A 72,089-nucleotide genomic window follows, 5' to 3' on the forward strand; every position below is an offset into this window, starting at 1 on the left:
TGTTTTTCATTGAACCACCTACAGAAGCATCTAGAAGCAATCTAGTTTGGGTCTTAAGACCGTTAGTAAAAATAAGAGTTACCTCCATTTTAGAAAATTTGTGTGATGGAGACCTCTTAAGCAATAACTTGTATCTCTCCTATGCATCATAATGGTTCTCCCTATCTTCTTGTTGGACACCTCTTAAGAAGCAACTTATATCTCTCTCATGCATCATAGAGGTTCTCCCTGACTTCATGTTGAAAACTGGAGATTTCTCACCTTTTCTCCTTATATTTGTTAGTAGGAAAAAAGGGCTGAGAATGGCCCTCTTGTGCTGGTCCCATGTGGCTATACTTCCACTCGGAAGTGCGTTCAACCAATCTTTCGCACGTCCTTTCAAAGAGTATCAAAACAACCTAAGTCGCTTGTCGGACTCTGAGACTTCATCCAGATTGATAGTGCTGCAAGCTTCTAAAAAGTCGGTTAGATGAATGTTACAGTCTTCATCATCCATACCTAAGAATTGGTTCATTTAAGAGCAGTGAGAACTAGGTTTTTGATATCAAAGAAAACAGGGTTTGCTCGTTGAAACCATTGACACACACACACACACACACACACACACACACACACACACACACACACACACACACACACATATATATATATAGAGAGAGAGAGAGAGAGAGAGAAGATATTTTTGTTATTTTTGGAATATGATAAGGGAATAAAATATAGCTAAACTAAAAATATGTAAGGAAAAGAAATCTAACCTAGAAATTAGGAAAATAAAAATGACTCTAATCTAAAATAGAAAAAGTAACCAATTTTACCTAACATTGAGGAAAAAAAAATTAATCCTAATCTAATAAAAACAAATTCTAACCTAAGAAATAGGAAAAAAATAAAAATAGAATGAATTTAAAAAGATTTACTTCCTAAAAAGATTTAACCCCTGTTTCTTCTCTAGAAAATTGCTCCTAATAAACAAGAACAAGAAAGATAAAATCTAAAAATTTTAAAAAACGATGAAAGAAAAACTTACCAAGACTTACATAGACCTTCACTGTGTATTACATTTTTCTAAAGAAACGAGTATTAACGGAAAGGACTCAAGCCTTAATTTTCTAACCTCTATAAGAAGTAGTAATTAAAAAAGCCAGTAAACTGATAAAAGTTTGGGTCAGTGCCTACTTTAATCTTACGGATCAATCTCCAAGATTACAATCATAGTTAACCAATTGAAGAATCATTAATGAACGGGCATAATCAAATTTAAATTTCAACACAATAAAAGCATAAACTGAATGAAAACATTATTAATAAATTTTATCAAATAAGAACGGGTTCATCGTGGAACCTTAGTCAAGAGTATTAGTTGCTCATGGCAACATACATCATAAGAAAAATAAATAGAAAAACATAACCTAGAGAGAGAACAAAAGAAGGAGAAATCATGTCTTGGAACTCTGATGTTTGACCCTTTGCCTTCACCGTCAAATGTTTCTAGATGAATAAAGTAGTGTGCAAGGGTCTTATCCGCCTATCCAACTTGAAAAACAAGCAAAAAGTGGTTTTTACCCGCTTCTAGACGCATGAGCGCCTGATGTAACACCATTAAACCCCGAATGTAATAAAACATGCAAATAAATAAATTATTCAAAAGAGTTTAAGATGTCACGTCATCATTTCCGCAAAACATGCATAATTTCGGTTTTCATAAAAACTCGCAGCGGAAAATCATCATTTATACTATCTCAGCAACTTGTAATCATCCTCAAGTACATGAATAATAAAATCTCAATACCATGTCTCAGGTGTCACATACATAACAATAGTCTCAGCAGATAAATCCAATAACAGATAAATGACATAAAAAGCAAAAGTCTCGACAATAGTCTCATGTGCATGCAATGTCCTAGACACCTCTACATGCATGTAGTACCAATTTTTGGATATGAAGATAATCTTACTGAGTGATCCATTAACATAATCCCCACCAATTACGTTCTTCACCAACTAACGTAAACCCTTATGGATTTCGTTCTTCACCATCTAACACTAATCTTTGCGGAACACGTTCTTCACGAAAGACTCAACATGAATATGAATGCATGGACTTTCAAGTAAAGATCCGACAATGCACAAATCACAACTCTATATTATGTAGTTTACACCATCATATAATATCTTCACCAAAACTCACAATTGCATTATCAAGCATTTACATCCATACAATTAACAAGTCATAATCAACAAAAAGAGTCATCATCAGAATCATCATCAACAGTTAACACCACAAGGAAACAACATTGTTTCACAAGGCACAATTCACATAATAGATGAACAATCAACCACATCATGATGGTCAAGATACTATACACCCATCATTCATGAATACAAAGTTATTTGCAAGTCATCAAATCATAAATACAAAGTTATTTGCAAGTCATCAAATCATAAAAACCTCATTTTGACAAATTTTGTCTATTTTCGCAAAATCGTCTATTTTCAATTTTTTGAACAAAAGTAGGATACTAAGCTCTTACATAACAACAAAACATTCCTACATATCATCTAACATCTTAGTAAATCAATCGTAGTATATTCGTTTCACAAAGTCCATTTATTTCTCAAAATTTCCAATGTTTGTCTCATTTCTGTCATGTTTCAAAAAATTCTTTTTCAAAACAAAACCATGTTAATCTAATCATATAAGCTCAACTAAACTTTAATCAACTAGGTTTAGGTATTTGGGACTCCTAGGGATGCATTTGGAACTTTGAAATTACAAAAAAAAAAAAATCGTTTCGGACAATACAACACACGCACGATCGCGGACATTTTGCTTCAGCAAGCGCACGGTCCAAAAAGTCTTGCAGGGTCCGTGCACTCCCTGTAGGCAGACCATGCGTTTTGCTCTGTCAGCAAAACAACATGTTATCATGTTTTCGCGCGCGAGGGAAAGTCTGATTTTCGATCCGTTTTCGATCTTGCTTTCACTGAATTTGTTCCAAACACTTAAGCAGTTCATACTCACCCAAAAACATAGTTTTCTAACCCAAAACAGCTTATTTCAATTCATCCAAAATGACTTATTTCTCAAAAGTGCTTAATACGGCTTTTAGCTCAAAAACCTGATTTTTCACCCAAACGATTTGTCACTCGAACATAACAATTGAAAACAGAAATTCTAATTAATCCAACTAAACATAACAACTCCATGAATCCAACCAAAATCTTCAAAATCAAACTTCTCCTCTTTTGACTCATTTTCATAAAAATCACCAAAACACAACAACTTAACCAAATATCAGAATTATCAAATTCAAATTCATGGATTTTCAACACAAACATATACCCAACAACATTTATAGCACATAGATCATGAATTCAACATTAATCAACCACAACATCATCATTTTCACCAATTTAAGCTAAATTCTCAAAGTAAACAACTTAGCATATATCAACAATGAAATTTATGCATCAACAACTTTCACATACCCAAGTTCACCACTCAATTTCAAGCATGAAAATTACACATATAATCATCAATTTTCACGATTCAATCAAAACAATTATGACCCATAAGCTAAAAACATGATTATAGATTATTTGGATGAACAAACCTATCCCCCTTACCTTGATTCCACTTAAGCTTAAACTAATTCACCAAAATCTTCACTCCCCTTTTGAATCCTAGCTTTCCTCTTCTTTTTTCTTCACTTGGGTTCTCTTCCTTTTTCTTCTATCTTCACTTATCTCTCAATTCTCTCTATTTTTCTCTAGCCACTTTTGTGTGAATGTGTGAATGAGTCTAACCCTAATTCTCCTCATAAGTTATCCTTATATACTCCAATGAATGAGCTAGTTTACTTCAATTCATAATGGGTCTAGTGTGTGTTACCACTTAATTAAAAAGTTACTACTCACTTAACTCGTTAAAACGTCTCATAATTACCGTCTCAAAAATAATTACCTCAAGTTACTTCTAACTTAATAAAAATAACTATTCACACTAAAATACTAAAATATTCTACATTCTAAAATTACTAATTTACCCTCTCTCTTAAAATGACCAAAATACCCTTAGTTCTAAAAATCTACTAATCCCAAGTCAAACACACAATCAAGCAATTAAACACATATAATAAATAAATAAATAATCCTAACGCAAAATGGGTTCACCTGAGGAAGCAAGGAATGATGTCCCAGACGCAGGGACGCATGGTACAAGCGCATGAGCGCCTGAGGCAGCCCCTCGGGTGCTATTTCTTGTGTTTTTGTCCCGTTTTTGATTGTTCTTCCGTCTAAAAACTCCTCGGAACTTGAAATGAATTTTTTTTTCACATTGTATTGTCTTCAACAACCTTCTAAGAACCTTTGATCTTCAATTATTCATCCTTTGATTTGTTGATTTACATGATTCCTCACAACAAAACACTCAAAACACCTATGGAGTTGCATGATCTAGGATAAAACTGAATTACAACGACTCGGGTGAAAACAATACAATATGTTCTCAAACCATTGAGAACTCCTCTAACTCTCATCTTATTTGTCTTTAAATGCAAATAAAAAGTACTAAAAACATAGCCAAAATGTCATATGATGCTCTGTCATCATCACGCATGGAAAAGATGGTTTCATCATCTTGCATGTGGAATAACTCATATTGTTGAGTGTAAGTATTGATTTTTTATTTCTTGATGTCTTCGATAACCTCACGGAGACGGAGGTGAGATATTCTGTGTGGGGGGGGGGGGGGGGGGGGGTGAAAACCACAAGATCAATTAACCAAAGGATTTTTAATAGTCATATCATATTCCAAAGGATTTTTAAAAACCACTCTTTTGCAAACTTTTAATTGAAAAAGCAATTAACCCCCGACCCCCTCCTCTAGCCTTCTCTTGTTACTGCCAAGAAATAACAATATTAATACTCTCACTCAACAATGTGAGTGAATCTCATTTTCCTAAGTTTTATTTCTTGATTTTTTATTGCATGTGAACTCTTGAATGTTTGAGATAAACAACCCCCATAATTATCTTTAGCGGTGAATAATACATCCTTTTGCTTTAGATGCTTGATACCCCACAAGATCCTTGAAAGAAACCCAAACTTACAAGTCCTACAACACTATGACAATCTTGATCTCAAATCCTACAAGAGTTCTTAGAAAACATGTTTAATCTAAAGAAAGTTGTAGAAAAGGAGAGGCTGGAGACTTTAGAGTATGTTTGCAAATTGATTCAATGAGTGAGAGAATGAGTGGGTATGAGTATATATAGGCAAGGCTTAAAATAAAACAGAAAAACCATGTTTGAATCAATTCAGACAATGCTTGAATCGAGTGAATAGTGCAAATTTGAAATCTGGACTGACATGAAGATTGAATAGATTCAGAAAAACCTTGAATCGATTCAAATGAATCCGAATGAAGATTGAATAGATTCATAGAAACCTTGAATCGGTTCAAATTATTCAAGATGAAGATTGAATAGATTCAGAGAAACCTTGAATCGATTAAAAATCAATTTTCACGAGTCAAACAACCGAGAGGTCGAATGAATTGATTAAAAATATGCATTGCATATTGCTAATCTAATCAAAGCAATAAAAATAAGATTTTGAACAATAAAATTGCCTCCAAACATCGCAATATTTCTAACAACACACTCTAGTGGAGTAACGTATATGATCTTAACTGAACGAATGCTTTACAAAACCAATGACATCACTCAACACATAGCTACTTAATCAAAAAGATACAACAACTTTCACCACCCCCACCCCCCCCCCCCCCCCCCCCCCCCCCCCAAAGAATATCTCACCTCCGGCGATAAAGAACGTCAATTATGTTATAATTAGGTAATATTTTCCTCGTTTATATTTTCCCCGATTTAATCATTTATGTTATAAAATGTCAATATTGTATCGTTTTTATGATATATTTTTTCAATGAAATGTATATTTATAAAAGATTAAATAAAATAAAAAACAAAATTGTTTCTTGAAATTAAGTTAAGGACGAATTGTATAATTTTATCTTTTTTTAAACGATAAATAAATACTAAGATTTGTTAAAAAATAAATAAAACTAAGATGTTGAGGTAAAAAAACTACCTACACATCAAGAAATAAAAAATATATATATTCCTTTCCGGTAAAAATAAAATATATTCCTTTTTCCTTTTAATTTTCAGCCTATATATATATGCCTAGTGTGGTTACTCCAACAAACACATCAAGAATTAAAGAATAACCTCCACCTAAAATTCCTCCTCCTTCTTCATATGTTACCACTTTATTATTTGAAAGAGCACCACCACCGCTTCAACTACTCTATCCAATTGGTCACATTCATCAACAAGGGTAAGGATTCTTCTTCGTTTAATCATTTCATGTTTAAAAACACTAAATCCCTAATTTGATTTGAAACCCTAACTAACCCATTACCGTCGAAATCCGAGAAACAATCCGAATCAATTGGATGGACACAAATGTTTTACGGTTTTAGAATTTGCACACCACACAGTTTTAGTTTCAACATAAAAATAGAGATAGTTTTTATCTGAAGACCAAAATTATTATAAACGATCTCAACCATATATGGTCTGTTATAGTTTCCTGCTGATATAACAGTAATCTGTTATTATTTTCTGATATAACAGTAAGAAATCCAAATCTCACAGATAGATTGGGTTTTGTTGTTGTAGAAATACTTTTGTTACAGTTATTAATCACAAATCATACGATTTAGATTAATGTGGTTTGAAAATTGTTATAAACGATCTCAGCCATATATATGACGAACATATGTCTGTAACATCAGAAAATCCAAATCGTCTAGATGGATTGGGATTTGTTGTTGCAGCAAAATATTAGTTTATGTTTTTCATTTTGGCTATTAGTTACAGATCAGATGGTTCAAATTAACGCAGTTTCAAAATTAGTATAAACGATCTTGACCATATATTTAAGATCAGACGATCCTGATCTGTTACAGTGTCATATTCTATAGGTACTTACTTCCTACCCTAGCCACTGCACTACTTTTTTTTATTTTTTTCTATGATTATTAAGTGTGTGTACATATATAAGACAAATTATATGTCAGTTTAGCTTAAATATGCAAGTTCTGAGGTCGAACCCCGACCACCAAAAAAAAAAAAGACAAATTATATTAAGTACTACCGCGAATTATGGGACCATATATAGAAAACGGATTTTTTTTTTTTGAAGAAGAAAACGAATTTGTATTAAAATCAAGAATTGGTAAAGGCAATAATTTCGGCAATAAAAAATTGCTAAACTTATACGGGCAATAATTTCGGCATTGCTCGTCATTTACTTCACATTATGAAAATGGGAATAGGTGATTAGAAAATCATCAAATTTTAAATATATGACAAGATGACAAGATCAATTTTATTTTATTTTTTTCAAAAATATGACAAGATATCAATTGACTCAGATGTCAAATATATATATATATATATATATGGGATTTGCTAGAACACACCCACTATTTTTTATGTGGGAGTGTTTAGCAAGCTACACCTTAAGGTGTATTTAACTATTTTTAAGTTATAACTTGCTAAAACACACCTTCTAAAAAATAAGTGGGTGTATCCTAGCAAATGCCTATAGGAGTTGCTAACATACACCCACTTATTTTTTAAAATGTGTGTTTTAGCAACATTCACCTTAAGGTGTATTTAACAACTTTTTAGTTATATCTTTGCTAAAACACACCTTAATTAAAATTAGTGGGTGTATCCTAGCAAACCCCTATATATATATATATATATATATATATATATATATATATATATATATATATATATATATATATATATATATATATATTTGAAGAAGCTAAAATGAATTATATTAGCACCTCAAACGAGTCCTTCCTGGCACAAGACATACTAAGGAAAGAACAATAGCGTCCAAAACAATATTTACAAAAGTCTCCTGTACAGAGCAAAAGAAAATAATATATTATTAAATGATACTTGTGATCATTTTTAACTTTAATATATAATTGTATTATAAATTTCACCGTTCCATTGCAAATTATTATTATTCTGCATTATTGTATGACAAATCTGTTGAAATCTATTTTTAAATAGTTGTTAAATAGATTATAATTTAAAGTATCTCAAGACTTATTATATTATATTGATTTCTGATTAACGTGGAGTTTATACAACATGCACACCAGTTTTTTAGACAACGTTTAATAAACATTTTTCTTTTGGACAAAATACTGCCCTACAACTTAGTGTTTGAATTGATTCGTCAAACAATACCTCCCTACAACTTAGGGTTTGAATTGTTTCATCCCTACAATGCTTAAAAAACATTTTTCTTTTGGACAAAATATCTCCCTACAACTTAGTTTTTTTTTTTGAGGGCTACAACTTAGGGTTTGAATTGTTTCGTGGAACAAAACTTAAGAATTTAATGTTATGTTGGCGAATGGCGAGTAGATTTGAATGGTCAATCACTCATATTTTAAAACTTTACTTTTTTTTAATATATATAAAACATGATATGCGTTATACTAATTGCTTGAATTCATTGCAATTATTATATTTTATTATACGTTTTAACGGAAAATACAATGTTTCCCTTTTAAGCAAGAGAAAACAGGTTGGAAGGTTACTCATTAAATGTATACTAATTGCTTGAATTCATTGCAATTATTATATTTTATTATACGTTTTAACGGAAAATACAATGTTTCCCTTTTAAGCAAGAGAAAACAGGTTGGAAGGTTACTCATTAAATGGTTAGTATAATATTTATATTTTCATGGAATACTTTAGGAACAGTGAAAATTGAAATTAGCATAAATATTCCTCCACCGAGTTTATTTAGCAATAAATTGTGATTGCATTTGATTATAATGTGAAAAAAAATCATGCATTTATATTGCATTACATGATAAAAAAAATAAAAGTAAAACTGACTTATTATCTTCATTAATAATGTAGTATTTATTCCAAAAAAAAAAAAGCATAGTATTTGTTTTTTTTGGCTGCAGGTGTTGACGTATTTAGGATTTTATTTTTGTTAGGAGTTTGACGTATTTAGGATGTCAAGTTTAAAATGTAGTATATGTGATGTTTTACCTTCTAATTATTTATTTTAAAAAACTATTTATAAAATATAGTTAAAGTATCCGTGAAAAAAAAGATGATTAATCTATAAAGTATTAACGAAATTTAAATATACGAGTTTTTTTTAAAGGAAATGATCACGTGTTTGTTCGTAAAAAAAAAAGACTCCTTTTTACATAAAAAGAAAAAAAGACTCGCATGTGCATTATAGTTTTTTTTCGACTGATGTGTATTATAGTTTACTAGCGGTTGACAGGCCCACTCTTTTTAACTTCAATTCAAAATTATATTACATGAATTTAATTTAGGCTTTAAATTTAATTGAAGTTGATTTACCAAAAAAATTTAAAATAATTGAAGTTGTGTTGAGTTATTGGATTCAAAACTTACTGTGTTTTATTGATTGATTTGGTCTCTTTCTTACTTTATGCATGTTATAGTAACATGTGTATAACAATAATTAGATAAACCAAAAAGTACTGCCTTAGATTTTCTCTTCCCCTCCCTTTCCAACAAGCCGACCCTAGCTTTCTCTTCCCGTTTCTTCATTGAGGGGTAGTTTTGGGTCAATTTTTGACTTGAAATCACCCCTCTTCATCTTTTAATCTCTCTATTTCAATCTAAATAAGTGATTTTCACATAGATCTAAGTTTTTCTTTGTGATTTCATCATCTAAGTGTGGTGGTTTGTTGTTCGTCGTCTTGTGCGGCGTTGTTTGATTTCCCGTCTTCTTGCGGTGTTCATTTGATTCATCTTGAAAGATCGATTATTCAATCAAAGATTTGGGCGTCAACGTTGCAGATCCGGAGGCCATGGATATTCCGGTCACTATAATTTTATCATACATTTTTGTAGGCATTATGCCGTTATATGCTATTAACTTGGATGTTGTTAGTTTGTTCGCAGATTCATCCTTTACGTTTTTAGCGTTGTTAAATGATGTAATCTCTCGATTTGAATGAATCAATATCATTTTATTTTTGTTAAAAAATAAAATAATAATTAGATAAACTAGTAACTATAATATATTCTTTTGTTTATAGAGTCATAACTTAGTTATGTGATTCCTTTCTTTAGGTGTTCAGTATGGAGCTACTTTGGATATATCTTCATAAGATGTGAGATTTTTTGGACTTAATTGATTTTGTCAAGATGTTAATGTATCATGTTAGGGTCGACATGCCTATGGTTGCAAAAGCTTCTCTACTTTTTGGCGCAGTTTGGTTTGATATTGTTTAATGTGTCATCCATCATCAATCACCATCTTTACGGTGAAATTGTCAATCCCTTTGTCTACACTTACAATTCTGTATTTGCTTATGTTCACGGTTCAACTTCTTCGATTGCTTTCATCACCTACGTGTTAAAATGAAGGTATTATTTATGTTGGAGAACATGTTACCTCTATTTATCATAGGTTGTTTATTCACATCTTTTACAATTCCAATGGTGTCCTCAAGTAAATCATATGACTAATATCCTTTACTGTGGAAGAAGTTAACCTTGGGCCGTTACATTATTCCCAGTTTCCATTACACCGTTGATGATGATGAACTAGTCACCATGGCCAGAAAAAGTTCAAAAAAGTTAGGCAAAATTACACAAATCGTCCCTTAACTTCATTTTAGGTAACATTTTTGTCCTTTATCTTATTTTTTTCCTGATATAATCATTTATGTTATAATTAGGTAGCACTTTATTCTTTTATTTTTTTTTCACTTCTCAATTTAATCATTTATGTTATATAATGTCAACATTATTATCCTTTTTATGGGGTTTTTTCAATGAAATTTGGGTTTTTATGTTTGTATGTAGAAGATTTGGGTTTGTTTATGAGTTTGATGAATTTTTTATAAGTTTTTTTTTTTTATGAATTTTTTATTTTAGGGTTAATAGGTCTTTACCCCCCTGTAATATAGGTCATTTTCGGTTTTAGACCCTGTAAATTTTTTTTTTGATTTACCCCCTGTAAAAAATTTTGTTTTGATTTACCCCCCCAATAGGCCAAACAAAAACGAAAAAAAAAATAAAAATGGTTTTTGTTTGGCCTATTAGGGGGGTAAATCAAAACAAAATTTTTTTACAGGGGGGTAAATAAAAAAAAAATTTACAGGGTCTAAAACCGAAAATGACCTATATTACAGGGGGGTAAAGACCTATTAACCCTTTATTTTAACATGATAGAAAGGATAAAAATGTTGACATTTTATAACATAAAAGACTATATCGGAAAAAAGAAAAAGACAAAGGACGAAAGTGTTACCTAATTAAAACATAAATGATTACATCGGGAAAAAAATAAGATAAAGGACGAAAGTGTTACTTGAAACTGAATTAATGGACGAATATAATTTTTTTATCATATCAACTTTATTATATCGGGATATAAAAATTGGTTTCCGCAGATATAAACAAATAAAATCCGAAACGGATACAGTGTAAAAATTTAACGGATTTTCTACATATAAAATAAATAATATATAAAATACTACATGAATGTTGTATTTTTTAAATACTTATGAATTTTCAAAATTTTATCATATTGGGGCACAAAACTTGTTTCCGCATATATAAGCATATTAAATGAACGAACCCATTAGTTATGACAAGGTCACTGTTGATGCAAATTTATGTTGATTTTCAATCTTCTTATTTTCTGTTTAGAGTAACAAATTAGTTATGTCATTGATTTTAATTCAGATGTTTGGTATTGAACTACTTAGGATATTCAAGATAGCGTACAATTCAAGGTAACTCTATATCCATGTTATATTTAGGATCATATGCTTGTTATTATATTTTTTAAATTCTTCTATTTAAGTTTTTTTAATTCACAACAAAATTAGTACAAAATTTAGAAGTTTTTCAACCAAATGTTTTTCTTTTCTCCATATTTTTTTAACCAAATTATATTTCTATAGTTTTCTATATTTAGTAAAGTTATTCATAACTTTACCAAAAAAATTAAGGATGACTAAACCTATTTAGCATAAATAAGAAAGATGTGAATTACATAACTAATATATGAATCAATAATATTTTGAAACAATGTGTAGATAATTGTAGAAAACCAAATTCTCTAATGGAGAGACTTTGCTATTTCCAAATACAAATAGTTCTATAATATATTTTTTTGAACCAAAATATTTTAATCATATCAAACTAAATTAATGAAAAGTAAAGTATATTTTGACTAACAAGTGCTTGATTAGAATATATAAGGGATGTTGCAGCAGGAATCAAATGATCCATCAAAAACTTATTTGTAGCCTGTGTGGAATGAAAACTATCTCAGAATACATATTTAGATGCATCAACACATGTTTCTATGCTCGTTAAATTGTATAATTCAGCAACCTCTAGCAAGCCTGACCCACAAGAAACCTTCCTTGCTTCAAAAAATCATGTGTGTATTAATTCCACACATAGAAATAAACAAATTAACAAACTATGTTGTTCTTAAGCAATAAATAAGTAACTTAATAGGTTTAGCATAATTGGATTTTGTTCCATAATTAGAAGGTCTAATAATAAGTCCATATAGAGGTTGGTAGATGTCAAGAATGACCAATTTGACGCCAGACATTATTTTTATCAAGTTCTCTGTAGTGAAGTTAAGTTTTTTATTGAAATCTAAACCTACATGGTTTTTCTTTCTACACATTTGTTTGAATGATATCCAAACTTAGTGATGATTATAGCCAAACAACCCATTGAAAGTTACATGGATACACCAATTTAAATTCTACACATTGGAAATCAACCTATTGGAGTAATGTTGTTATACCAATTTGAATTTCTTTGCATATGACAGAATTTAAATTGGTGTATCAATGTAACTTTCAATGGGTTGTTTGGCTATGATCATCACTAAGTTTGGATATCATACAAACAGATGTGCAGAAAGAAAAACCATGTAGCTTTAGATTTCAATAAAAAACTTAACTTCACTACAGAGAACTTGATAAAAATGATGTATGGCTTCATATCAGTCATACTTGACATCTACCAACCTCTATATGGAATTATTATCAGACCTTCTAATTATGGAACAAAATCCTATTATGCCAAACCTATTAAGTAACTTATTTATTGCTTATGAACAACATAGTTTGTTAATTTGTTTATTTCTATGTGTAGAATTAATACACACATGATTTTTTGAAGCAAGGAAGGCTTGTTGTGGGCCAAGCTTGCTAGAGGTTGCCGAATTATGCAATTTAACAAGCATAGAAACATGTTTTGACGCATCTAAATATGTATTTCGTGATAGTTTACATCCCACACAGGCTATGAATAAGTTTTTGATGCATCATTTGATTCCTCCCGCAACCTTCCTTATATATTCTAATCAGACACTTTGCTAGTCGAAATATACTTTACTTTGCATTAATTTAGTCTGATATGATTGAAATATTTTGGTTCAAAAAAATATATTATAAAACTATTTGTATTTAGCAATAGCAAAGTCTTTCAATTAGAGAATTTGGTATTCTACAATTATCTACGCACTATTTCAAAATAGTTTTGATTCATATGTTAGTTATGCAATTTACAACTTTCTTATTTCTGCTAAATAAGTTGAGCCATCCTTATTTTTAAGGTAAAGTTATGAATAACTTTATTAAATATAGAAAACTATAGAAATGGAATTTGGTTAAAAAAATCTTGAGAAAAGATAAACGTTTGGTTGAAAAACTTATGAATTTTGTACTAATTTTGTTGTGAATTAAAAAAACTTAAACTGAAATTTTTTAAAAATATAATAACAAGGATATGATCCTAAATATAACAAGGATGTAAAGATACCATGAATTGTATGTTATCTTGAATATCCCAAGTAGTTCAGATCCTTGACGAAGCATGAAGTATCCCTTAAAGAGTTTCATGCCACCTCCATTGAAAGAAGTAGATTGGCCTCCATGATTTATCGCTTGAGAAAGAACCAACTAGAAGGAATTGGTTGTCCAGAGATAACATGCAAGAAGCAAACTCCAGAAGAATCAATGAAGATGTCAGGTTCTAATTACACGAAGTAAGAATTCTGCAATCACTTTGTGGCAGGAGTAACAGAAGCACAAAGTCTAAGTAACTCAAAGTCTGAAGTCTCTTAGTCATATAATTTGACCAAGTCAGAGTCTGAGACAGAAAAGTCCAAGGCTCTGATGGAGTCAAAGTCACAGACTCAGAAGCCTCAAGTTCTGATCAACTCAAGACCAGTTGCAAAGAATAATTCAAGGGCAAACTCCTCTAAATTAATCCAAAGCCTTGTATAGTTTTCAGTAGTCAAGCTCTAAACCTAAGGCACGAAAGAAAGTAAAATCTTCCAATGCTAACAAGAAAGAACCCATGAGGTTATGGGTACCCAACGATGAAATTGTGTACATTTCAGGGAAGCTCCACAGTAAGTCACTAGATTCAATTTCAGAACCTGGACAATGGCTGGTCACTTTTTACAATGGAAGAAATGCATATGTTCCCAGTCCAGAATATGTGATAGGAAAATATTGTGGATTTTGGAGAAATCCAGGAGAGACTGAGTACTGATCTGGTAACTTTTCTATCTCTTCTGCATTTGTTTATTTTTTATTTTGATAGATCTGAACATGGTATACTTAACATAAATCCATTATGTGATAGTTACTATAATGTGTAATGAGATAAGAGCATATGCATGTTATCAACTGCATGACATAATCCACAATGTTCACAAGGTCAGAAGAAGGAATATACTTTTAAAAATGAATTTTTAAACTTTGTTGATCAGAAAGCAGTTTGACTTCTGACAGTCAGTGATGAAAATATTTCTGATTGAAAAAGAACGTTTGATAAAACTATTTTCAACTTTTAACAACATTAGTTTACTCATTCAGGCCATCTTCATTTGTATGAAGAAGTGTGGATTATTCATGGTTGATAACCACATCATATACAAACCAGTTAATTTCTCATGAACAATGTGTGAATCTGTTAAGAGAAATAAACTAGATGTATCTCATTCTCACAATCTCAAATGTACTAGCTATGTCTGAATTTAGCAGAATCTATCTAAAGCAAAATTTGTGCCCAAGCTTGATAGTGTATTCTTTGGTGAATGCTCTAAAAGTTCAAGGCATACATTGTGCATTATTCTAAAGCTCATAAGGTTGAGGAATTAATGCATATCATACATGTTAACGAAGTGCTTGACAGTACATGTCAAAGCTAGATGAAAATCTTGCAGGTCACACAGATCAAAAGATGTCTCAGAACAAATTAGAAGAATGTCTAAAGGAGAATGAAGAATGATGAGAAGTGATAAATCAAAGAGAACATTGGTGGAAACAAATTGTATGATCAATAGACGATTTCAATCAGAAGAGCAGATCAGAGGATATGCAAAGGTATGACAGATTATTCTCATTATCTATCATTTTTTAGATATGGTGAAGGTTAGAGTCTGATAGTACTCAAGTTTTTCCAGTCAGAATCTCTTATGAGCAAGACTGATAAGAATAAGCATCTGATAACATCAGAACCTCTGAAATTTCAGACTCAGATAAGAATCTACTCTGACGTGTCACATAAGTGGAAAGGTGTTTGAACTATTTTATTGACATTTGGTCCACTTACTTGACAATAGACTGAGACGTTTGATCTAACATGTATCTTAACTGTTGGGTAATAACCATAAAACAATGATTTTTCTTTCTAATCTTCTCAAGTTCAAGGGGTCTAACCAGCAGACATAGCAAATTAGAGAGCCAAGAAAGATTTAGGGTTGTGGTTGCACATGAATTGAAAATTATTGTAATTGAAGGAGTTCTTGTAGTCAGAACATTGTAATGAACCATTCAATTTTAGTGGAAATCTTTGATAAAGATGTTTTCTATCAAGAAGAGTACATGTACCCTGAATCGAGGACAAGAGGGGGAACTACTATAAATCTTGGTGTCATTTCTCTTTCCTTTCCTTTCCTCTTTTACTTTGTTTAATTTAAGTATATGATTGTTTGATAATTGTAGCTCATTGATTTGAATGTGATCTAAATTTTAAGTTTTAACCTAAAATTTTCTCTTTAACTCAATATTGATCACATTTGAATTCAATCAAGTTTCAATTCATCAAATTCATATACCTTGTATTCATTAGTTATAGCTTGATTTATTGCTCTTAGGGTTTGTTTGAGTATTGTCTTGTTTTGTATATTGTGCTGAGAAATATTGATGATGGATTATATTAAGATTTAGCATTTAAATCTCTCAATTCAATAGTAAATCTTATTGTGTTTTACATTCTCTTAATTTCTTTGTCATAGTTATCGTTTGGAGCACAAATCCAATAACTCAATTTGTTTTCAAACACTCTTTTGCTAAAAACTCGATATATTTTGTAAAACTCTATTCAACCCCCTCTAGCCCGCATTTTATCTTGCCCTATAGACAAACATCCAGGACATAATATATATGAGATGAATATTATGCATACATTCACCATAGGTTTAAAGCCTCAAACCCGCATGCTCTTAGATGCATCAGCTGGAGGGAGCGTGAATATCAAGACAGCAGGAGAGGTACATGATCTAATTGAAAACATGTCCTTGAATGACTATCGGTGCCAACGTGATAAGAAAGTTATCCAAAAGAAGGGAGGTATAATGGAATTAAATACACATGATGCCCTGATAGCCAGTTCCAAACTTTTGAGCGGTAAGATTGGAACCATATCAATGATGTTGGAAGCAATGGAGCTAGCTAAACTCTCATCAAATGTCTTCATGGGCGACTTCTGCAAGAAAACTCGTATAAGTGGTACATGCTTGCCAACAAGGTATGTTAAACTTGAAAACAATTAAGAATTATCTTAGAATAAAAAAGTTGAAAGTGTGGTTGCTAAAAGAATAAGTATAAGTTTTTTCAAAAAAATAAAAAAATAAAAAAAAAGTGTAATCTATGTCTACTGTGTATGTGTGTGTATATAGTAGGCAAAAGAAAAAACAAACAATTATTTTTAAAGGTGGTAATAAACAATTTGTTTTGGAGGAAAAAATTGTGGATTGAAAATCAACTTATATGAATATTATTACTAGACTCCAACCCGTACGATGTACGGGTTTTGTAGAGTTTCATATATAAGCATCAAAGTTATATTAATAATTTTAGAGTTACATTCAAAGTAATAGAAACAATGAAATTAAGTCATGTTTGAGAGTGATCGACATGCAAAATCTCAAAAAAGAAAATTATAACATTAGTTTGCATCAACAAAAATGAACATGGAATCAAAGTCATAAATTAAATTATGTGAAATTAATCAAACATGAAAATAAACACAATAAAAATGAGTGTTAGTGGCTTAAAAAAAAGACCTTTAGGATTACATATCCATTTTAGAAGCAACTATATTTCAATAAAAATGTTAGTGGTCTAGTGGTAAAAGCTCTAAGGTGTTGTTATGGGTAGCTTGTTCAATTCCTTGCAAAACAATTTTTCAAAAAAATATATTTAGACTCGCCAAAAAGGACGGGATTAGAGTTAATTAAAGTTGATTGGAGACTATCTAACATTTATATATATATTAAGATATTCGTTCCTTTATTTCAAAAAAATATATTTAGACTCGCCAAAAAGGACGGGATTAGAGTTAATTAAAGTTGATTGGAGACTATCTAACATTTATATATATTAAGATATTCGTTCCTTTATAAATATAAATTATAAATATAAATTAAAGTTGATTGGAGACTATCTAACATTTATATATATTAAGATATTCGTTCCTTTATAAAAATGAAAAAGATTCATTAGGATTTTCATAGAATTTTTCAAGCATGTGATAGTTTTTTTTGTTTTTTTAAGGAATGTGATAGTTTTTTGTTTCTTTTGTTTTTAGGGAGGTATGTGATAGTTTTATTTTCACGGGATATACTACGTAATAACTTGATTTACATTACTAGACTTTTGACCCGTGCGTCGCACGGGTTTTCTCGACTATAATAGAGATCAATAAATAATCTTTAACATCATTGATATGGTAGAAAATATTTTCTTCAAAAAAAAATGACAAGAGGATAGGAATGAAATTGGTGTGCAATGCATTTTTTTTAGATGGAATTTGTTAGGTTAAATAATTGCAAACCTCATAAAGCAAATGAGCAGGAAAAAAATAGGTTAAGTTGCTGCAGACGTAACAAAATTAATAAATAACTAGATTTTTGACCTGTGCTCCTCTCGGGTTTATTGTAAAGGGATTGACATACGAATAATAAAATGCAATATATAATAGGTAACGGTGAAAAAATAACACGTGATAATCCATAGTAGACAAAATAAAACACTTCATAAAATGTATGACATCTGAAAATATTATAAAAGAAAATTTGGTAATCCTATCAATAATTCAGGTATATATAACCAAGTTTACATGGAAATTAGGGTAGCTGAAAAAAAAGTATAAAATAGAAGGCATCAAACGTGATCATTGATATGCTCTTAGTTTCTAGAACAAACGTGCAGCATCAAATAAGTGTAGAAAATATTTTCTTCAAAAAAAAAAGGCAAGAGGATATGAATGAAATTGGTGCGATGCATTTTTTTAGATGGAATTTGTTAGGTTAAATAATTGCAAACCTAATAAAGCAAATGAGCGGGAAAAAATTAGGTTAAATTGCTGGAGACGTAACAAAATTAATAAATAAGGATAAGGATTGATATGGTAGAAAATATTTTCTTCAAAAAAAGGCAAGAGGATAGGAATGAAATTGGTGTGCAATGCATTTTTTTAGATGGAATTTGTTAGGTTAAATAATTGCAAACCTAATAAAGCAAATGAGCGGGAAAAAATTAGGTTAAGTTGCTGCATACGTAACAAAATTAATAAATAAGGATATTAACGTGTGGAAAGACGGGCATTCACATAGCTGTCTTTTTTTTTTTATTACAATGCATATAGATTATGAACGATATTTTATATAAAAAAGTTTATATAGATTACAATTATAAGCATAAATATTTATGAATTTCAAATGTAACAAACAAAATTGTTTAAGATATAGTTTGAATAACAAAAGTCAGCCTAAAATCCTCTATTGTTTATAAATATAGTACAAATATATCATTAATAATTGTAACAAAAAAATTCATTAATAAGTGTACAACAACTTGTCAAAAAAGAAAATTTTACAGAAACAATAGATATATACAAATGATGACACAACATGATGGGAATGAAAAGCTCATCAGTGAGGAGAAATATTAGGGATTGCTGCATTTTAGAGGGAATTTGTTAGGTTAAATTGGTGCGCTGAATTTTAGATGCAATTTGTCAGGTTAAATTGCTGCTAACCTAATGCATAATTTTAGAGGAAAATTATTCGGTTAAGTTGCTCCAGACCTAATAAAATTAATAAATAAGGATTAATTTATTAATATTTTTTTTTATTTTTGATGAAAATACCTTTTTTGGATTGGAGGGAAATTGAAGGCATACGGTGATGCCGCTTGTCAATTGTGGTAATAAAAATAACCTTACTTTTTTTTTGAAGGAGAAAACAACCTTACTTTAATATATATATATATATATATATATATATATATATATATATATATATATATATATATATATATATATATATATATATATATGGGTTTGCTAGGATACACCCACTAGTTTTTATTAAGGTGTGTTTTAGCATAGATATAACTAAAAAGTTGTTAAATACACCTTAAGGTGAATGTTGCTAAAACACACATTCTAAAAAATAAGTGGGTGTATGTTAGCAACTCCTATAGACATTTGCTAGGATACACCCACTTATTTTTTAGAAGGTGTGTTTTAGGAAGTTATAACTAAAAAATAGTTAAATACATCTTAAGGTGTAACTTGCTAAAACACTCCCATATAAAAACTAGTGGGCGTGTTCTAGCAAATTCCATATATATATATATTAGATTATTAATATTATTATCATTAAGAGCACAAGACATAAAAACAAGTACAATGTCATTTCCATCCAAAACAACCTCATCCATCACCTTCTCGGATCAAACAATGGAAACTCCTTCAAGCAAATCCACTTTCCTCACCTTCTTCTCGCCAAGAAAGTTTCAGATCTCAATCAACTTGTTGTCATTGGTGATGCCGGCGTTGATGGGGAAATGAGCATATATATATAGTGGGCGTGTTCTAGCAAATCCCATATATATATATATATATATATATATATATATATATATATATATATATATATATTAGATTATTAATATTATTATCATTAAGAGCACAAGACATAAAAACAAGTACAATGTCATTTCCATCCAAAACAACCTCATCCATCACCTTCTCGGATCAAACAATGGAAACTCCTTCAAGCAAATCCACTTTCCTCACCTTCTTCTCGCCAAGAAAGTTTCAGATCTCAATCAACTTGTTGTCATTGGTGATGCCGGCGTTGATGGGGAAATGAGCATACACAAAACTCATCTTGTAGTGGAATCCCTTCTCAACGTGGCTAAGAGCGGTCCTGATGGCGGCAGATGTTTCTCGAAAACCAAACCACGCATCGATCTTGACCTACTTCTTGCCTTCTTCATCGGTGATGAGATCAAAATCGAGGTTGGGATGCTTGAAATCACGAACCAGCTACCCGCGGGGTTCTTTGACTTCGATGACCTTAGTGTTGACCTTGATGCTAACACCGTCAGAGATGTTCATTGTTTCAGAGGAATGGATGGTCTTCATCTTTTGATACGATGGGAATCGCACACACTTTATGACGTTTTTGTTTTTGCAGCACTCTCCCAAAATGATCCATCCATTATGATCATATCCTTCAAATTCATCTACAGTCCATGTGAGTGTAAAACTTGTTAACAAATTAAAAGAGAAAATACCCATTCGAGTCGTATCCCAAACCAGAGTAAGCAATTATTGTAAACTAAAACCATATAATTCCATTACTAAAAGTAATTCTTGAAAGGAACAAGATCAGACGATGTGATGCTGGGAGACGTGTACCCTTGCTTTTTTAGCGGTTAATTTTCCTGAACCACAAAACACAAGAAATATTATAGAAATGAAATTTTTGAAATCGCAATTACTTTAGTCAAGTAAGGTTGGAAATAACGGAACCAATGTTTTAAAAAAAAAAAAAAGAAAGCGTTACAAAATGGTATAGGTAGTCATCATTACCAAAGAAAAATCACGGTGATACTCGGTTGCCCAGTTAAAACCTTGCATGGAAGCGAAAACTAACTTAACATTGCTATTTATCTAGAGAGTTTTTATCAAGAATTTATCAAGAAAAGGTCTCAACCAATTAAATTTGTTATTTGGCGGAAATCAAGGGAGGTAATGGTGTGTAATTAAGGAAAGATATTAGCAAATACACTGTCTTAAAATTTTTCTTGATAAAATTTGTCACTGTATCTATCATTTCCCAAACTAAATAGAATAGAAGGGACATGAATAGAATAGAAGAGAAAGTGGTTTGAAACAAATTGTGAGTTACAACAGCTGAGAGGATTTAATTTAGTTTTTTTGTTCTAAATATGGTATTTAACCCCACATAGATGCCAATTTCTATGGATTGTGCATGTATCAACATTTCAGTACTAAGTACTCCCTCCGTCCCGGTATAATTGACCTACTTTGGTTTTTCACACAGATTAAAAAAAGTGTATAAATAAAGGGGAAAGTGAAATATATTGTATTGGGAATGATAAAAGTAGTATTATTTAGTGTTATATTGTATTGGGAATAATGAAAGTTGTATTGAAAATTGAAATGAGTCAGTTATTTCGGGACACTTTTTTTTAGAAAATGGGTCAGTTATTCCGAGACGGAGGGAGTAGTAAATTGATGCCCGTGCAACAATAAAAATAAAGTAAAATTTTGATGTCAATATCAATCTTAAAATCGCGACATCTGTAACAACTAAAATCGCGACAATTATAAGAATCCCGTCAAATCTCATTACAAAAGCAGAGAATCTATTATTTAAAAAATAAGACATGTCATATCTCTTCATCAATTCTTTTTTCTTTTTTACCTTTCTCACACACTTCAGATCTGCTCTTTCCATCTCTCTGGTCATCCATCACCTCTTCTTTCTCTACACTACAACTTTATTCTTGATTCCTCTCTTTCCTCGTTCCATTCTCTTTCCACTCTCTGTGAGGGATAGCACTTGTGTGACATTATGTCACAGTGACAATAAATCTGGGTCACACAATACACATTGTCACACAACATCTGGGTCACACAACACATACAACACATCTGGGCCACACAACACACAACCTTTGTGTGGCCCAGATTTAATGTCACCGTGACATAATGTCACACAAGTCCAATCCCTTAGTTAAAAAATAAAATATTCTCCCATTGTCACACCTTTGTTAAAAATATAAATATTCTATTTCCTTCAAATTAAAAGATTGTATGAAACTTTGAAATCTGTTTTGTCTTGAAAAACTCATTGTTCAACTTTCTCCTCTAATTAATTAATTAATTAATTTGACACATTTTATTCTTCATTTAGGGTGTGTTTGGTTTAGAAGATAAGTTGTGAAGAGAGAAATAGGTAAGAGAGAGTATGAAAAGAGAGAAAGAGAAGAGAAATAGAGTAGATTTAATGGATTATTTGGTATAAGAGAGATAGAAAATTGTTCAAAAAAAAACAGAGAGAGATAGAAAAGAAATAGAGAAGAGAGAAGTGTTGATGATGTCAAAAAGTACAAAAATACCCTTGAGATAAAAAATCTCACAAAAATATTTTAATTGATTAAATTACTTTATTTTATTTTGAGTATTTTAAATAATTAGATTAATCCCTATAGAAAAATTAGATTATTTTTTTTTTGTACAAAACAATTAGATTAATTTAACTAATTATATTCATTAAAAAACCCATTTAAAAAAAAACTCATTTACTCAGGAAAAAAAAGAGAAAAAAGAAAGAAAAAAACTCATCTAGATCTCCCTTCATCCCACATGTTATATATATCTCGTTGTCCTGCGTTTTAATGATCTCTCTCAGCAATTTCTTCTCAAACCAAACGAGAGTAGTTGGCTATCTCTCTTCACTTTCTCTCTCACCAACATCTCTCTTCTCTTTTTCACCTCAACCAACACACAGGCTTAGATTTCTAGTACTATACTATACAATGGAGTTGGGAAGTGTGCTAAATTTTTTTCAAGATAAGAACATTTTAGTCACTGGTGCCACAGGCTTTATTGCTAAAAGTATGAGTACCTTCTAATTCCTCTATGTTTTTTTCCTCTCTTTCTGTGCCTCAAAAATGGTATTATATGTACCTGGCTTTTTATGTTTGACAGTTTTGTTGGAGAAGATATTAAGAGTTCAACCAAATGTGAAGAAGATTTATCTTCTTTTAAGAGTTGCAGATGCAGATTCTGCTTCTTATCGCTTTCACAATGAGGTACAAAATTTATAATTTAGTGCTCCCTGCTATGCCAAATTTCAATTTTGTACTTTGGTTTCATTTTCTCTTTTGAAACAAAACATGTGTACAGACTGCAAGTAGTCATCAGACACGCAATTGACTTACTCCTCTGCAATGAACTCCCTCCGTCGCCAGCATCTAACCCCTCACTCCGATAACAGGAAAAATCCCCTCCGCCGGAAAAACAGTGATTTCATTCTTCTGTAGTATTTGAACGAAAAGACTCTAGACTTCCCTAATGAACCAAACGGCGACGGTCTTTTATTCCAGAAACTGTTATTCCCTCTCCGATACGATAACCATCATCTCCGACGGTAAACTCCGTTCGAAACCAAACGAATAAGAGCGTTTCAACAGAAAATCCTCCCGTCTGGTAAACTGATTCTCTTCACAGTTAACATGAGGATTAGGTGTAGTCTCCGGAGCCGGTGTATCAAGATGAAGTACATTAGTTTCGTCTTGAAACGAAGGACGAATTCTTGCAGTCATGAGAGGTCTGAAGGGAGATTCACAGAGAAGAAGTGAGCGACAAACAGGATAGTTAGCGTGTGAACGAAGCCATGCATCAATGCAATCGAGATGAAAAGTGTGGGAACAGACGGCGCAGTCACGGCGAGATTATTGTTCGTATTTTGTTGTGTAAATGAAGAATGAAATGGTTTTTATGAAGGATTCGTCTAAGCCGTAGGTGAGCGCGGTGTTTCGAAAGATGTTGAGTCGAATTGAAGGGATTCAATGTCGTCTAAGGAGGAGGAGGGTGGAGGGCAGCGGAAGTGTTGGATGAGACGGTGGATTGGAGGGGAAAGATGTCGGGTGATAAGGTGGCAGTAGGTTACGAGGACGAATGCGGTGGCTACAACGACTACTATTGTTATAGTATGTTAATTTATCATAAAGTCGTTATCATTGTAGCCATCAAATCCACCACTATTCATGTGATGATGATAACCAATTTCTTCTTGCTTGATTTCTTTGCTATGACTAAGAGTGCAGCTTCCATCAGATGAACTACTTCCTTCACTTCCAAACATAAACATGTTATCTTTAATAGGGTAATTATATTGCATGGGAAAAGGGTTGAAATTTGTGTTTGGATAGTTACTAGAAGGAAGTGAAATGGTTTGAAGATCTATGAAGGATGTTGGTGTGTGAGTAAAGTAGTCTAAGAATGGATGAGAAGAAGGAGAAGGTGAAAATGGAGGTTTTCTTTGATGATGTAGTGTAGGAAGTCTACTCCAGATTAAAAGTAGTATCCATACCTTCGGTCAAATTTTCTGATTAAAGACAAAGTGATATACATACCTTCGTAGAGAGACATGGTCACGTAAATGATTAGAGACATGGTCACAATTTATATCATATTACTAGTATACATACCTTCGGTCCTTCAGATAATAGTGCAAGTTCTGACCAATTTTCTGAACATGCAAAGAGAATAGCTACACGCCAGAATATAGTAGGTACTATGCCTGCTCATTATTACTCTTTAATTCGAATTAATTCCAATAATTATTTGTTAACAAAAATAAAATAAAAATCCAAGATCAATTATGTACTTCAATTATTACTCTTTAAATCAGAATAATTTCAAAAATAAGGAGTGATTAGTTTTTTGGTGGTGATAAGTTAACAAAATATAGTCGGTTTTTTTTTTTTTGTAAGAAAGAGAAAACGAAAATTAATATAGTCATTTCAAAATTAATTACGTACCCCTTTATTATTCTTAAAGTCATAATAATTCTAATAGTAATTAAGTACGGCTAAAAAAAGACTATACACAATTTTTTTTTTTTGGAGTACGAGGGCTTAGCCCAAAAGAAAGAAAAACTCAACGCTTAATTAAACGAGGTGTTGTAACACCAACATAATCAGCTAAAAAACATAATCTCATTTGAACAGGACAATATTGTTTATAAATAATCAAAGAAGAGCCACCATCACACGCCAAGTTAGCTAGAGCATCTGCACAAGAATTAGCCTGTCTAAAGGTATGACAAATGCGAACCTCCCAATTTAATTCTAACAAGCTTCTAATATTTGTTAACAAACTCAACCCCGTTGCCGATCCACCTTTACCATCAAAAGTTGGGCAACATTATAATAAATAGAAATAGAATCCTGCTCTTTACCCAGCACATTTTGCTCGCGCCCAACTGAAATACCAAAAATACCTCTGCGTGGGTTAACTCGCGCATGTGTAAAATTAACGTGACTTAAAATTACGTTTGTTATACACATGCGTGACTTAAGTTACACTATGTGAGTTAACTCACACAGGTGTTACAACCTGCGTGACTTAACTCACGCTAGTTATATTTCTTTTAATATGAACTAATGCTTCCGACTCTCTGATTGATGACTCAGTTTCGTTAATTAAATAAGGGCACAAGTTAAAAAGTTTAAAATGAAAATTAAAAATTAATTCTATATTGAAAGTAGGGTTAATTATGTTTCTAGTCCCTATAAAATAGCGACCTTGTAAGTTTAGTCCCTACTTAATTTTAATAGCATTTTTAGTCCCTATAAAAAAAAATTACTTATAATTTTAGTCCCTGCTAAAACAAAGTTTGATTAATTATCCTTAAACTCTTAAATTTTTGAACGATTTTTTTGAGACAAGATTAGAACACTATGAAAGGTTCGTTTACTAAAATTTAGAATTTTCTGACATGAAATGAATTAAATATGAATTTTTTAAAACGACAAAAGTTAAAGATAAAAAGTAATAAAATCTGGATGTAGAAATCAAATTTTGCAATAATTTTTTGCGGACGAACTTTTAGTAATGTTCTAAACATGTCTGCAAAAAATTGTTCAAAAATTTAAGAGTTTAAGCATAAATTAAACAAATTTGAATTGAGTAGGGACTAATACTCAGTGCAGAAAAACAAAATTAGGGACTAAAAATGCTATTAAAATTAAGTAGGGACTAAACTTACAAGGTCGCTATTTTATAGGGACTAGAAACATAATTAACCCTTGAAAGTATAACTTTTGCAACTTTTAAGACATTGAATGCACAAGTTCCAAGAAAAACCTTCTACATTTGATTTCTTAACTTATGTCTCAAGGGCACAAGTTAACATTTCCCTTAAAAAAAACACAAGAAAGATTATTTTTGTTGATTTCTTCGTTGTTTATAATTAAAATAATCACTTAATTCCTTTAAATTCCAGTTCGAGTTTCAATTCCAATTAATTAACCATCCAAATACCAACTCACATCATAATCTATACACAATGTAATCATAGTAAGATAATAACAATATCTATACACATGAATGAAAATGCAAACAAGAAAGAAACGAAGAATGCAGAAAATGAATGAAGAAACAATAAAGGCAACAGTTTAAGAGTTGGAAGCATTATAGTTCATATTAAAGGAAATTGAACTAGCGTACCTGCGTGAATTAACTCACGCAGCGTGACTTAAGTCACGCTACTTGACTTAACTAACACAAAAATTTACATATGCGTTAGTTAACTAACACATGGGGTATTTTAATCAGTTTAGTTGGATGGGAGCAAAACTTATTGGGAGAAGAGCAGAATTCATAGAAATATAGGTTCAATCTAATCGGAAAAAATTGGGTTAGAAACAATAAGCCCAAAACAAATTTGCAAATGCCTATGACTTAATAAAAAAAACAAATAAATCAAACAAATGAAAAAATGTTATTAAATTAGCCTCATGGGGTCCACGTTTTTGATGCACAATAGTCAACAAAAAGTAACAACCATTAGCAGGTAATTGATCCTAACCATCTACAGAAAAAATTATTAAATCTATGGTTGTGATTGAACTTTGTCATCATGGGAAAAAACTTCCCTTTCCCATACTAAACCCCATCATGAAACATGCAATCATATCTGGTAGAAACTAGATTTTTTTTTAAGGCAAAGGAAATTGCAGCTATAAGCTGCAATCCCGTAATATATATTGATAAGAAAGAGCAGATACAAAACAAAACAAAAAGAGGGGGGACAAGAACCTAAACCCTCAAAAAGGTTAAGAAACCCTAAAATTAGGTAAACCTAGCTTATTAGTAACTAAGTCTGCCCTAATATTAGGATTATTAGTAACTAAGTCTGCCCTAATATTAGGAGGAGGCTGAGAGAACCTAGAAATGGTAGAAACTAGAAATGGAAGATTTGAAGGATTATTAACTATATAAAATACAATGCACGTTGACAAAAACCGACAACTCTAACTAACACATAAGTGAAATAACATAGCAATTTCTCAAGCCGAATAATCCATAGACCAATAATTGACAATAAGCCATGAAGCCGTCGGTAAACACATCAAGCATAAAATAAATAACAAGATTAAAATTTTATATATGAACTGTACTAAAATCTCTAGCTCAGTCACATATAGGGGTGTCCAGAACCAAACTGATAAAAAAAAACCGCCAACCGATCCAAAAAGACCGAAAAACACAAAAAATTAATTTTTTTTGATGTGTTTGGGCCATATAAATTTAAACCAATTGGTTCAGTTCGGTTTTCGATTTATTACTTAAAAACCGAACCGAACCAAACCGCACTTATCCATACTCTTCTATTACTCGATCATATCGGTCCATTACCCTTTTTTAACTTAAATTCTTCAGATCACTCCCCAATTACCAAGACAACTAGCCAAGTACCAAGTACCAAGCACAAAACAGCGTGTTTAATTCTTTCTTTTTGATTTACTCACCAATGATATGGCCTTTGTTCCATAATTGTTGCATGGATAAGATTTGTTTTTATCGCTACAGGCTACAAAAGTTTCTTTATGATTGCATGATATTTGCTTAATAAATTGCTATAGTATAATTATATGAAAGAAAAAGTTGTTTATGTATACCGAATGTTTGCAGCAACTTATGTGTATACGGTATGTAATCTATGAAAAAAAAATATACAACATATAGAATTAGGAAAGAATTTTCTACAATCTAACATATGAAAGAAAAAAGAAATACTATAAATTGTAACTTTGTATGTGTACAACAAGGAAAAAGCTTCTCTCAATATTATTTTTAATAAGAGTATTACTATCACTTATTTACAATTTGAATAACCGAAAACCGATCCAAATTAAACCGCGTTAATTTGGATCGGATCGGTTCGGTTTTTTTATTTGGCAACAACCAAACCTTGATATCAAACTCTCAACGCAGACTTTGATGCCATCCAATCAATGATGTTTTCAGTTTCAGGAACCTCCTCATTTACTAAAGCTAATCACAGCTGCTTATTATTACTAAAAAAAAATGGAAGGATCCTTCCATTTCAAAACATGCAATCTTCAACTTTTGAAATACTTTTTCTAATTTAGTCAAGAGAGGTGTGTGTTGTGAAATTAGGTTTCTGTTTTATTGGATTTTTGGGTTTAGTTTCCTTAATAAGAAGAGAAAGTCATGTATAGCCACATATATACAACACCTCATTTTTGGGCATATCCATAAGTAATGTACTACTTCTATTATTATTACAAGCAGAAATATAGGTATTAACGTTCCGTCTATATGCTTTTTTCTATTGTACTTCATTGTATATAAAAAGATATATCAATGTAAGTACATACTGATACTATGATCAAATATTTCCGGCAAACAAATTAAAATAAGTCTTTTTTTTTTAGATAAAAGAAATGATAAAATTATTATAAACTCACACACAAGTGTAGGTGTTGGGATTCGAACCTTGGTTACGACGTCTGACATAATAATATTGGTGTTTTGCTCGTTGAGCTAGGACTTGTGGACAAATGAACCTTTTAATAGTTTCAAATATTATTTCTACTGCAGTGGTGTTGTTCCTAATTAATAAACCTTTTAATATCGATTATTTTAATGTGATTTAACTAGTTTCTAATTAATAATTTAAATTCTTATTGTAGTGATGTTGTTACTATTTTAAAGAGAAAAGTTAAGTGGAAATCATTTTTATGCTGAGTACCATATTTATTTCTTCTATTTAATTTTGAAAGGAACACCATATTTATATATGGTGCTGTTTTAAATTAGTTACTTAAAAAGTGTACATTAAGTTTGATAAAATGATGTAGAATCATAACGATCCACTATGATTTTGCAAGCGAAGAAACAAACTATTAATAAATTGTAATTACTAGTTTATCCCTTAAATCATTTTCTATTTACTACATCATCCTTGTAATTCCTTAAATCATTTTCTATCCCACAAATCATTTTTTTTTTCTTTCTAAGAACTCACAAATCATTTTCTATTAACTATATTATCCATGTATGGTTATCTATATTGCACTGTCTTATAATTTAACATTAAGTGAGATCTAAAATAAATTTTAATATATGAGACCTTTTTAATCTGTATATGTGAAATTGAATAAATTTGGAGTTTGAATCTCAACCTTTGCATATCAAATATGTATTTTGTTTTGTAGATAATTGGGAAGGATTTGTTTAACTTGCTAAAGGAAATATTGGGGGAAAATCTTACAACATTTCTTTCGGAAAAGTTGACTCTAGTACCTGGGGACATTTCTCTTGAAGACTTGGGACTGGAAGATTCTATTCTAAAGGAAGAAATTTACAATCAAACAGATGTTATTCTTAATTTAGCTGCAAATACAAAATTTGATGAAAGGTAATCAAAATATCAGACTTTTATTACTCTACCAAAGTATTTTTTTTCTTTCACCTTTTATTTTAATTATATACAGGTACGATATATCTTTGGGCCTAAATACATTTGGGGTTAAGCATGTTATAAACTTTGCCAAAGAATGCAGTAAACTCAAGGTTCTTGTACATGTATCAACAGGTTAGTATGTACTAAATAATTTAATAATGTCAATATCAATCCCAAAAGTTAGGAAAAATATTAATTAGCCTCACAATAATTGTTGTACATTCATATAATTAATTTCAGCTTATGTATGTGGGGAGAGAGAAGGGCTCATATTAGAGAAACCATATCACTTGGGCCACTCCTTAAATGGTGTGACTGGATTAAATGTTGATGTAGAAGAGAAAGTGGTACGAGACAAATTGTGTGAGTTACAAGAATTGGGAGCAACAGATGATGAAATTAAAGTGGCTATGAAGAACTTGGGTATTAGCAGGTTTGTGTAATATTATTATATTTTTAATTTCTTTTATTCTAATGCACCATAGTTATGTTATTTAAGCCCACAATAGACACCCATTTCTATAACTTAGGTCTTCAGGTCCATTAGTTTTTGAGATATAATTATCATTTGTGTATTCCTTTAGATATATATGCTTAAGACATAAGTTAATATTACTCTCATATATATATTTTGATTCCATAAGTTTATTTTAAATAGAAGAAAACAATTTTCAGAATTTCAAAAACAGTGTTTTTTTGGGGCCAAACCAACATACAAAGTCTTAAATTCCACCAAACAAAAGATATTCTCCGTAATAAAATATAAGAAAAAATGAGTCAAAGAAAATTGATGTATTTGGTTCAATTCAATTTTTTGTGACTCACGTCTACTAAAATTTTATTATAGAGAGAATACTTGTTTAGATATTTGGCATATACACCACCTTAAATTCCAATTCATACTGGTTTAGATTTTTAGGACTACAATTTTATTATGAACAATGAAATCAGGGCAAAGTTATATGGATGGCCAAACACATATGTATTCACAAAGGCAATGGGAGAAATGCTTGTAGAGCAATTGAAAGGAAACTTGTCTGTTGTCATTATTCGTCCAACCATTGTCACTAGTACATTCAAAGAACCTTTCCCTGGTTGGTCCGAAGGTGTAAGGTATGGTTTTCTTTTAGTTTAAATTTACTTTAAAAACTTAATCTCATTGCTTGTCCTAATCTTTTCACTATATATAATTGATGAATAATTTTGTACACTCAATGATCTATTTTCATGAGAGTTTTATATCAAAATTCCTTTTTCACAATTTAGTCTTTGATACTTTAAATTGTGACATTAATTTTGGTCAGTAAATACCTTTTCTCAATTTAGTGAAAAAAAAATAAAAGTTTTCTCAATTTGCAATAATCAAAATTTAGGTCTGGTGCATGTGCATTTGTACATTTTTTTTTTTGCAATTTGGTTACGTACTTATATATTGGTTTGTTGAATTGTGCAAGTGATGTGTGATTGTTTGATTCGAATTTGTATTTGATTGAAATACCCTCTGTTTCAAATTATAAACAAAAAATAGGTTAAGAACAATTGAGGTATTTTGTCCAAATTTTGGAAAGCAATAAAATATGAATCACAAGATTCTCTCTTCCTATATTCTTTCTCGGTATCATTATATTCTTTTCAATTATTAAAAATGAAAGAAACCGTTGAAAATAGGGTGTTGAACTTTGGAAAATATTTACTACCTCCATCCCTAATTATAAGATCTTTTTGAGAATTTTTTTGTCCCTTTTTATAAGATCCCTTTGTTATTTCCAACTACATTTATTACTCCGTCCGTCTCTATATATAAGCCCCTTTTTTGTCACATTTAGTAAGAAAAATTGTTAGTGCAATTAGTGTGTCTATTTTGTGCGTTAATATTAATAAATTATCCTTTGTTCATATTTGTATTAAATTTGATTTTACATATTTCAAGAGAAGTTAATAGCATTAATTAAGGGTATGTTTATGAAAAAAAAACAATAAATGCATCTAGTAATTAGTATAAAGGATTATATTTAGCGACAAAAAAAATTCTCAAAGAGTGCTTATAATTAGGGACGGAATATTTCTTTACCTACATACACTTATTTATTATAGAGCATTGGGTTCAACTTCATGTGAAATGCAGTGGTTGTTGTACTTGATGAAAGATTTGCATATTCAGCATAACAAAGTGTCATTGATTTATTGTGATAACCTAAATGCAATTCACATAGTTGTTAACCGTGAATTCCGTAAACGCACAAAGCATTTGGAAATTGATTGTCATATAGTCAGAGAGAGGGTGCTAGCAGGAACACTGAAGCTTTTACCAGTTTCCTCAAAAGATCAAGTAGCGAACCTTTTCACAAAGTCTTTGCTTCCTCAACCCTTCAATAATCTTCTATCCAAGTTGGGGATGGTTATCATTTACCAACCTCCAACTTGTGGGGGCTATTACACCAGAAAATGTCAACCAATAGAGAAGAGACACCTATTACTTGTGGTACAAGTAACTAATGTGTAGTACAATCTAAGTAGTTTAGTATTACATTTATATCTTTGTACTCTATTCATTCAATCTAAGTAACTAATGTATAGTACAATCTAAATTCTTTTCTTTTTCTATCTTTTTCTCAATATGTGTGCGCGCATTGATAGTGTGACTAAATAATTATCATGTACTCGTGAGCTTAACTCAGTTGGTAGGGACAATGCATAATGTATGGAAGGTCCGGGGTTCAAACCCCGACCACCACAAAAAAAAAAGTTGCGATCATGCAAGACTTTCTCATTAAATTCACACAATTCATAAAAGGAATATTATTTTTATTGATGCGTGTGCTTGTTAATTACAGGACCATTGACAGTTTAGCCATAGCGTATGGGAAAGGAAAATTAACATGCTACCTTGGAGATCTTAATGCAGTTGTTGATGTGGTGAGGTTATCCATGAAACCAATTAATCATCCCTAATTATAATTTCTCCATTAATTTTCTAGTCTCATCATAAATGTGCCACTTTTTTTAATAATTAGATACCAGCTGACATGGTGGTGAATTCAATACTAGTGACCATTGTAGCTCATGCAAATCATCCCAATAACATTGCTATATATCATGTTGGTTCCTCTGTTAGAAGACCTCTTATTTATAGTGATCTTCAAGAATTTGGCTTTAGACATTTCACAGCAAAACCATGGATAAACAATGACGGAAATCCAGTTAAAGTTGGCAAAGTAAGAGTGTTTAGTAACATGGACAGCTTCAGAAGATTTATGTTCATCCGTTACCTTCTTTTGTTAAAGGTTTCTAGCTACAGTCAATTATATACCTTTATTGTTTATAATGACTAATATGGTTTTAAATCGCGGTCGCAGTTGTACTACAAGTCATTATATTGTGGCAAAATACGGAAAAACGCAACCTAATACAATCGAAATTGCAATTGATACCGTTATGGAGACCACAAAATCATTTATATGACGATTGCAGACCGCGATTTAAAGCGATGATTACTAATTCACCATCACTCAATTTTTTCTTTAGAAATTTTTACAAGGATAAAAAGTAGTGAATTTTGTCTCATCTAATTTTTTGCATTTGGTAGGGACTTGAGCTAGCTAATATTGTACTTTGTCAGTATTTCCGAGGGACATATCTTGATCTCAAAAGGAAGATCCAGATTGTTATGCGGTTGGTAGACCTCTACAAGCCTTACCTATTCTTCAAGGGCGTGTAAGTATAAAATAACTATATGCTTCATCTATATTCTAAATGCTTCATCTATATTCTAAACCCCATGTTTGAATAGATATGCCTACTTATTTTAGCATGACAAATGTTAGCATGCTAATTATATTCTCCTTTCTCTTGACTCGAACCCCAAAGTTTTTACTCTTAAACTCATTTAATCTCTTAACTCAACCAAGTGTGCTATCTATCCCCCCCAATACTAATAAGTGGTTGACATTTTGTTAAGAGTTTCGCATGAGACATGACTTTGAAAATGTCTTTAAAAGTAATAGGTCCATTACCTTACAAGCCAATTTTGGGTAAAAAATAAAATAAAAAAATTTAGTATCATCATTTATGGATGCTATTTAAAAGTTCAACAAATTTAGCATCTGAATTTGTAGATGCAAATTAGATAATTACATTAAAAATATTAGCGTCAACAAATAGTGTCTACCAACTGAAGCGCATAAATAAAATGAACTGAAAAAAATGCATTTGCATCAAAAAAATTGGACGCTAAATTGACGTTATTAGCATCAGAAATGGTCTGAAGCTAAAATTTCTGAAGCTAAATTGCATTTTTCTTGTAGTGACCCTAAATTCTGAGATGATATAAGATATCATCCAAGATCCATAAGACCACCTACTGACGGCACATTATGTCACCCAGTATTAGGTGATAAATATGTTTTGTGCATTATCATTACAACACGGTTTTGATGGGTTGATTAATTAAGGTTAAATTAAAATATAAGTGGTTAAATCTATTTCTAATATCTGTCTAGCTATTATTAGGTTATGTATCATGAGGTGCTATTATTTAAGCATATACTGCATCGTATGCTTGAACATATTGTTTGTTGCATGCAGATTTGATGACATGAATACAGAGAAGTTGAGAATGGCAGCAAGACAAGGTGGGGTGGAGACAGATTTGTTTTACTTTGATCCCAAAGTGATCAAATGGGATGATTATTTCTTGAACATTCACCTCCCTAGCGTGGTTAAATACATTCTAAAGTGATACCATATAAAGTGATGAGATACATAAGTACATATAAATCTTTATAATGTGTGGTGAGAAATGTAATTTTATTAAGTTCAAGTTTGTGATTGAAGAATCACATTACTGTTATTTGTAGCTTGATGGCAGTCTAAATTGTGTTAGCAAGCTGCCAATTATGATAATTACATTTCAAAGGTTTGACAATATTGAAAGTTTATTATCCAATCTCATATATATGTTTCTGTATGTTATTAAAGTAATAATCATATGTTATTCTACTCCAATTCTATGGATGAAATCAACATTTATGTCGTTGAAATTATAAAGGATGGTTAAATAACATCTAACAACATAACAATATTCAAGACTATTTATGAAATTATAAGTGATACCATATAAAGTGATGAGATACATATGTACATGTAAATCTTTATAGATAAATGTTAACGAGTGCCCCCGAGACACTCTTAAAGCACTTTAAATAGTAATTTTTAATAAAAAGTTGTGTGTTGAATACATTGGAAATTGTATTCGTTGATATTTTAAGAGAATAATTACTAAATTTGAGATGTTTAAAGAGTGCCCTGAGGCACTCGACCCATCTTCATATTGTGTGGTGAGAAATGTAATTTTATTAAGTTCAAGTTTGTGCCAGAAGAATTACATTACTGTTATTTGCTGCTTGATGGCAGTCTAAATTATGTTAGCAAGCTGCCAATTATGATAATTATATTTCAAAGGTTTGATCAATATTGAAAGTGTAACACCCATACTAGACGTATCTAGAAAGTTTAGCATGAGCGTTATCTTTAGTATTGGATACATTAAAATTTACAACAATAAACTTTGAATGGATAATATATATAACAATACGCGTTCGTACTATACCAAATACAATACATCTCATCTAAAACATAGTAAATACATCCTTGAGAATCCAATATCCTGCAGCGGGTACGAACGAGCATCTGCAGATATATCCATCCGGCTACTAGCTTGCCATACCAACCTGTTTATCTGAAACAAATAAGGATTGGGATGAGACATAATGTCTCAGTGAGTTCTACCTAATCCTAGGCTATAGGTAACCTCAGGGGAAACTTACGGTCACCACGTGTCTACAATACAACTTGACGGCTGATTATACGTGTGTGGTCATGCTTTCCTAGACGGTCGTGCATGCTAGATCCGTCATAGGTTCAACTCACTTGTTATTGGTCTTGCTATCACTATACGTGTCATGGCGGTTAAGGGGAATCTAAGACCTCTATGCCAAGATACGCTCTACGTATAGAGGCCTACACATACCATAATCATGACACGATTCTAAGCCAGACGATTAGGGGAAACCTAAGATCGTCGTCGACATAACTTCCTTTAATTGTTCTACTTGCATAAATACGTTGTATCTAACAACATATCAAATCTTGACATACTTAGGAAATTATGCTATCATACTAGTTCTTGAAGATCTACATCAAGGCTCTATGACATAACATAAACATGTCTAATATTATGCAAAGTCAGATTCATTCATTAGGTTAACATTGAACAAACAATCATTATCTGAGTTCATTTTACGGAGAGCCCCGGGGTGGAGTATACCCAAGCACAATCCCTTTCTAACCGATGGAAGCCTATCTAAGGTATAACCATCGGAACTCCTGCAGTGACGTGCGGTCCCCTTACGGCTAATTCCGTTCCCCTTGGAGAACCCCTTGAGTCCAACCTAGTGTGGATCACAAGAGACACGACAACTACATCTTGCTTAAAAGTTCTTTGTGAATAGATAGCTAATCGCTTCACAATTTTATTAAAGTCTCGGTCTATACATGCATGAAGGTTAAATCTATACATGCTATCTCTTTTACCTCGGATCCTTAAACGATCCTACTAGAGGTAAACTATATGCCTGTTCATCTCACTATGTGAAGAGATTAATTAATCAATTCACGTCTTGCCTTACTTGCATGGTCATTCTAGTTCCTATGCGAAGAGAATACTCTAAATCGCTTCGTGTTTCAACATACATAAGACTCATGTGTAGCATTCTAGTTCTTCACAAGCTATTCAAGTTCTTGACATGCTATATCAAGGCTCTACATTTATTCCCCTTCTTAGTTCATCACTACCCGATCATATTGCATAACATTCGCTCTTGCGTATCATCTATCAACAATCATTGTCAAGGCTCTACATTTAAAACGTTGTTTGGAATTGTACTTTAGGCACTTGGAATTGAGGGATTCATATTTCATTAAAATTATGCAAGAAACGGGCCTCGAACAACCTTTGTGGACCACCAGAACATTTTCAAAAAGTGCTGTCTGGTGCTGTCTGGGAGCTGTATGCTTAAGCGTGCTACGGAGGCTTAAGCGTGCTCCCAAGCGTGCTCTGGAAGCTTAAGCATGCTCCCAAGCGTTCAGGACCAGAAGTTCTTTGTGAATAGATAGCTAATTGCTTCACAACTTTATTAAAGTCTCGGTCTATACATGCATGAAGGTTAAATCTATACATGCTATCTCTTTTACCTCGGATCTTTAAATGATCCTACTAGAGGTAAACTATATGCTTGTTCATCTTACTATGTGAAGAGATTAATTAATCAATTCACGTCTTGCCTTACTTGCATGGTCATTCTAGTTCCTATGCGAAGAGAATACTCTAAATCCCTTCGTGTCTCAAGCTACTCATGCGTAGCATTCTAGTTCTTGACAAGCTATTCTTGTTCTTGACACGCTATCTCAAGGCTCTACATTTATTTCACTTCTTAGTTCATCACTACCCGATCATATTGCATAACATTCGCTCTTGCGTATCATCTATCAACAATCATTGTTAATGATTTACCATGTATTTCCCTTATTTAAAACCTTGTTTGGAATTGTACTTTAGGCACTTGGAATTGATGGGTTCATATTTCATTAAAATTTTGCAAGAAACGGGCCTCAAACGGCCTTTTTGGACCACCGGAACATTTTCAAAAAGTGTTGCTAGTGCTGTCTGGGAGCTGCATGCTTAAGCGTGCTACAGAGGCTTAAGCGTGCTCCCAAGCGTGCAGGACCAGAAGTTACGACGTTTTGCACGCTTGAGCGTGCTGTGCACGCTTGAGCGTGCTGTGCACGCTTGAGCGTGCTGTGCACGCTTGAGCGTGCACGCTCAAGCGTGCTGTCACCAGTCCAGAAATGCAGAAATCGAGTTTTGACATAAAATCCTCAAATTCAGGTGTTCTAATGCATCCTAATCATCCATAACATCATAAAAATAGTATTTATCATAAGCATGGCAACAATTAACAACAATTGATCATAAATGATACAAAGGAGCAACTAGAACCCTAAATTACAACTAACAAAATTCATGATTGTCTCACAAGAAATTGCATAACCCTAAGGGAGGGACAAGCTATCTAAGAACTCACCTAACAAGATTCTTGTATTAAGCTCAAGCTTAAGCTTCCATCTTCATTTTCCCTCCAACCAAAACCCTAGCTTCATGATTGCCTTAAAACTTTCATCCATGCTTTGATCTTGCTCGCATGCAATCACCGTCACCACCCTTAAGCTTGTACTACCTTGATTTGCCTTGCAAGGAAGATGATTTGGTTCCAAAGAGAGGGAGAGGGGCGATGGGCTTCTAGAGAGAAGGAGGAGAGAAAATTTTTCCCCAAAACCTAGAGAGAGAAACATCCCAAAGTTATGAAGATTTTGCCCAAAAATCACATAAATACTCATTAGCATGAAAGTACCAAAATGCCCTTCGTCTTAAGCGTGTTTACTACCACACTGATACTTAACTCTTATTTAGCTGACATCATATAATAAATATTTCTGTCATACTTACTTTCTGTAACATTAATCCTCTGGCAGGATCGACTGGTAATATTCTGATACTGACAAGCGGGATATTACAGAAAGTTTATTATCCAATCTCATATATATGTTTTTGTATGTTGTTAAAGTAATAATCATATGTTATTCTGCTCTAATTCTATGGATGAAATCAACATTTATGTCATTGAAATTATAAAGGATGGTTATGAAGGTGAGAAAAACAAAAGAAGGGGGGTTGAATTGTGTTAGCTTTTTCTTCGTTTTCTCCTACTGAAATCATTGGTCAGAAAAAGATAGAGTTCAACTTCTGAAGTGATGTTCAAATTCTAAATGTAGCGGATAAAAATAGAGAGAGAGAAAGAAGAAAGACACAAAGCAGTTATACAGATTCCTTCCATAAACCGGAAGTTGTTCTGTCCCCCTTGCACATCCAAGGAGAGTTCACTAAAATGTAATATCCGATTACAACTGCTCATTGCTAAAACTAGAAAGAGACTTCAAACTTACTCAAGCACAACTGCAAGAGATTTCCTATGCTAAGAACTAAATTAAGAGACTTGATATGCTCAAGCACAACTGCAAGAGACTTCTATCAAACATAATTACAAAGAAATTTGTTTGAGGTTGAACACTTGATATACAATCAGTGGTGTTCACAATACAAATCAGATACAGACTCTTAAGACTCTAGAATTTCTAAGATATGAACTTTGATAAGAAATTCTAAGTGAACTTTTGATGCAGAACAATTTCAGCAGAGTTTTGGCACTTGTAAATTTTTTGTATGAGTCTTGCCATTCTCTAAGGCTTCACTCCTTTATATAGAGGTGAGAGACGTTGAATTGCCAACACATCAAAAAGAGTCGTTTGAAGCTTGATCAAATCACCAATGATCTTTTGCTTGAAATGGTTATTGTCCTATGAAGGATCAATTCAAATCCATTCCAAGTCTGGAGGAACACTGGTGCAGGCATAACTGTTGTTCTTGTCTTGTTGTAGAGACAAAACAGAGTAGTGGAGGTAGTGCTTGTACAATTCATACAATTGTCCTTTTTCAACTCTCTCCAACAAATAAGCATCCAATGCCTTCAAATCCATTTGAATTAGTCGTTGTTTCATTCTTCCAGTCTTCTACAATGATGGGCGAGATTTAAATCACTTGAACAACCTTTGAAGCTTCAATTCTTTCATCTTCTGATGAAATCTGTTTCTGGTGATCTTGCTTCTGATGAGGTGCTTCTGATGACGCTAGCACTTCAGGAGCACTATTCTTCAGAGCCTCTTTTCTTCAGATGCTTCAAGCTTCCTTCTTGTTGATTTCATTGCTCTCATTTGTTCTTCTAGAACTTATACTTTAAAGAGACACTAAATTTTTTGTATATGGTCCTGCACACTTGAACAAATATTAGCATATCCAATTGACACTTTTTTAATACCTTGTTATCATCAAAAATCTAAAGGGTAATGTTAAGCACATTTTGTTTCAACATCCCCCTTTTTGATGATGACAAACATTAGTATTTAAAATGTTCAATTGTTAATCTAATTAACCAGTTGACTTTAAGGGTATGAGGTTTGTAAGCCCCCCTGAGTCTAATAGTACTTTAAGGTGATGTTTGTAAGCTCCTCCTGAGTTCTATCCATGTTAAATAAATTCATCATTAAAAACGTAAAACACTCAGAATAATCTCACATTAATAGACTAAAGATGAGAAGAAGGCCCTATTAATTTAACTTGTTTAAGAATTAAATTAATGGGGCTCAGAGCCTGTAAATACTATACATCTACTCCCCTTTTTGTCATCAACAAAAAATAAATTATAGACAAAAAGAATAGATGAGAAGAACATTGTGAGAAAATATTCTAATGATAAGACAGTTACTAACAGTTCAGAAGCGAAGAAAGTAAGATCAGAAGCATGAACATAGTCAGGAGCACAAAATATTCAGAAGTACAAATAAAAACAAACAATTTAAAGGGTGTGCAACCAAGGCTTGACTTGTTTTAGGAACATATCCATCACGTTTCTGTGTAAACCGTTTGTAGTCTCTGACTGATTCTTCATTTCTTCCTTGAACTCATTGTTGCTTCTGATCAGATTTTCCTCTCTGATTCGTGCTTCTTCCAGTTGAGCATTTGTTTTCCTTTTGTATTCAGCAAATAACAATCTTTGTTTAAAGAGTTCCTTCTTCAGCTTCTTGTTCTCTTTCGCTAGCTCAGAATCATTCTTCAACTTTTCAAGTATAGAAGAATCTGTTTGGACTTTCAGCTTAGTCAACCACTTGAGATCAAGATTCTCAGAATGTACACTTGAAGAGATGATACTGATAGGCGTTTGGCAAGTGCACCAAATACTATCGAAGTAGTAAAATATCGATCCCACGAGGACTGTTTTTATTCTCAATAATTCAACTACGTTGTATTTTAGGATGTGTAAAAGTTGTTTTAATTTGCCACTAGGCAGTAGATTGGTTTGATTGCATAAAAGTAATTGCTGAAAATAAAATTGGTTTTTTTAGAATAAGAGAGAGATGAGTTTAGGTCTTTCGAATCATCGATGTTCCCCTAATTGTTATGTTGCACCTATTCGTATGAATGATTTTCTAATCCCACGATAGTTAACAAAATAGTCCTAATCAATCCCTTGAGTTAGAACCCTCTTCTCAAACACAGCCCCTAATCCCTTAGGTGGTCTAATAATCTTTGAAGGTTTAAAGCACATTAACCTAATATCACTAATAAACGATTATCCATTCCTAGACTAACCATGTTTATTAGAACAATTCAATAGGTCTAAGTCGAAAGCTATGGTCAGTAGTCATTCGTTCTCACAAAATCATATTTATATTTGATCAGGATATAAAAAGCATTAAGAACAATTGAATTGAATAAAGACTAGAATATCATTCACAATAAATAGAGTTTCACAACATAATGTATCAATTAGGGTTACAACGAATCATCTCAGACCTAACCTCTAATGGATTTAGCTACTCATAATAGTGTTTACAAATAACATAATCATTAGAGGTAATAAAACATACACAAAATGGTTGGAGGATGAAGAAATCGTCCTCCGGGTCTTTCTTGCAGTTGCAAAATCGCACTTTGCTCTCTAGAATTCGTAACCCTTGTTTTTGGAATAGACTTCAGCTTAAATAGGCATAAAATATCGCCTAAATCGTGTCACGTTTTAAGTAAATTGTGACATGTTTTCACCTTGTAGAGCAAGAAACAAGATTAGGGTTTCTCCAAATCATGGCACGTTTTACCAATCGTGCCACGTTTTCAAATGTCGAACCAACCTTCTGAAGCTTCCTCAAATCGTGGCACGTTTTTAGACAAATCGTGACACGTTTTCTTTGTTTGCGTTTTCTTCAGTTTTTGCTGCTTAAGTCTTCTTGTGAACTCCTCTTTGCGATGAAAATACATAGAAAATTACATAATGACAAGATGTCATCAGATACCAGAAGCATCCAAGAACATAGATCCAAGAACATAGGAGTGTCTGATATGTATAGCTTGCTCTTCTCCTGATTCCTCTTGATTTCCACTTCTTGCATGCTCTTTACAACCTCCTTGAACTAGTCTTTGAGAGTGTTTTGAGTTTTATCATGGGCTTCAAAGCATATCTTCTGAAGTTCACCCATGACAAAGTATACTCTGTCTACCCCATTCATTCATATAGTCTTCTTCATGTACAAAGTTGTTCCTGGTCTTTACTAACTTGTTCAGATCCTTAAAAATGTTCTCAGACACCTCTTGCAATATAATAGAATCTAGTAAAAGGGTAGGAGGAAATGAGACATTTGTGGTTTGGACAGGTGGACAAGTTTGAGTGGAAGGTGAAGGTAAGTCTATGGACATGTTGTCAGAAGATTGGGTAGGTTCAACAACTATGATGGTTGAAGTCCTGGCTTCAATAGCATGAACATAGGGAGGATCATGAATAGACTCTAGAACAAAAGGTGAAGATGAGCTTCATGTTTTGTTTAAGAATCCAAGCATAAACCATTGAGTAGACTGATCATCTTCATCAGTGTCTGATGTGATCATGACATCAGGTTCTTTGGAGTGTTCATGTGAAGGTTAAGAATTAAGAGAGAGGCTTTTGATGGTAAGGCTGCATTCAAGGGTTGAACAACAAGTGTAGAATCTTTTAAGAAAGAAGAAGGATTCTCAAAAGCAGATGATTTTTCAGATGAAGATTTCTTGTTGGCTAAATTTCTTAATGCAATGCCAAAAGATATATTGGAGTGAGTTGCATTAAGATGAAATGGTTGAAAGACAGGGTGAATGACTAGATCAGTACAGGTATTTGTGGCCATTTGTAGGTTAGGTTCTTGTTGTTGGGGGCTTTCTAAATTAACTTCATCAGAAGCTATTTCAGAGGCTCTTTCTAGATTAGGCTCAAATCCTGGTAATTCACAAGAATAGTGATTAGTCAGTTCAACCAAAATAGATGGATCAGAAGTTTGGGTAGTTGGTTGAGGGTGAGATGATGATGATTCATGAATGTTAGACTCAGACACTGCTAGTTCATCTACAAACTCTGCATCAGCAGGTATAGATTGAAGAGGCTCAATCAATGGAGGTTTACTTGGATGATTAGCAGGTAGTCTATTACAAACATCAGCTCGCATTTGAGCAATATCAATTATTCTTTCTTGAATATTAGAGTGCATAGGCTCAAATGTATCATCAACATGCTTTTTTTGGCGCTTTGGTAGATGGTGATAAGTCTTTTTGTATGTTTGCATAAATTTTATTCAATAGAATATCATCTATGTCTGAAGAGGTTAAAACAGATGTTGAGTGGGAGGCTGAGGTTGAAGTAGATTCTACTTCTATTATATTAGATATGTTATGAGAATCAATGTTACCTCTAGTAGCTTCTGAAGCAACATCTTCTGAACAAGTAGCATCCTCCTTCTGAGTCTCTTCATCAACACTCAATATATCACCAGTCTTCACCAATTGTTGAAGATCTTCTGTTAGCTCAATCACCTAATGAGCAGCTTCAACTGTTGATTCCTTCAACAAATCTTCAACGGGAACTTCAATGTCTTCAACAATCTCAACTGCATTTTGCAAAGTAGCAGCATCAGCAGCTTTCTTCCTTTTAACTTCCCTAGTGACCAACCCAATTGCTTCTTCTACCTGATCATCCTCTTCTATCACATAAGTAGATTCCTTCAATTTCCTTACATTATGTTTCCTCTTCTGCTTAGGAATTAATGGTTGAGGAGGTAGGGATTGTGAAGTGCCAACTGACATCCCACTTATGGTTCTTTTATCTAGAATCTCAGCAGGAACTAAGTCCTAAACCTCATCTTGAATATATGGCACAACAGAACCAGTTGCTTGTTCTTGTGATACTCTTTTATCCTTCTTGGCTTTCTTCTTCTTTAGTTCAGAAGCATCTTCAACATCAACAACTTTTGAAGTTGCTTTCTTCTTTGATTTCCTCTTTCTAGCAACAGGTAGAGCACCACCATACATGGTTTCTGGAATATCATCATACTTGATAGTTTCTCCAGTTCTTTGTCAGTGCTCATAGACATAGTTAGCTCTCACATCAGGAGGATCTTGTCTGCAGATCGGAGGAAAATCATGCATCAAGTTGGATACAACAGATGATTCCTTATGATCCGTGCTAAGTTCAGTGTATTCCTCTTTCTTGATCATGAGCATCTTCCTTAAAGTGCGACTATTTATGACTTTGCCAGTCATTGGGCCAAATTGATGATCATTGACTACTTGGGATTGCTTGACTACCTTTAGAATTCCTCCTTGATGGAAAATTTCAGATAGTAATCTTCCATAAGGGATCCAATTTCTCTTGTTGTCCTGACTTTCCTTCAGTGCCCACATCATGTGGTTGAATATGTATTTAGGCACATTTGCTTTCTCCTGAGTTATGAAGAAATGTAGGAACACTCTATGCTCCAATGAAGGTTGATCTCCACCTCCACCTTTGGGTATGAGATTTTCAGTCATGATTTTCTGAAGTAGTTTGTATTCCATCTTCAGATCATTGTACTTTCCTTTCTTTGTACTGTTGAACATAGTCATGTTCACCACCTCAATCCAAGGACTTGTCTTGCTATCCAGACCCTCTTCATAGGATCCTTCAGCTTCTCTTCTAATTGCCCTTGCAATAACTTCTTTTGTGATAGTAACAGGGATTCCCATGATGCTTGAACTAATCTCTGTACATGTGAATGGTTACAAACCAAATTGCTCTCTGGTCTTCCTTTCCAAGCTGGGATCAATCAGAACCTTTTCATGCTCTTCCAACCTAGCAGCATAAATATCATATACCTCAGCCCTAACCCAGAAATGCTTGATCAAATTATCATACGTAGGACCATTCAACATGCAGAAGTAACCAACCAAGTCCTGTGAGTGAAAGAAATTTCTGAGCTCACAACCATGATGAGCTAAAGAGATGAAATCCACTGGATTCTCCACTTGAACATTTACTTCTCATTCTTCTAGCTTCATTGTTCTTCCTTTGATCTGATATGCTTCACTAGTAGCTACGTCCATGGAGGTTCGTTGATTTGAACTTGAAGTTGTCATTTGGTACTGATGAGATTTAGGTATCTAAGGTTTTGATTATGAAAAAACGAGATTTTTCAGAGATTCAGTCTAAAATCAAAAAATGTAAGTTGTGAAGTGAGTAGTGTGTGTTTTTGGTTAAGTGTTTTTAGCAAAAACGATTACAATTTAGAAGGGGATAAACAAACACAACATTAATGACATAGGGGGAGCAAGATAGTACATTCAAAGCATAAAAACATCATTGCCCTCTTACGTTATACACCAACACACTTAAGTCACGTCAGAGTTTCTCAGAGTAACTGCCAAGTTAGTGGGACAGGTGCTACCAATAAGTAACTTCCAACGTTTCCACTAACTCTGCTATTCAGAAGCACAAAATCCAGCTCCTAGAGTTCAAATACTGATATCATCTTCAGAAGTACATTTTCCTCAGAACCTCAATAAAGAGCTTTTGATGAACTATAGCTTCTGAACAACTTTTGAACCTAAATTCCTATTCAGAGACAAGGAATTTAATCAGATACAAAGTGCATGTTCAAATTTTTCTTTATAAAATCAAATCTTTCAACAGTTCAAGGCTTGGTAAATATATCAGCCCATTGATGTTCAGTATCAATGAATTGTATATCTAAAATTCCTTTTTGAACATAATCTCTAATAAAGTGGTGTTTGATTTCAATATGCTTAGCTTTTGAATGTAGAATTAGATTCTTTGACAAATAAATAGCAGCAGTATTATCACAATAGATGGGAATATTGTTAGCATTAATCTGATAGTCTTCCAACTGATGTTTCATCCAAAGTAGTTGTGTACAACAATTTGCAGCTGAGATGTATTCTGCTTTTGCTGTAGACATAGCAATAATTGCTTGTCTTTTGCTAGCCTAGGAGATCAGATTCTCACCCAGAAACTGGCAATTGCCACTGGTTGATTTCCTTTCAATTCTGTCACCAACATAGTCAGCATCACAAAATCCAATCAACTTATTGTAACACCCACGACGTGACTTTCGATATCCCGCCAGTTGGATACGAAAGGTTCCCGCCAGTTGGAACGGGCACTATCCGTAAGGATGACCCCACGTTAATAAGAGGAACTGAATCACATCGGAATGAGAGGGATCCGGAGGCCGTGTAGGTATAGGACTACATGGTTGAAGGAAGGCTTATAAGAATTGTTAGGTACTACCCATATCAACAAGATGCATCTTCTTTTCGGTAGCTCATTCCATAAGAACTCCACAGTTAAGCGTGCTTGACTTGGAGCAATTTTGGGATGGGTGACCTACCGGGAAGTTTCCCGATAAGCGTGCGAGTGAGGACAAAACACGCTGAAAAGACTCGTGTTGGTTTGTGGGGTTAGTCGGCAATCCTAAAAGCAGTCTGGGATGTTACACTTATAATCTAAGGATTTCCTATAGAGGAGTCCAAGATTTCTTGTTCTTTTCAAATACCTGAAGATTCTCTTAACGACAGTTAAATGAGATTCTCTAGGATCTGATTAGAATTTTGCACACAAACATACTCTGAATAAAATATCCGGCCTAGATGCAGTGAGGTATAACAAGGAACCAATCATACCTCTATACAACTTCTGATCTACTTTTGATCCAGTATCTTCTTTGCTTAAGGTGCAGGTAGGATGCATTGGACTGTTCATCACTTTACAATCTTCCAGCTTGAACTTCTTAAGAAGCTCCTTGGTATATTTTGTTTGATGAACATACACTTCATATTTACACTGATTAATTTGTATTCCGAGGAAGAACTTCAATTCTACCATCATGCTCATTTCAAATTCATCCTGCATTAACTTAAAAAATTCCTTGCAAAGAGATGCATTAGTAGAACCAAATATTATATCATCAACATATATCTGCACAACAAGAATGTCTTTCTCAAGGGTCCTTCTGAAGAGTGTTGTGTCAACCTGACCTATCTTAAAATCATTTTTAATCAAGAAATTACTTAGTCTGTCATACCAAGCTCTAGGATCTTGTTTAAGACCATATATTGATTTCTTAAGCTTATAAACATAGTCAAGATGCTTCAGATCCTCAAAACCAGGAGGTTGCTTAACAAACATTTCTTCTGAAATCACTCCATTGAGAAATGCACTCTTTACATCTATTTGATATAATATTGCGCCTTGATTAACTGCATAAGATAGAAGTAACCCGATTTCTTCCAATCTTGCAACTGGAGCAAATGTTTCAGTATAATCATTGCCTTCTTGTTGAATGTAACCTTGAGCAACAAGTCTAACTTTGTTTCTGACTACTTCACGATGTTCATTCAACTTGTTTCTGAATACCCATTTTGTTCCAATAATGTTCTTCTGCTAAGGTTTGGGTACTAGTTCCCACAGATCATTTCTCTGAAATTGATTGAGTTCTTCTTGCATTGCTAATATCCATCCATCATCTGATAGTGTTTCATCAACTGTAGTAGGTTCTATTACTAATAACAGTCCTATCATAGACTTTCCTTGTCTAAAATATGATATTGTTCTTCTAGGACTTTCTTTATTTCCAATGATTTGATCCTTAGGATGTGAAGACTTGTACTTAAAAGTACTTTTGGATTAATTAGCTTGCTAAGAACCATCTTAAGCTTCATCAGAAGCTACTTCATCTTGAGCTTCTGGAGTGGGTTCAGCTTCTGGACTCTCTTCAGACTCAGAAGTCTGATTAGGTTCTTAAGAATCTTCAAGCACCTGCGTATCTGCAAAACTTTCACCTTGCTCTGGAGTTTCATTTCCAGGCTCTTTGTCATCAAATGTAACGTGCATTGATTTTTCAACATAGAGTGTCTCTGAATTATACATTATGTATGCCTTTAACTTTTCAGAGTATCCTAAAAAGATTCTTCTTTGGGCCTTGGCATCAAATTTCTTTAGGTAGAGATTGTTATTTAGAATGTAACAGGTACATCCAAATTGATGAAAGTAAGAGATATTAGGTCTTCTTCCCTTAAAGAGTTCATATGTTGTTTTCTCCAAGATAGGTCTAATATAGATTTTGTTTTGGATATAACATGTTGTATTCACTGCTTCTGCACAGAAATGTTTAGCCAAATTATTTTCATGAATCATGGTTCTTGCCATTTCTTGTAAAGTTCTATTCTTTCTCCCTACAACCCCATTTTGCTGTTGAGTTCTTGGAGAAGAGAATTCATGGATGATTCCATGTTTTTCACAAAAAGTTTCAAATGACTTATTTTCAAATTCTCCACCATGATCACTTCTTACTTTTAAAATCTTCAATTCTTTTTCAGATTGTATTTGAGTGCAGAAGTTACTGAATACATCATATGCATTATCCTTACTTCTCAGGAATTTAACCCAAGTCCATCTGCTGAAATCATCAACAATGACTAATCCATATTTATATAAAGATGCAATACTAACTGGTCCAAACAAATCAATGTGAAGTAATTCCAAGGGTCTGGAGGTTGAGACAATGTCTTTGATTTTAAAAGATGATTTCACAATCTTCCCTTTCTGGCATGCACCACAAAGTGCATTTGAATGATAGTCAATGTTAGGTAAGCCTTTGACAAGTTGTAACTTACTAAACTTAGAGATTAATCTCCAGTTAGCATGCCCCAACCTTCTGTGCCATACCCGTTTTTTATCATTCACTGATAGAAGGCAAATCACCTTCTGAACCACAGTTTCAAACTTAGCACCTTCATGTACAAAGAAGGTTTTCAACCCTTCCTTGATGCATTCACAACATGCTTTAAGACTGACTTCGTTAGGTTTCCCTTCTGAAAATCTAATCCTTTTGCCATTGTTTCTATAAATGCTATAAATCTTATAAGTCACTTTGCTTTTGTCAATACCAGACATAATAAAGTCTTCAAGAGCAATTTCATGTTTACGTAAAGGTTTTCCATTACACTTTTCTTGTAGCTTCTGACAAATAAACTTGAGCTTGTCCTCATAGTTTTTACAAATGAAGGCAAAGCCTCCAAGTCCCTCTTCAGAAGTATGTTTCTTTCTGTCAACAACAACTCCTTCTTCATCAAGGACTAAGTCACCAACACCATCTTCTAGAATGTCCCATAGTTCTTCATCTAAACTCATGACATAGCTGTAGAAGTTGGTTTTCCACCAAGAAAATTCTTCAGGATCTCCATTAAACTTTGAAACTTTTTCAAAGACAGCTTTCTTGTCACCATAATGATATGGTACAACATTGTTGTTCCTAGGAGGAGGTTCCACACCAGACATTTTTTTATTAGATCTTTTTCTGTTACACTGTTAAGTGTTAAGACAACAGACCAAGGCTCTAGATACCAATTGAAGGTGAGAAAAACACAAGAGGGGGGGGGGGGTTGAATTGTGTTAGCTTTTTCTTCGTTTTCTCCAACTGAAATCACTGGTCAGAAGCAGATAGAGTTTAACTTCTGAAGTGATGTTCAGATTCTAAATGCAACGAATAAAAACAGAGAGTGAGAAAGAAGAAAGACACAGAGCAGTTATACAGGTTCCTTCCACAAACCGGAAGTAGTCATGTCCCCCTTGCACTTCCAAGAAGAGTTCACTAAAATGTAATATCTGATTAAAACTGTTCACTGCTAAAACTAGCAAGTGACTTCAAACTTACTCAATCACAACTGCAAGAGATTTCCTATGCTCAAGAACTAAATCAAAAGACTTCCTATCCGTAAGCACAGCTGCAAGAGACTTCTATTCAAATAGAATTACAAAGAAATTTGTTTGAGGTTGAACACTTGATATACAATCAGTGGTGTTCACAATACAAATCAGATACAGACTCTTAAGACTCTAGAATTTCTAAGAAATGAACTTTGATAAGAAATTCTAAGTGAACTTTTGATGCAGAACAATTTCAGCAGAGTTTTGACACTTGTAAAATTGTTGTATGAGTCTTTCCAGTCTCTAAGTCTTCACTCCTTTATATAGAGGTGTGAAAGAGACGTTGTTGAATTGTTAGCACATCAAAAAGAGTCGTTTGAAGCTTGATCAAATCACCAATGATCTTTTGCCTGATATGGTTATTGTCCTATAAAGGATCAATTCCAAATCCATTTGAAGTCTGGAGGAATACTGGTTCAGGCATAGCTGTTGTTCTTGTCTTGTTGCAGAGACAAAACAGAGTAGTGGATGTACTGGTTGTATAATTCGTACAATTGTCATTTTTCAACTCTCTCCAACAAATAAGCATCCAATGCTTTCAAATCCATTTGAATTAGCCGTTGCTTCATTCTTCTAGTCTTATACAATGATGGGTTAGATTTAAATCACTTGAACAACCTGTGAAGCTTCAATTCTTTCATCTTCTGACGATCTTAAGCTCCTGATGATCTTTATAACTTCCGATGAAATCTGCTTCTGGTGATCTTGCTTCTGATGAGGTGCTTCTGATGACGTCAGCACTTCAGCAGCACTAGTCTTCAGAACCTCTTTTCTTTAGATGCTTCAAGCTTCCTTCTTGTTGATTCCATTGCTCTCATTTGTTCTTCCAGAATCTATACTTTAAAGAGACACTAAATTTTTTGTCTATGGTCCTGCACACTTGAACAAATATTAGCATATCCAATTGACAATTTTTTAATACCTTGTTATCATCAAAACTCCAAAGGGTAATGTTAAACACATTTGGTTCCAACAGATTAAATAACATCTACCAACATAATAATATTCAGACTATTTACGAAAAAAAAGGATAAATAACACAAATGATTTCTTTGCAAGACTATTTAATAAAAAAAAAAGTCTCCTTTATATGAACTTTATTTAAAGAATGCATCAACATTATGCTGATATGAATACTAATGCAAATACATTCCATATGAATTTACATCCATAAAACAAATCATAAGTCTTTGTTATAATATTATGTTTAAAACATCCATTAAATCAACATACATACATATACATATTTACACCTAAAAATTATCAAAGTTGTTATGCAATTTTTAAGATAATGTATAATGTATAATCTGATACTAAATGAAGATTCAGAAGCTATTACTGTGATTTGAATGCTTAAAATGCCACAGTCATTATTGAGAAAATTGAATATTGTTAAGAGACTTTGACACACATGCATTCACTCACACACACGCACGCACGCGCACATTCACACTATTAATCACTGTTGATTAATATCTCTCTCACACACATAACCACTTGCAATTTAAGTTTATGTTTCAATTTCCTTTGAATTAGCAAGACCCCGCACGTAAGGATCACCATGCGATTAGCATGTGCAATTAGCCATTAGAGGGATAAACCAAAAATCAACCGGGATAGTAAGACCCCGCAGGTAAGGATCACTGTGCAATCAGCAGGTGCAACTTGACGACCAACTAGGTTAGAACGTCCCAACGGTCTCATCATTTTTAATAATTGAAGAAAAAATATTTTTGCTTTTAACCATATTAATAAAAAGTTATTTTAACACGTGTATAATTTTCAACCATGGTTTATTTTTTATGAAAGGTTCATCTATGGTTTATGCTTTCGTTAAAAGTCTCAAAAATAATGTTAACCAGTGTTTTTGACTACATTTTAAGGATTTTAAATGGGAAATTGATATGAAATTTTTGTATTTAATGCATTAAAAATTAAAACATTTGACTTTTAAAAAAATAATTTTTTAATTTGAAATCATTAAACATTGCTCGGAAAACAATCAATCGTAAAAATTCACTCATGCGTAAATACTTTTAGTGCCAACTTACACATTTTGTACTTCGTGCCTTTTTGTACTCATGTGATTGCAACACTTCCTCAGCCAAGAGATGCTATGGTCCCCTAAAATCTATCTTAATCAATTTTAATTCTGCTTAAATATTAATGCATTAAGGAATTGCATTAATGGTGAAGCTATGTTTGTATTTATATTGTGCTCTTGATTTTGGCATCATTGGTGCCTCTTTATTTCAATATAGTTTATTTTTGTCTCTTAAAGAAAAAGGCATTGCGTTATCAATTCTTTCAAGAGACTACTAAAACAATTTGCATTGTTTCAGGTGTCCACTTGCAAGTTTTGAATTTCATGTCTTATATTTACTCAGGTGATTGCAACACTTCTTTAACCAAACCTTCTTGTATTCATATCAATAGCATTAATATCATATGGAGACATGCATTGGGGAGCCAAGAGGTGTTATAATATGCATTGGGGAGCCAAGAGGTGCTATAATATGCATTAGGGAGCCAAGAGGTGCTATATATGGTCCACCCTCCAACCCTAAAACTTTCCGTATTCAGTATTCAATAAAAAAAATGAATAAGACAAATTTTAGAGTTGGAGGGTGGACCATAGCATCTCTTGGCTCCCTAATGCATACCATATCACCTCTTGACTCCCCAATGCATGCCTTTGTCTGATATTAATTTTATTGATATGAATACAAGGTTTGGTCAAAGAAGTGTTGCAATCACCTGAGTAAATATAAGACACGAAATTCAAAACTTGTAAGTGGGCACCTGAAACAATGCAAATCGTTTTAGTAATCTCTTGAAAGAATTGATAATGCAATGCATTTTTTTTTTGAAGAGGCAAAAAGAAACTATATAAGTACTATATAAGTACATTATAAGTACATTGATAATGCAATGCCTTATTAATGCATTAATATTTAATCAGAATTAAATTTGAATAAGACAAATTTTAGGGGGACCATAGCATCTCTTTTTTTGAAGGCCATCAATTGCATGTTAGTGTTAAACAAAATATCTTGCTAATAAGTACATTTATGATGTTTGTTAAGAATTAAAAATAAAAATAATTGATAACTTTCATAAAAGAAAAGTTAATATTTTTTTATGTTTTAATGTCTTGAATGTATAAATTTTAAGGTAAAATTTCTGTTTTAAACTTCTAGCTTATGCATATGAGGGTGTGGGCCCTCTCTCCCGAGAAAAGAGAGGGTTAACACCAAACAAAAAATTAACCTATAAAGTTTTACGTGATGGTTTTCCAAATATACATTAAACGAAACAATTTCGGGAATTTGTGATTGATCCATAATGATAATAAAATAACGATTTAGATAGTTTATTTTGGAAGATGTCTTTTACTATAATTTTTTTAAGGGAGTATAATATTAGTTAGTTATGGGTAGTCATTGTGTAATTTGTATTCTTGTTATGGAATTGCAATGGTATTTAAATTCAAAATATGCAATGCTATATCTTGTGTAAGAAAACTAAGTCTTTTTTCTCCTGAGAGGAAAAAAACTGAGTCTTAAACGGTAAATAAAATAAGAGAAATTTTAACTAGTGCCCTCGGGGCATTAGTTAAGGATTTTAAATGGTAACTTTTTATGAAAGTTTGTAAAATAAAGTGTATTGGAAATTGAAAAGTTTGACATTTTTAAAGAATATTTACTTAATTTAGAATGTTTAATGAGGGTTTTGGAGACAATCGTTAACAAGATCCATAAAATAACTAGATTGATGACCCGTGCGCCGCACGGGTCTTATGAGTTGAAATAACTATTTAATTATTTTATTTCAACTCATATAAATAATTGTTTGAACCAATATTTAAGAACCAAAATTATAAGTGTAATAGAAAATTAAAGTTTACGGGAAGTAGAATAATTGAGATAAGAAGCGGGAGGACGGTTTTAGAGGTTTGTTGATAAGGTGCAATCAATGAAAGATTAGTGTCGTGAATATATATTTTAAAAGCGAAATTAATTCAACCAAAATTTGTGTGGCATAATGGCAAAAACCGTGGACAATGACCATCTACAACCGGGTTCAACTAAAATTACAGCTATGAGATAGTCAAACAGTAAGATAATAAAATGCAGTTCATTAATTTTACTAAATAATCTTTAATACTCAGAGAAAGTCAACAAAGCTTTTAAAACAAAAAAAAATAGAAATTAATATATCAAAGTAAGATTATAAAAAAAGGCAAAGATACAATGTAAGAAGGTGACTCAATCTAATTCACAAAGCATAGGATAGAAAGAGTTGGGAATTAGTAGCAAATATAGAGAAGAGTAATAATCACGTGATAAAAAAAATTGAAATTGATAATTATAAAATTTGGATGAGTGGCCAAGATTTTTTTCAAGTTTATCACTCATCGTCTCAATAAACATTACCAAATGCCAGGAGTATTTATTATCTAATATTTTTAAAGAGCGCTCTTCTAATCTGTTACAAAAATTCTAATAAACACAATTACAAATTGTTTATAAAACTAACTCTTCATGATTTCTACAATTGAAAGTTCCATGCCAAAATGGTAAAGCAAAATTGGTGCTGACACAATATAAAGATCTTTTTTACTACTCTTTTTATAAATGTAAAAGATCTTAATCTCTCACTTCAATTTATCCATTTCTCAAAACCTTAAATTTTTTAATGTCTTTTGCACTATCCACAAAGATGATTGATTTTGCACTATCTCTCACTTATCAATAGAAACACAACTTAATAAATAAACCTTCATTATAAAGAAAAATGCTAAACATCCCGAAAAGTAGTTTCGTGAATTGTTCCCGACAGTGCTGGCAGATTAATGACCATTGGATTCATTTTTATTTGACTGCTTAATAAAAAAATAAAAAATTAGGAACCTGCCTCCCCATGTATTCCGGCCAGTTACCTGCTTTAATTGGTTGAGCAAATTTTCGGGACACTCTCGCTATATAATCCTTCGGGATATATAGCAATTCTCCATTATAAATTATACAAACTCATAACTAAGTAAAATATGCACCCACTAAAACAGAACTTTTTTTTTTAAGGATAAAACAGAACTTAATCAATAGAAACACAACTTAATCAATAAACCTTCATTATAAATTATACAAACTCACAACCAAAGTAAAATATGCTCCCACTAAAACAGAACCTTATATAAAAGAGAACAAAGATCTTGATGGCATGCAGATTTTTTTAAACTATACAAACCATTCACCAAACACTTATCACTGAAAACACAACCTAATCAACAAACCTTCATATTAAATTATACAAACTTTATACCAATTAAAATCTGCATTATTTCAATAATTTCGATGCGTGTAGATATAACATATCAGAACATAATTTTTTGGACCAATTGATTGCTTAGTTCGTGATTGCTATATTGGGTTAAGAAAAACTTATAACAACTGATCAGTGTTTGGATATAAAATGTTAAAAGGGACACTAAAATGGCAAAATCAACTTCAAAAAAACTGAACCTTATATAAATCTTAACAAAGAATTATTTCATTATATATTTACATATGAATGATATCGACACACATACATTCTCATCCACCAGAAAAAGGTTCATGCAGCTGATCTCGTTAGGCTTATCTCTGTCAGGAATGCACCAGATATGTGCAACCTGGATCTTCATTTTCATGTCCTTCCTTCCACCAGATTTCATTTATTAGTGGGCCATAGCCATTAACATTATTGGCTAGAATTTATAGAGACACACGTTTAGCAAAGGGAAACATGCCATTATGTAAATTTTAAATCATAAAAAAAAACAAAAAAAAATTCATCAGAAACAGATGAATGTTTAATAAGCTATCAAAATTCTATCCGTTTTTTTTTTCCTTCCCAAGACCATGAGATTAGTAATGACATGGACCAATTTTTTTTTTTCTTAAACAACATTACATCAACATTATAATATTCAAGTTTATACACTGTATGATTTGATGTTGTTATACTTAGATTAGTAAATTCCCAGTACTTTATTAAACGAATGAGAAATACTTATACTTTTTCCTTATGTTGAGCATGAAATTTTCGTATAGTTATAAACTAAATAAGTACTGCCGTAATTTATATTACTTCATGGTGGTCCTAATTAAGAACAGCGAAGTTAACAAAAAAACATAAGAGTGGTAGCTTCGACAGTATGAGTATGATATACAAACACTGTATTATTTATCTAGGATTTCTGGCATATTTTGTTTCCTTTCTCTGCATTCGAAACTTTCAGACAATTGCTTAATTAGGATATTAAGAGCTGAGGATGGTGGATATGCTATAACTCTAAATATAAGCCGGTATAGTATAGTATAGTATTGTTAGAAACAATTAGAGTTAGCTATTTTATTTTCAATTGTAAACAGAGGTATATATATTAGAGCACCATGCTCATTGTATATTAACTTGAAATTTTTTCTCATTTCATCAAGAATGAAATACAATTCTCTTTTCTCTCAAGTTCTCAACATTTACACCACGAAACAAATATTTTGAAGAAAAAAAGGAAGGGTTTGAAGCATGTCAGAGATAGGATTAGCCATCAAAGGACATACAATAAAAAGGAACATCAATGTTACCAACAAACTCAAAGAAAAAAATGGATTTCTACCAGTTAAGCAGTGGAAAGACAAAAGGGTTTGAAGGTTACGTCCAACCATTTGGAAAACAGAATTTTTTTGATGATGTGCAAATGATGATTGGGATAGCATGATTGCCATGTATTTATAGTACAGGAACGGATGTAGAAGCCATGCCTTGGAAACCAACATACTTAAGGTGATTGGTTATGTAACTGAGTTTCCATGGGATATGGGAAAGGTCATATTTAATATAGCATGAAAATAAGTACATTGAACAACAATCCCCACTTATTCCAACGCTGCCTATTAGGGAAAACTCAACAATCAGTATTTGAATATCAAAGTGGGGATAGAGGAGGGAAAAGTGGTAGGAATAAGTGACTATTAGCAATTAATGAAGGATAATTAGAGGGAAAAATTAGGGTAAATGGTTGCAAGACCTAATAAGCATTTAGAGTAAGGGATAACTAAGTTTTATTTATATTCAAATGAAAAGTATCAAGACTTTCAACTTCAAAAACTAACAACGTAAAATAAAGGCTTAAATAGTGCTTCGGTCCCTGCAAATATGGCCCGGTTGAGTTTTGGTCCTTGTAAAATAAAAATTCAGAAATCAGTCCCTGCAAAATTTTCTGCCTTTTAAAAAAGTCCCTGGGCCCACCATAGCTGCTAGGTGGCACTCCGATGCTGACGTGGCACATGCTGACTGTGCATAATTGCCCACGTGGCACCTGACGTGGCATATAAATTAATTTAAAAATGTAAAAACAATTTAAAAAAATGTGGAAATTAATTTTTGAAATAAAAAAATCGAAAAAATAAAAAAAAAAATATTTTTTTAAATAAAAAATATGGATTTTAATTTTACAAATTAAAAAAAAATTAGAATTTTTGTTTGAAAATTATAAAAACAAATCTGAAAATTATAAAAAAAATTCGAAAAAAATCTGAAAAATTATAAAAAATCTGAAAATTATGAAAAAATTTCGAAAAATCTAAAAATAAATTTAAAAATCATAAAATATTTCCGAAAAAAATCTGAAAATTGTAAAAAATTTCCGAAAAATCTGAAAATAAATTTAAAAATCATAAAAAAATTCTGAAAAATTCTAAGCCTTTGTTTAATTACATATTTGATCGTTCAATTCAGGAGGGAACATACCAAATGGAGCTAATGTAATGGCTTCTAAAAGCAAATTTGATGAAAAGATAGAGCCATCTTCTGCAAAAATTATTTTTTCCTAATATTTGGAAAATATATTTTATTTTTTAATTCTGGATTTTTTTTTCCAAATTTTGGAAAATGCATTTTAATTTTTTTAAATATAAATTAATAGTTTTTAATATTGAAAAAAATCTGAAGATAAATTTCCTAATTTTTTTTTAAAATTTTCAAAAAAAGCTATGTAGCTTTTTGTTTTTTTTTATTTACGAAAATTAATTTCCGAAAAAATAACGTTTTTCCTAATAGTCTTTTATGAAAATTCTAATTTTAAAAAAAATATTTTTTTCAGAAATTTCAGAATATATAATATTCAAAAAATTAATTTTATACAAAAAAAAATAAATTCAGAAAATTATTTTAATATTTTAAAATTTATTTTCAGAGTTTTTAAAATATTTTTTTAAAATTTAATATTCGGAAATTTTTTATAATTTTCAGATTTTTTACGGAAATTTTTTATAATTTTCAGATTTTTTACAGAAATTTTTGATGATTTTTAAATTTATTTTTAGATTTTTGGAAATTTTTTTATAATTTTCAGATTTTTTTCGAAATTGTTTTATAATTTTCAAAAAAAAATTCTAATTTTTTTAATTTGTAAAATTAAAATCCATATTTTTTATTTAAAAAAATATTTTTTTTTTATTTTTTCCATTTTTTTATTTCAAAAATTAATTTCCAGATTTTTTAAATTGTTTTTACATTTTTAAATTAATTTATATGCCACGTCAGATGCCACGTGGGCAATTATGCACAGTCATCATGTGCCATGTCAGCATCGGAGTGCCACCTAGCAGCTTCAGTGGGCCCAGGGACTTTTTTAAAAGACAGAAAATTTTGCAGGGACTGATATCTGAATTTTTATTTTGCAAGGACCAAAACTCAACCGGGCCATATTTGCAGGGACCGAAGCACTATTTAAGCCTAAAATAAATTAATAACTAAGTTTTATTTACATTCAAAATTAAAAGTATCAAGTGTTTACCACATAAAAACTTAAATATAATACCTGAATACCCAATGCATGGCACCGCCTGAGTATAAAATCTGAATACGATAGATTTTATGCATGCCTCTTGGCCCACAATGCGTTCCTCTGCGTGATATTAATGCTATTTATATGAGGAAGTGTTGCATTCACCTATTGATATTAATCTCACAAACTTGCAACGTGGGAGGACTCAGAAACAGTTGTCATTTTCATCCCTAAAACACCCGTGATTTTCAAAAACAATTGAACATTGAAGGTTACTCATATTTCAAACTTCTGTCAGATTGCTATGTTTGAGTTGCATAGATATGCTAGACATTTCAGTCTGCCACTCTTTCTATTAAAACAGTCTTTGTATGTTCTAATTTACTTTTACTTAATGCTATTAAACAAGTGTTGCAATCATGTAAGCATTCACGCAGCATTCACCTCTTCCATCCCCCAATGCATGTCCACCTGAGTAATTCCTTTTAGTCTCTTTCAAAGCATAGATAACGGATCAAGATAGATTTTTGGTTTCCTTGTAGATTTTTGGTTAATAAAACAAGCTTATGAGGGTGGGTGGGTGGATTGATTATGGTAGCTTATGAATGAATGTTTTTTTCTTCCTTTTTTTTTACGCTAACAGGGCCGGCCCTAGGCATAGGCCGGGGGTGCGACAGCCTAGGGCCCTTGCTGGGAGGGGGCCCTAAATATTTTTTTACCATAGGGGGTGTATATAGAAATATTTGGTTTTTGGGGGGTGTGTATAGCAAAGTTTAAGGAAAGGCTCAAACATGCTGAAAGGCTGTGCTGAAGCCTGTTAATGTTTATGGCCCTTTTGTCTCAATTTTCTATATATACCCCCTTATATAGAACGATTTCTATATACACCCCCCCTATAAATTTTTTAGTTTTTCTTAATAATGTGGCAAAAAAATTATTATCGAATAAATTTGTGATATTTTTTTGGGCCCTTTGTTTCTAATAATGTGCCTCACTAATATTAAATATATTGGTCATATTTATTATTCAAGAAATTGAGAATTTTATAACAAAACAAATTATATTTTAGTTGAAAATAAGTCTACTAGAGAAATTAATCTTAATGTTGTCTTTCAAATGTTCCAAAAAATTAAATTATATCATTATGTTAAATCATGTGAGACGAATTTAGGATCATATGGTCCACTCATCTTTTTTTGTTTTTTTGTTCTTTTTGGTAGCAAAAAGCGGGGAAAAAACGAAAAGAATACCTGATAAAATCACAACAATGAGCTAAAAAAAATTATGATGTATTATGTAAGGGGCCCATTTCTCATATTATGCCTAAGGCCTGTAAAACTCTAGGAACGGCCTTGTACGCTAACAAGTGCCGTGTTTAAGGAAATCAAAAGTAGTATTAGGTTTACATTGAATTCAACAATATTTTTACTTTTAAAATGTTAAATTCATAGCTTTTCACTATTTCTCAATATAATATTTCTACTTTTATCCTCTTAACCAATGCCCTGAGGGCATTCATTACTTAATGCTATTAAAGAAGCGTTGCAATCATGTAAGTTGTAAGTGGGCACCTGAGTAAAAATAGGCACGCAGTACAAAACATGTAAGTTGGCAGATAATGCAATGCTATAATGCATTGATATTTAGGGGACCATAGCATCTCTTGGTACAGGAAGCGTTGCAATCACCGACGCAGGAGAAAATATAGGCACGCAGTACAAAGCATGTAAGTTGGCACTAAAGCATTCATACAGGAGCAATCTTTAATTTCACTATTGTGTCAATAAGTACCGTTGCATGTTACTGTTAAACAAAGCGTCTTGTTAATAAGGGGGTTTTTCATGATAATTTTCATGAAAAAAAAAAAGTTGCTTTGATGTTTCAATGTGTTAAATGCATTAATCTTAAAGATAAAATTTTCACTTTAAACTTCTTATCAAATGTCCTTAAGGTACTTGTTACTGTTTTCGTTAAACAAATATTCCCTCTTAATTATAAGAAGTAGAAAAAAAACTAAACCAAGACAATCATTAATTTTTCTTAAGAAGTAAAATTAGCTCACTTAAATTGACATCGAGAAAATCAAATTATTAGTTATTGTAACTTTTTGAATGTTTTTACAAATATACGTTCATAGAAATCTAGAAACAATTAAATACGTTTATTAATATTAAAACGACAAATATTAAATAATGGTTAAAAAATTCTTTTTAAAATAATCATACGTTAAAAGATATTACTTTTCTTAGAGTAAATATAGAACCAAAATAAAGACCGAAAGGAGTATAAATATTCATTTTTGAGAATACAATTTAAAATAACTTGAAAGTGAATTTATAAGGTTTCATCTTATAAAAAAATGTCTCAACATTTTGTTTCATAAAAAGTGTCTTGTTTAGGTTGTATATGGTTCTTTAGAAAATAATTTGTTGCGTCGATTAAATGGTAAACTGAATATTAATTACCAAAACATTTTTATTAGGTTGTAGTAAATGGAGTAATCAAATGGAGTGAAATTCAGCAAATTAGAATATATGACTAGTGGAAAATAAAATGAATTTTACATTTTGATATTCTACGGTAAAAATCATTTCAAGACATAGAAAAAATTATGAATGAGAGATCAAGCAACACAAAATTGGACCTGCCTTTTTATGTCGACCAAGGTATTTCAAAGTTTTGATTCTTAAAAATCACTTCCCTTCACATTTATGTATTTGGATAAATTATTGGTCAATAATATAGTTTAAATACATCAATTGTTCAACAGATCTAAAAAGTGAAATGTTGTTTATAATTAAGATTGAAGAATTTCTCTGATTTTCCGTCGTTTTAGGTCTTCGACTTCAAATAACTTGCCTCAGAACATGAGAACAGAATTCCTCCCATTGTAAAGTCTCCTGATGCCTCTTGAATCTTTATTGTTGGTCTTCCCAAACTCTTCACAAATCTTCGGATGTTCTTGATTTGCCGATTTGCATGATTTCTTCGTGAATTAATTCAAAAACCCCCTAAAATTGCTATGTTTCAGGAAAACTATAATTACAGACTCAAACATAGAAAACATTATAAAAGTCCCGAAATCATAGACAATTGTTATAATACTCCTTCTTTTTGCTGCTAAAACCAACTGAAAATGACTGAAAAACATGCTAAGAATAACGTAAGATGACCTTAAAGTAAAAATAGTGTTCATAACACATGCAACGGAATAAAGTTTGGATCTATTTTGCGCTTAAATTATAAAATTATAAATTAGATACTAAAAGTGTACCTTTGTATCAATTCTTGAAGCATGAAAAATTCTTCAATGATATGAAGACTCTACGTGTATCCACACCGAGACCAATTCTTACCCTCAACCTTTGAGTAGTGGAACTAGAAAAACTAGAGCATATTTCTATCTTGTATTTTGTTGTTGTGTTGTGATCAAATCACGTAAGGTCTATTTATAAGTCACACACACTCTCATCAAATAGGAGGTATTAACTAAACTTAATAACCTTTTAATTTCATATGGTCAATGATGATAAAAAGCAATTAACATATCTTAATGTTAATTTACTAAAAAAAAACCGTTTCTTCTCATGATGATGATTGACCAATATGATATCACATAATCATATAATTATATGTAATTATATATATATAAAGTCGTACAGTTGATTCCATATATATACATATATGATCAACCATTGACTCTTATCAATTTCTATATATAAATATACACTACAAATGACAGCCATGCTTGCCATGACCCAGCACCGCCGTAAGAAGGTAGCGAGAATGAATAATTATCTTTAGCTGTCAAAAGAGTGACACAACACAATATGTATCTATCATTTTTTTCTCTACAAAGCTTAGAGAATATTAGTAAGTATGGTACACTTTGAATGACTAGTACTCAATTGAAATGACAAGAATTTAAATCTAGTAATACTTGCACAATAATCCAGAAAATTAGTCTTTGTTATAATTGTTATTGCTGCAATGTATTGAAATGCTAATTTCTAAAATTAACCATTAACTTGCCTGCAGGTGCCTATTGTTATGCACAACGAGAGTGAACAAGCAAAGGCATGGAGTCAAGTTTTTAGTGAAGATACAAAAAAGCAGTCCATTCCAGTAATAGCAGCTTGGCAACTAAATGAAAGAATGTAATATTGTTATGTTATGCATATATACATTTAGAGCATTCCAGTAATAGAAGCTGTGAATAATGTCATTGGTCAAGAAGATTGTGATGACCAAATAGATAGCTTTCTTCTCAAGAGGCAGGTAATGACATAAGGATTTTGGTTATTTATTGGTTCCCTAGTTAAACAGAAATCTATAAATATCCTGTTTTTGTTAAATGTACATACATTTATAATATTAAATATTGGTATGCAGAGTCAAATTTGTGGTTCTATTTGGTCATGCTCTTCTGAAGGAGTTTTGAGCTTTTCTGCTTTCTCAGTTTTCTCATTCTGTCACAATCACCATATACTAACGGCTTCTCTTTTAATTCTTTTCTCACTATTCTCATCTAATATGGCTTTTAATTCTTAATTTAAATATATCATCTACTTATGTCCTGATGCAGCCATTTTGAGATTCTTTTGAATGAAGTCATTTGGTGAAGATTAACTGCAAGAGATTGGATCATAGTTTACAAGTAAATAGGTGTCAACATTAAGGTACTAGATAACTAGCTTTCCTCGTCTTATAGATTGCCTCGTTTTATCTTTTTGATTTCTTTGTCTTATCATTTTGCATCAAATCAAATTGATTTTTATGATTTCTACAAACCATGGTTTTTGTTATATGAGAATTATGATTGTGACTGTTCTGCCTATAAGTTGTAATAGTAAAGGTGGAGGTGAAAAGGTTTAAAGATGAAATTAAAGAAAATAGTAAACAAAAGGATTATGTGATTGTAGAAAGATTGGATTATGTGCAGGTAGCTTGGAATGATGAACAAGAGGATCATTTATTTCTAGGAATGTTTGATGTTTTTTGTTCATTTAGTATAAAATTTCCCCTTTGCTATTATGAAATTTGAGGTGTATCATCATATTTTATTTATATTTATAGTTCATTTTATGTTACTATGATGATATTTTTAATGAACTCAGTACTGTTTTTTTATATAGAAACCTTAAAGAATAGCAATTAACACCTTGTCTTTGTTTTCTGCAGCATCTTTACCTAATTGAAGTTTGCTATCTTTGGTTGATTTAATAGCACTCCTTGTCATCAAGTAAACTTGTCTCTGAAAAGGTGAGATACTAGTTCTAAATTTTAATCCATGTTATTTATTTTTTTCGTAAGGTATTTTGATGGAGTTTATGTGTCTAACTGCCAATGGAATGTTGCAATGGAAATTCTGGATTTTTCTTATGATTGTTGTGTTCTAGTGTGGTAATCTTATCATAATAATTTAGTTTAGATTTCATACTAACTTAGTTGTTGATATGATAACATTTTAGTGGTTGGTGTTGACATATAGAAAGTTACTCTGCGATTCATGATTAGAAGAAAGATTATATATGTGTATCAAGTAGCTCAAGTAGTCCAAACCAAGTATCCAATACACAAAACATGTTTCTGCTAATGTTTATAATTGAAGTTGATGATGTTTATAATTGAAGTTGATGATGTTTTTATGTTCATTTTCCTATACTTTTTATTTTTTAGAAATGAGTATTTTGTGAAAAATATTTTCTTGTTTTCTCTATACTTTTGATGTGTCTTATATAATCTTTGACTTATTTTTAGGCGGAAGACTTAGAATCACCAAACAGAGCATAGCATTCTTTGGAGTCTATTCATCTCTAGTTGATCAAAACAACTTCCTCGCCAAATATCATCTACATAATTGATTAAATTTTCATGTTAGGAACTTAAGAAACCTTATTGTATCACTTGTTTGTATTTTATATGAATGTAAAATTCATATTTTAGTTTATGAATTTGTTCATATTTTTTATTATGAATTATTTTAGTTTTATATATTTTTTATTAGTAAATAGTTCTATTAAAAATTCAGGAAAAAACTGATTTTTTTTTTTAAATTAACTCAACATCTGCGACCCTTGCAAACTGTCGCAATGTTTTTTTATAAATAAATTTTATGCATCTGCGACCCTTCCCCAACTGTCGCAAGTCCCTTGAAATCCATTTGAATCTCCTCATTTGCGACCCTTAGCAACTGTCGCAGTGCCTTTTGCGGCAGTTGGTGCGGCTGTTCTATGAAGGGTCGCAAAAGACACTTGCGACCCCAACATCCGTGACTGTTGGGGAAGGGTCGCAATTGTACATCTGCGACCCTTCTAACAGTCGCAATCTGCCATTTTAAAGGTCGCAAAATGCAGTTTTTCTTGTAGTGATACATAATCATTTGATAATATGTGACGTACACTAACATTTACTTATTTAATTTAATTTTTATTTATTTCAAAAATTAATAATTATAATATGCTCACATTATTTATATATATATATATATATATATATATATATATATATATTATTTGTATTCTTTGTACTAGCAAAAAATACAATAATATTCCACTTAGAAAATTTATATTTTTGATTAATTAAATTCTTCAATTTAATCATCAAATAATAAAATAATTCTTTAGCAAGAACTAGAACACTCGTTTGTGTGTGACCCTGTAGGTTCAATACTAAACTGGTAATAGATTAATCAAATTAATATATTAATCAAGGTAAGCGTCTAGTAACACTCCTTAACGTCCAGATAGTATGAAGTATTATTTTACTTTCAAGAACTAGTTAGAATAATATAATATTTTTCTTCCGTCGTTACAACTCTTGTTAACTCTAGAGCATGGTACAATTGTCAAACTCTAATAAGTTAACATACATGACTTAAGAAACTCATTTCTTCTTTCATTCAATTTCCCTGGCCATGGTTTTAATTTTTTATCACAGAGTTCAAACTCATTACCAAGAGTTGACGGATCCCATCTTGATTAGTCATTAATTATACAAGTATTTAATCGTATCCAATATCCTTTCAACTAGCACCCTAAGGTATTAGGTGTTCAGAATCAAAATACAATAAATAACATGTTAATTACCATGACAATCTCAGGTCAAAGAAAATCATTATATTTTTTCTTGAGAATTTTTCTATTGACATTTTAAGGTAATATCGACCATTAGAAATTCTCAGTCGAGTCAGTTCAATGATCACATCACTATATGTATCATCTATATATGTAATTTAATAAATGAGACTTATTAATCTTTATCCAATAAAGACTATCACATATATATTGATCTATCCGAATTATTGATGTCCTACTCATAATAATCATACGATCAAGAACAATTTAGATTAAAAATAATAAAAGACTTGTTTCTCATTATCATAATCTCTATCATGATAACAAGTCTATAGTTTTAATCAAGGACGTTATCAAATTAACTATTTCACTAAACAGTAAACAAGATAATGAATATTTATTAAGTCTAAAATTGGTTACATAATTGATTGGATCTTGGGCATCTCCAACAATCTCCCACTTGCACTAGAGCCAATCAGTCATGTATTTCAATCATATTCCCCACTTGTGCTTGTCAAAGACATTTATGCCAAGTGCCTTGGTGAATGGATCTGCTGCATTCTCTTTTCCATCCACCTTTTCAATCTTGACGTCACCACGTTCAATAATCTCTCTGATCAAGTGATATCATCGAAGAATGTGTTTCGATTTCTGGTGTGATCTTGGCTCCTTTGCTTGAGCAATCGCTCCATTATTGTCACACAATAATGGTACAGAATCTTTTATCGAAGGGACCACTCCAAGTTCAGATATAAACTTTTCATCCAAACAGCCTCTTTAGCAGCCTCACTTGCTGTTATATACTCGGCTTCAGTAGTCGAATCTGCTACTGTAACTTGTTTGGAACTTTTCCAACTTACGGCACCACCATTCAAGGTGAAGAGATAGCCTGAAATAGATTTACTATCATCTCTATCAGATGCAAAACTTGCATCAGTGAAACCTTTTAGTTTTAGTTCAGAATCTCCATAGATGAGGAATTGGTTTTTAGTTCTTCTTAAGTACTTAAGAATGGTCTTAACCACTTTCCAATGTTCCTCACCTGGGTTTGCTTGATATCGACTAGTTACACCAAGTGCATAAGCGACATCAGGACGTGTACAAGTCATGGTATACATGATAGCTCCCACTGCGCTAGCATATGGTACTCTACTCATGCGTTCTCTCTCTCTTCGGGAGTTTTCGGACAATCCTCCCTACTAAGAGTAACTCCAATTCCTACGGGTAAATACCCTCTTTTGGAATTTTTCATGTTATACCTCCTTAAGATGGTATCAATGTACATAGACTGAGAGAGTCCAAGCAACCTTTTAGATCTATCTCTATAAATCTTTATTCCTAAGATATAGACTGCTTCCCCTAAGTCTTTCATGGAGAATTGTTCAGATAACCAAACCTTTGTACTTTGCATTGCTGGTATATCATTTCCAAAAAGTAATATGTCATCGACATATAACACTAAGAAAATGATAGTGCTCCCACTTACCTTTTTGTAAACACAAGGTTCTTCTTCGCATTTAACAAAATTGAACTTTTCAATTGTATTGTTAAAACGAATGTTCCAGCTTCTAGATGCTTGTTTCAATCCATAGATTGATCGTTGCAACTTGCATACTTTGTTATGATCAGACATGGATGTGAACCCTTCAGGTTGTGTCATATACACTTCCTCTTTTAGCTCACCATTAAGGAAAGTTGTTTTTACATCCATTTGCCATATTTCATAATCATAGTATGCTGCTATGGCGAGTAGAATACGAATCGATTTGATCATTGCCACAGGGGAAAAGGTTTCGTCATAATCTATTCCTTCCTTTTGACGATAACCTTTGGCAACAAGACGAGCTTTATAGGTTTCAACCTTTCCATCAGCTCCAATCTTTTTCTTGTAAACCCATTTACAGCCAATAGATTTAATATCCTTTGAAGCCTCAACCAAAGTCCAAACTTTGTTGATCTTCATCGATTCCATTTCAGATTCCATAGCACTTTGCCATTTATCACGATCCAAGCTTTGCATAGCCTCTTTATAGCTCTTAGGATCATCATCATTATGATAATCCTCATTCGAAGTGTCATCTTGCACCATTAAATTTAATCTTTTAGGTGCACGATGTTCTCGACTAGATCTTCTAAGAGGCTCTTGCACTGGATTGATTTGTTGTTGAACATGTTCTAAGATTGGTTCATTAACCTGTTCTTGAACTGTAAGTGGTTCTTGAGCTAAAGTAGTTGAGGTTGGTATCCTTGGTGTTAATTTTAAAATATCAAAGCAAGGATGTTCAACCTCATTCATACTTTCTTGAGCATTTGGGGTTTCATCATTTTCTTGATCTTCATCAAGCTCTATTTCTTTACCATGGCTACCTTCAGCAAGAAATTCCCTTTCAAGAAAGGTTCCACCTCTAGCCACAAACACTTTATGATCAGAAGGATGGTAGAAATAATAACCCATTGTTTCTTTTGGATACCCAATGAACCTACACTTACTAGACCTCACATCAAGTTTATCTGTTTGCAATCTCTTAACATAAGCAGGACAACCCCAAATTCTAATATGTTTTAGATTTGGTTTACATCCTTTCCATATCTCATATGGAGTTGTAGAGACAGATTTCGAAGGCACTTTATTTAGAAGATAAGCAGCAGCTTCCAAAGCATATCCCCATAAATTTAATGGAAGATCAGTGAACCCTATCATAGATCTAACCATATCTAATAAGGTTCGATTTCTCCTTTCAGATACACCATTGTGTTGTGGTGTACCTGGAGGTGTCCACTGTGAGAGAATCCCATTCTCTTTTAGATAATCAATGAAATTATTACTAAGATATTCTCCCCCTCTATCGGATCTAAGGATTTTGATGCTTTTACCGGTTTGTTTTTCAACTTCACAGCGAAATCTTTTGAACATTTCAAATGATTCAGATTTATGTTTCATAAGATACAAAAATCCAAACCTAGAAATATCATCAGTGAAAGTGATAAAATAAGAATATCCCCCTTTGGATTGAATTTTCATAGGTCCACAAACATCTGTATGTATTAGTCCTAATAATTCAGAAGCTCTCTCTCCACTTCCAATAAATGGAGATTTAGTCATTTTTCCTTTGAGACAAGATTCACAAGTTTCATATGATTCATAATCATAATTATCAAGGTAACCTTCCTTGTGTAACTTGTTAATTCTTTTCTCACTAATGTGACCGAGCCTACAATGCCAAAGGTAAGTTTTATTTAATTGATTATCTCTTTGTCTCTTGAAACCGGAAGAAACATGCAAAATAGAGTTATAATTTACATTCGGTAAGACATATATGTCCCGTTGGAGACAACCATTAGCATATAAATCATCATTATGATAAATAGAGCAAATATTATTATTAAAGGTAATACGAAAACCACGCTTGTCCAACATAGAAATTGAAATTACATTTGAAATAAATTCTGGAACGTAATAACAATTATCTAACACTAGCACTCTGCCAGTGGGCATTATTAATGAGACTGATCCTATGGCTACAGCAGCAACATTTGCTCCATTCCCAACTTGAAGGTTCACTTCACCTTTATTCAGCCTTTTGGTTATCCGCAGTCCCTGTAACGTATTACAGACGTTAAAACAACTACTAGTATCTAATACCCATATTGTAGGATCTGTAACAGTTAAAGAAATCATGAAAACATTTTTCATTAATATCTTACCTTGTTTCTTCAGAGAATCAAGATACTTCTTGCAATTTCTCTTCCAATGCCCCTTCTCTTTACAGTAGAAGCATTCAACACCAACTTGATTGACATTGACCCTTTTGTGCTTAGGTTTGGTCACACCACCAGTAGGTCCAAAAGGTTTCTTTTTTGGATTAAGCTTTCTTTTGTCCTTTTTCTTAAAGGTCTTGCCAACAACCATGACAGTTCCTTTCTTCTTTTCAGAGGTAAATTGATTCTCATAATCAATCAACAAGTTAAGCATCTCATGCAAATCAGAGTCCATCTTGTTCATATTAAAATTCACAACAAATTGTGAGAATGAATCAGGAAGTGATTGCAGAATCAAGTCTTGAGAAAGCTCTTTCCCAATATTGCACCCCAACTTCTCAAGTTGTTCGATGAGATCAATCATCTTAAGCACATGGGGTCCAAATTGATCATTTTCACTCAATGAGGACCTGAACAAAGTTTTAGACAGCTGATATCTAGCTGTCCTACTTTGACCACCGTACATCTTCTTAAGATGTTCGATAATTTCAGATGGATTCATATCCTCATGTTGCCTCTGAAGGTTAGAACTCATGGAAGCTAGCATGATGCACTTAGTAGTGAGACATTGCTCCAAGTACTTCTCATAAGTCTTGGTAGCTTCAACATTGGTTGGATCAACCGGTGCAGTCACAGCAGGCTTATCAATGATGTCGATTAGTTTTTCGTGCATGAGAACAATTCTCATGTTACGGTACCAATCATCATAATTGGGTCCAACCAATTTTCCAGATTCAAGTATTCCGCGGAGCGAAAGAGAAGACATACTGTTTTATCATATAAAAAATTTATGAAGTGAGAACATTTTATCTTTTAAAATAAAAAATAAAAATGGGAGATCTCTTAAAAATAATATATATAAGACACTTGGTTGTCAAGTCGTTTCTCATATATAAATTTTAAGTCATGATGTATCTTATACAAAAATAAATATCATACCACATAAGTTCCTGGTTGTCAGGTCAATCATATTGGTGTATATATTTATTATAAATTATAAATTAATTCTATCACTCCTCCGGGTAGTCCAGACGTTAAGTATATAATTAATTTTAAAGTATTCATCATATGCTATAATTAGTCGTTAATTACAAGTTTTCTGGTAGTCAGATTCACTCTTGAATTTTACTACTAATTATAATAAAACATTTTTACCATTTATTATAATTAATTATTAATTATAAGCCTCCTGGTTGTCAGGTCATTTCTTATTACTAATAATTAATTATACATTAAAGTTGTATCATATACAAGTAATGCACAATACATATTTAACATTACTATTATAACTTTATAGGTATGTTTGATATAAATAATATCAGCACGTATATATGTATATCAATGCAGAAAAACATACGTTCAGGAAAGCATAAGGAAATCGAAATTCATATAACATATGCAATTAGTTTATTTATTTATCATCATATATGATATAGAAAACTTACGAAATTTAATATGCACATGTACTGGAAGATTCCGAAAATAAATAAATATACATCTCATGTATTTTAAATAGATAACAAGCTAGCAATCGTCGTTACATCACAAATTTGTAATTTTAAAATATCAATATATTGCCGTAACGATGATTACTTCAAAGAAAATAAATTTCAGCTTTGTTATGGTTATTTAAATTATAATTTAAACACAAAAGACCCAACGCTTTGATACCAATTAAAGTAAAAATAGTGTTCATAACACATGCAACGGAATAAAGTTTGGATCTATTTTGCGCTTAAATTATAAAATTATAAATTAGATACTAAAAGTGTACCTTTGTATCAATTCTTGAAGCATGAAAAATTCTTCAATGATATGAAGACTCTACGTGTATCCACACCGAGACCAATTCTTACCCTCAACCTTTGAGTAGTGGAACTAGAAAAACTAGAGCATATTTCTATCTTGTATTTTGTTGTTGTGTTGTGTGTTGTGATCAAATCACGTAAGGTCTTTTTATAAGTCACACACACTCTCATCAAATAGGAGGTATTAACTAAACTTAATAACCTTTTAATTTCATATGGTCAATGATGATAAAAAGCAATTAACATATCTTAATGTTAATTTACTAAAAAAAACCGTTTCTTCTCATGATGATGATTGACCAATATGATATCACATAATCATATAATTATATGTAATTATATATATATATATATAAAGTCGTACAGTTGATTCCATATATATACATATATGATCAACCATTGACTCTTATCAATTTCTATATATAAATATACATAATCATTTGATAATATGTGACGTACACTAACATTTACTTATTTAATTTAATTTTTATTTATTTCAAAAATAAATAATTATAATATGCTCACATTATATATATATATATATATATATATATATATATATATATATTATTTGTATTCTTTGTACTAGCAAAAAATACAA

General features: G+C 32.0%; 2 protein-coding genes, 4 long non-coding RNA genes and 3 pseudogenes across 7 annotated transcripts; 4 read left to right on the forward strand and 5 right to left on the reverse strand.

The window, feature by feature from the left end:
* Positions 1-6,240: 6,240 nt before the first annotated feature.
* Positions 6,241-16,151, forward strand: LOC146930221 (uncharacterized). Its single transcript, XR_015006299.1, has 4 exons — positions 6,241-6,360; positions 10,194-10,490; positions 10,643-10,744; positions 11,817-16,151. It is a non-coding gene; the product is annotated as an uncharacterized LOC146930221 (long non-coding RNA).
* Positions 16,152-16,575: 424 nt separating this feature from the next.
* Positions 16,576-16,950, forward strand: LOC146930222 (uncharacterized). The gene has a single exon (XM_085707514.1). The coding sequence runs from the start codon at positions 16,576-16,578 to the stop codon at positions 16,948-16,950; it is 375 nt and encodes a 124-aa protein (XP_085563640.1).
* Positions 16,951-20,339: 3,389 nt separating this feature from the next.
* LOC146930223 (large ribosomal subunit protein uL6 pseudogene) lies at positions 20,340-20,834 on the reverse strand (annotated as a pseudogene).
* Positions 20,835-22,814: 1,980 nt separating this feature from the next.
* On the forward strand, positions 22,815-35,170 carry LOC146930224 (fatty acyl-CoA reductase 3-like). The gene is made up of 10 exons (XM_085701830.1): positions 22,815-23,339; positions 23,433-23,536; positions 29,978-30,180; positions 30,257-30,357; positions 30,466-30,658; positions 31,177-31,338; positions 33,060-33,141; positions 33,240-33,509; positions 33,812-33,939; positions 34,810-35,170. The coding sequence occupies exons 1-10, from the start codon at positions 23,120-23,122 to the stop codon at positions 34,961-34,963; spliced, it is 1,617 nt and encodes a 538-aa protein (XP_085557956.1). The 5' UTR covers positions 22,815-23,119; the 3' UTR covers positions 34,964-35,170.
* Positions 23,487-24,441, reverse strand: LOC146930225 (RING-H2 finger protein ATL65-like; annotated as a pseudogene).
* A 20,286-nt stretch (positions 35,171-55,456) lies between the features above and the next one.
* LOC146930226 (uncharacterized) lies at positions 55,457-59,470 on the reverse strand. The gene is made up of 2 exons (XR_015008319.1): positions 58,879-59,470; positions 55,457-55,761 (listed from the first exon to the last, which is right to left on the reverse strand). It is a non-coding gene; the product is annotated as an uncharacterized LOC146930226 (long non-coding RNA).
* Positions 59,471-61,522: 2,052 nt separating this feature from the next.
* Positions 61,523-62,349, reverse strand: LOC146930227 (uncharacterized). Its single transcript, XR_015008320.1, has 2 exons — positions 62,120-62,349; positions 61,523-61,985 (listed from the first exon to the last, which is right to left on the reverse strand). It is a non-coding gene; the product is annotated as an uncharacterized LOC146930227 (long non-coding RNA).
* A 227-nt stretch (positions 62,350-62,576) lies between these two features.
* Positions 62,577-64,823, forward strand: LOC146930228 (uncharacterized). 2 transcript variants are annotated; one of them, XR_015006302.1, is made up of 5 exons: positions 62,577-62,622; positions 62,884-63,123; positions 63,238-63,524; positions 64,027-64,107; positions 64,606-64,823. It is a non-coding gene; the product is annotated as an uncharacterized LOC146930228 (long non-coding RNA). The 2 variants fall into 2 exon arrangements; XR_015006301.1 differs by having other exon boundaries at positions 63,431-63,524.
* A 1,820-nt stretch (positions 64,824-66,643) lies between these two features.
* On the reverse strand, positions 66,644-67,030 carry LOC146930229 (secreted RxLR effector protein 161 pseudogene; annotated as a pseudogene).
* Positions 67,031-72,089: the final 5,059 nt, after the last annotated feature.

This window comes from Medicago sativa, chromosome 4, assembly GCF_051527215.1.
Source record: "Medicago sativa cultivar Bolivia chromosome 4, Bolivia_mono, whole genome shotgun sequence".
NCBI classification, from domain to species: domain Eukaryota; kingdom Viridiplantae; phylum Streptophyta; class Magnoliopsida; order Fabales; family Fabaceae; genus Medicago; species Medicago sativa.

What these genes read in the sequence shown, in the direction of transcription:
- LOC146930222 (XM_085707514.1), top strand. Translation starts at nt 16,576, where the DNA reads ATGCATACATTCACCATAGGTTTAAAGCCTCAAACCCGCATGCTCTTA.
- LOC146930224 (XM_085701830.1), top strand. Translation starts at nt 23,120, where the DNA reads ATGATCTCTCTCAGCAATTTCTTCTCAAACCAAACGAGAGTAGTTGGC. An exon ending in AATACAAAATTTGATGAAAG is followed by an intron (nt 30,181 to 30,256) that starts GTAATCAAAATA and finishes AATTATATACAG; the next exon opens with GTACGATATATCTTTGGGCC. An exon ending in AAGAACTTGGGTATTAGCAG is followed by an intron (nt 30,659 to 31,176) that starts GTTTGTGTAATA and finishes CAATGAAATCAG; the next exon opens with GGCAAAGTTATATGGATGGC.